Source organism: Amborella trichopoda, chromosome 8 (assembly GCF_054954075.1).
Source record: "Amborella trichopoda isolate Santa Cruz 75 chromosome 8, AtrichopodaSantaCruz75HAP2 v2.0, whole genome shotgun sequence".
In the NCBI taxonomy this organism is placed as follows: domain Eukaryota; kingdom Viridiplantae; phylum Streptophyta; class Magnoliopsida; order Amborellales; family Amborellaceae; genus Amborella; species Amborella trichopoda.
In genome coordinates this window covers 35,349,506-35,421,594 of record NC_142343.1, presented here as the reverse complement: position 1 = coordinate 35,421,594, position 72,089 = coordinate 35,349,506, and the positions used below count along the sequence as shown (strand labels likewise).

General features: G+C 36.7%; 3 protein-coding genes across 13 annotated transcripts in view; 1 reads left to right on the top strand and 2 right to left on the bottom strand.

Annotated features, from left to right (window-relative positions):
- LOC18423462 (dehydration-responsive element-binding protein 2C) overlaps positions 1–1,174 on the top strand; it is a 3,795-nt gene extending 2,621 nt beyond the window's left edge. For both annotated transcript variants that reach the window (XM_006828063.4, XM_020675145.2), the window contains exon 2: positions 1–1,174. This exon is cut by the window's left edge and continues 531 nt beyond it. In XM_006828063.4, the coding sequence (XP_006828126.2) occupies positions 1–607 (607 nt within the window). In that variant the 3' untranslated portion in view covers positions 608–1,174.
- An 11,524-nt stretch (positions 1,175–12,698) lies between these two features.
- Positions 12,699–23,320, bottom strand: LOC18423463 (uncharacterized). Of its 8 annotated transcripts, none has more exons than XM_088874428.1 (5): positions 23,125–23,288; positions 22,550–22,667; positions 21,240–21,323; positions 17,906–18,881; positions 12,699–13,000 (listed from the first exon to the last, which is right to left on the bottom strand). In XM_088874428.1, exon 4 carries the CDS (start codon positions 18,655–18,657, stop codon positions 17,911–17,913), a length of 747 nt encoding a protein of 248 aa, XP_088730554.1. In that variant the 5' UTR covers positions 18,658–18,881; positions 21,240–21,323; positions 22,550–22,667; positions 23,125–23,288; the 3' UTR covers positions 12,699–13,000; positions 17,906–17,910. The 8 variants fall into 8 exon arrangements, 6 of the variants coding, with proteins under 6 accessions (XP_088730554.1, XP_020530427.2, XP_011627022.2 ...); XM_020674768.2 differs by having other exon boundaries at positions 17,906–18,855; XR_016061206.1 differs by lacking the exons at positions 22,550–22,667; positions 23,125–23,288 and adding an exon at positions 17,655–17,748 and having other exon boundaries at positions 21,240–21,365.
- A 16,641-nt stretch (positions 23,321–39,961) lies between these two features.
- LOC18423466 (BRISC complex subunit Abro1-like protein) lies at positions 39,962–59,106 on the bottom strand. Of its 3 annotated transcripts, none has more exons than XM_006828067.4 (3): positions 58,163–59,106; positions 45,369–45,446; positions 39,962–40,189 (listed from the first exon to the last, which is right to left on the bottom strand). In XM_006828067.4, the coding sequence occupies exons 1-2, from the start codon at positions 58,970–58,972 to the stop codon at positions 45,399–45,401; spliced, it is 858 nt and encodes a 285-aa protein (XP_006828130.2). In that variant the 5' UTR covers positions 58,973–59,106; the 3' UTR covers positions 39,962–40,189; positions 45,369–45,398. The 3 variants fall into 3 exon arrangements, with proteins under 3 accessions (XP_006828130.2, XP_020530793.1, XP_020530786.1); XM_020675134.2 differs by having other exon boundaries at positions 39,962–40,110; XM_020675127.2 differs by lacking the exon at positions 45,369–45,446.
- Between the last annotated feature and the right edge of the window lie 12,983 nt (positions 59,107–72,089).

The following is a 72,089-nucleotide window of genomic DNA, read 5'->3' as shown; positions in this document are numbered from 1 at the left end:
CCATCATAATGCAACCCATTCCTCCAACCCGGCTGAAGTCTCAAGCCATCATGATGCTACCCATCCCTATCCTTCTTTGGACGGGGACAAAATTAAAATCAAGAGCGAATATGAGAACATTAGTTTTGCGTGTCGACCTATCTCAAGCCATCATACCTGCTTGGAGCCATCAGATGGGGGCAAAATTGGAATCGAGCGGGAATTCGAGAATATGGGTTTCAAAAGGGATGAGATCGTCAGTAATGGGCCGGGTGTAAAATTGGAAGCAGCTGAAGAGAATTTGCATCAACGGCCAGAAGTGTTCCAAGTGGACGACATGTTTGATGTGCAAGAGTTGTTGGGGATGATGGATGAGGAAGAGGCAGGATCACCTAGTGGAGCCCATGTGGAGCGCGACTGCTTGGCAAGCCCTTCTGCACTTTCCTTTCAGTTGAATAATCCAGATGCGAAGCTCCTCGGGAGCTTGTATCATATGGATCAACTTGGTACTCCATACCATATGGAGCAGGGACCAGCTCTTGATTATTTGGGTATGCAGGATTATGGGTTTTCTAAGGCTTTTGAGGAGCAGGCTGAGGACATGAATTTTCCAGATTTGTGCTTCTGATGTGGGGGGTTAGAGAGAGCTGAGAGGAATTTAGTAGGTCTCGGCTGCTTGGGGCTCTGGTTTGTGCATCATAGTGAAGAGTGAGGCTTCCCTCAATTCCATCTCTAATTTGCAGTTGAAGAATCAGGATTGAAGTGAAGAGATGGGGGTTTGGTTTGAGAAAGAGAATGGGGGTTCAATTAGTTAATTCTTTGGGATTAATGCGTTTGAATAGAAGTGGTTTTGTCAAATATGCATTAAGAGTTGCTGCAATCTTTCAACAATGTTCACTTTTGGCGGGTGCCTTCCTGCCTGCCCTGGCTGGGGGTTTTGTGCTTGGCCCCTTTTTCCAGTGGGGGCCATGCCTTGTCAAATGGCTCCCTTCTTTTTTAAACAAATTCTGTAACTACAATGGTTTTCTCTTTACTTGGGTTGAGCACCCCCCTATTCTTTGGTATGATGTGGATAATAATGGACATGAATCATTATAGTGAACATTTGTTATACTTGAGATCTCCGGGATCTTATGATGTTTGATATTGCACAATGTACATTTACATGCTGTGAATAGTAGAAATGCATTCTCTCTGTGCATCCCACTTTTTTGTTTTGGTTTTTGGGGTGGGGGGATCTTGTTACCATTGTGTTGATTGATGTTTCTCTTCAATGTTCTAAGAAAAATTTCGCTTGGAGTACCAATTTTCATTTTTTTTTTTTATGGGAGGAAATCAAAGGGGGGAAATCAAAGGGAAAACTGAGTCTCTTGGTTGATCTCTTTCCTGATGGGTTGACTTGTTTTACTAGTATTTTCTTTTCTGATGAGTTGTGATTTGTTTTATTTCTTTTTTAGTTGATCTAGTTTTCTAATGGGTTGTGATTTTGTTTTACTACTCTTCCACAATCGATCGCCTTAGTTATAAAATATCCATTGAGCTTCACTGGGGTTTTTGATTTGTATATTGAGCCACCCTTAGAAATTGACCAGGGATATTTGCATATTCTCATTTATGGTATGGAGAGCTTTTTTGCTTTAGCTGAACACAAACAAAAGAAAGTATCTTATCCCATTCCCTAAGAAATAGAGATTCTGTTGCGAAACCAATAATGTTCAAGAGGGCATAATAGGGTGCCATCAGATATTTTGTGACAAAGGATATGCGATTTTTCATGTTCCACTTGAGGAAGGGCCAGGATTCTATCCGTACTTCAACACAAAGTACACGCCAAATCTCATTTTGATTTTTTCTTTTTTTTCCTATACTTTATAAAACCTTCGAAAGAGATGGGGTCAAATGTGCGAATGATATTCTGATGCTATTTCATATTCATCCTAACCATTCTAAAGAATGAATTCATTGACAGCGATGTTCTATTTAAGCATTCTAAACTCCCGACTTATGAATTTCATTGAAAGCTATGATCTATTTAAGCATTCTAAAGAATGAATTTCATGGATCTAATCCACATTGAGCATGTGGTTTGGACTCTTGGCCTCGATGTTTTAGAGTAAAGCTCGCGATGGATTGGACTCTTTGTCTCTAAGGTTCAGGTTCTTTGGCATGGTAAAAACACAATATCTGCAAATCAGATTCCTGATCCTCGGAGTGGCGTGAAATGTGGCATTATAACTTTGCATGTGAGTACTGATTGCCACTTTTCGAAAAAAACCTCGCATGGCATATAATTTTTGCATGCCATTTTTGAATGCCACTTCTCTAAAAAGCCTTGCACAGCAGATGACTTCGCCTGATACGGAAATCCCGTTTGTTGCAACTACTGAGTGCCACTGCTCAAAAGAGCCATGCATGGCATATAATTTCGCATACCATTTGCTGATCGTCATTACCAAAGAAAGACGCTTTAATGGCAAATGAGCTGGCCTGATGCAGAAATCAGGTTCATTGCAATCGCTGATTGCCACTACTCGAAAAAGGCTTTGCATGAAAAACGACCTCGACCGATATAGAAATCCAAATTCATTGAACCTTCGTCACAGTCGAACGAATTGGCACGTGTGCTCCAATATTCAATGAAATTAAAATGCAAGCGACACACTTCAGTATGGATATTTGGTCTTTTGCGAATTTTGGCATTGAAAGGAGGGTGAACTTTGGTCATATCGCTTATCCAAGAAATGGCGCACCACAAACACAATGTGTCATCTTTCTTTTAATGCTCGATAACGCTTGGCCGACCCAGCGATAAAATCAAATTGGCCTGAAAAGCATATTATCTTACGATACCTGTCAATGTGGCCAAATGTGGGAACAAATGCACTTTCCATGGATACCAGCTCATAGCCTGGTTAAATTGGTTAGAATTTGAAAATACAAAACACCTTTGTAATAGTGATATGAAAATTTGAACTTGAAAAATGCTAATAGTGTGTTCCTAATTGCTGTCAATGGCTTTTTCTCCTTTGTGATTGAGTGCAAATTCAAGGCCTGATTCAGGATTATCCCGCAGGCCTTCGGGATTACCCTGCAATGAATCCCATCACATGATGTGGAATGTTCCACATCAATGTGAACTGAACCTAAGAGAGGAAACACACAAAGGACAACTCTATCACAACTAGTGAACTAAGCAAATGGAGTTGGCACTAGGGGATGTATGGAAAGAGTCTGTGTTGCTTGTCATGCATTGTGTGGTTCTATTTGTTCCTTTTTAATCTTCACCCTTTCTTATCGAAGTTTGGAATTGGACATATCTTTCAATATCGACCTAAACAAAAGTGAACAGATTCTACTTCATATTGATTTCAAACTGAAACAAGCATTTAACCAATTAATACTATGCCAGTTACTGTGAATTATGCTCTTTTAAGATCTGCATTATCATAGTTGGGGGACCCCTCACATAAGGAGCTTTCACCATCAATCTTTCATTAGGGTTCTCTTTGATGTAGCCTCTGCTGAGCCTTTTAATTTCAAATTTGAAATAATTCTTCAGTATTGGTAAAATTGCTGGACTTTTAGAAAGGTTTCTAGAGGAACTTGGTAAGGGGCCAAAGGTAAGATCCCTGTAAGGGGGGGCAAATGAGCAATCCACATTAATTAGGTGAACAAATATTGGGTTCCACTGTCTATAGGTGTCAAATATCTTTCACACTTTTTATAATGTGGGTTGGACAGTTGGGCTTTTGTTAGTGGTCCTTTCTTGTGTCTCTCTTAACCTCCATAAAGAAAGCCGCTAGGGGCCTAAGTTGTCTTTTGAGTAATATATATGTGTATTTACATGTGTGTATGTTTCACAATATTTTAAATTACATGTTGAATCCATACTGTTCAACTAAAATTAACCATGTATACCTAGTATCAAGAACAGGATATGATTATGATCTCAAATAAATCTTCATGTATATAGAAAGCATGTAAATCCCCCCCAAGTTATATGAAAAAATGAACTTATAAAAGAATAGGGATTGTACACAAAGTGACCATTTGTCTTTGGAAAAAGAAAGTCTCAATTACTAACTGTCTCACAGAGTTTGAAAAAAAAAATTTAAACTTTGTGCTTGATCAATGAAATAAATGCAGCCACCCAATTTCACATTCAATGGTCAAGATTTATTGCCACCATCTTATACCAAAGATAAATGGTCTCATCATATACTTTTCTTAAAAAATATTTATTTGGAGAAATTCTTATTTATTTATTTATTTATTGTCTATTAAGCTTTACTTTGTTACCTTATTGTTTTACATTTAATTTATATGTAATTTATCATATGCAATTGTATTTCTTCTACTAAAAAAAAAAAAAAAAATTGTATTTCTTATGTTACTATTTTCTTTGTTGAGATAGATATCTAACGATTGTAATGGCACTTCCTATTTTGCTAGGAGTTCTGATTTGACATTAAATGTAGTTAAATTCGTATCTTTTATAGGGTTTTTTTTCATAAGGATTCTTATAAAAGTGCAAGACCTAGGAGAATTGGAGGAGAAAAAATCGCTAGGAGATTTCAAAATTCACACCCACAAATTTTTCTTCTCATTATCCATTAATAGTATTCATTATGAAGTAAAGCAAAACAAGTTTCTTTATTGACTACTAGAATAATGGCCACATGAGATTTATTCGGACTAGGATCATGCACCTATGTTGCAGGTGTCATTAAAACGTTTGCCTTATGTGATGCAAAGAAAAAATTATTATTATTATTATTAGTTTTTTTAGTTTATCTTTTAACTCAAGAATAGGAAGTGTGCAAGGATAATTAGGTGGACATATTTTGTGTGTGAATTGATATTGATCAATTGATGGTCACTTTAGGAGTATAAATAGGATAAAGTTAAATAATGGAAGTTTATCTATTCAATAAGGCAACATTTTGCCTCTAGGGGGAGGGCTTTGGATAAAACGTGGCCAAGCCCATTTATTTTTAGTACGTGAGGTTAAGAGATAGGGATGAGAGAGGAATACAACATGGCCAAGCCCATTTTTTTTTGGTACGTGAGGTTAAGAGATAGGGATGAGAGAGGAATACAACATGGCCAAGCCCATTTATTTTTGGTACGTGAGGTTAAGAGATAGGGATGAGAGAGGAAATAAGTTTAGAGAGGAAATAGTTTAAAAAAGCAAAAATACGGAAGAGAGATAAAATTGGAAATGTTTTTTTTTTTTTTTTAGTCTATTTAAAGGGAGATTTCCCTTCACTGTAAATCAGTGAATGAGTTAATAAAATTTGGTGAGATTAGTTTGGGGTAGATTCCCTTGTATACTAGTGAATGAGTTAATAAAATTTGGTGAGATTATTTTGGGGTAGATCCCCTTGCATACCTTTGAGAGAGAGTATATTCTCTCAAACTTTTATACTTTTATTTTTTTATTGTTGTTTTTTTGGTTTTATTTTCTCTCTGCATCAATTGGTGTCAGAGCAAATTAGATCTGGGAGCAAATTAGATCCAGAGATATCCGGTTTGTTTTACAATGCCACCAAAAGCTAATCAAGTTAATCCTGGTTTGTTTTACAATGCTACCAAAAGCTAATCAAGGTAATTTTGCTGCTGTAATGGATGATCGATGATCGTTGGGGAAAAGCTATAAAAATTTTGACTAAAAAGCTATAAAAATTTTGACTAAAGCCCTAGATGATGTTCGAATTGAAATACGTTAGATGAATCAAGCCCTAGACGATGGTCACACTGAAGTACGTGAGATAAATCAGGAGATGAATCAGATGAATCATGAGATGCAACAGTTGGATAAGAGGTTGCAGCAGTCGGATAACAATGTTCCTCGTGACGAACAAGAGATGCAACCGTTGGATCAGAGGTTGCAACGGTTGGAGAACAATTTTTTTCATGAAGAATGTACTCACAACCACATTAATCTTGCATCAGTAACTCTACAACAAACCCAGGGTGTTGATTTCGAGGAACAAAGATTACAAGCCAAATCCACATCCTATAAAACTACCACAAGGTTTTGATATTAAATTCGATCTCCCAAAATTTTATGGTCAAGGATGTTCATTGATTGCATATAGTGCATCTTTCGAGCAGGACCCATTCCTAGTTAGAAATAATCATTTGGTGCGTCTTAAGTTCGTATTCAACAATTACTCTGCGAATACAATCGCAGGTAAAAAGTCTTACATTAATCTTGAAGAAATTAAAGAAATTATGTTGAGGAGCATCGTGGGTTACATCACCAATTAGCAGATGGTGATTGGCTTCAAGCTCGAGGTCGAGCTGCTCCCAACTCCGGGAGAATGATGCAAAAATAATAATAATAATATATATATATATTATTACTATTTTTTTTAGTTTATCTTTTTAACGAGGTGCGCAAGGATAATTAGGATAAGGTTGAATAAGGGACGTTTATCTATTCAAGAATAAGGGAACATTTCTCCTCTAGGGAGAGGTTTTGGATAAAACGTACCCTATCTAGTCAATTTGTTTTTGGTACGTGAGGTTAAGAGATAGGGATGAGAGAGGAAATAGGTTAAGAGAGAAAAAATAGGGATGAGAGATAAAATAGGAAATGTTTATCTTCTTTTTTTAGTCAAAGAGATCTCCCTTCATTGTAAATCAGTGGATGAATTAATAAAATTTGGTGAGATTAAAATTTAGTCTCGTGAAGATATTATTTTGGGGTGGATTCCCTTGCATACCTTTAAGAAATGGTATATTCTCTCAACTTTTTCTTTTTTTTATGATTGTTTTTCTGGTTTTATTATCTCCGTGCATCATAATGTATAAGAATATAGTCGATAGTTTCATTGTCCCACAAACACAATTCGCAAACATTGGTTAAAATAGACCCTCTTCTCCTTAGATTATCTAAGGTCGGAAGTTTACTCAGGCATGCCACACAGATGAACAATTGAATCGTCAACTACAGATAACTTTGGGTAAATGAATTTGCATCTCTCCTCATATGGAAGTACGGATTTAACCGTAAAGTCACCCATAGGATTCAGCTCCCAAATGATAGAGTCGCCTTTATTTGGGCATAGTAGAAGCTTTGCAAAGACGCAATGAGTCTTTGGAATTCTTGAATGAAGCTATCAGACACCCTTCTATACCCTTGCAAGTAATAGACCAAAAATTATTTGTAGAAATATCCCCTCTCAACTCTTTCATAGAGGCCATTGGATTGAGAGCTTTTGAAAAAACCTCAAAAAAAAAAAATCGAAAAAGAGAATTGTCCCACCATATATCAAACCAAAACAAAGTTTGGTCTCCTCTCCCCACAATTTTGCAGAAATGCCAAAGGTATATTGGCCTATAATAGTTCATTCCTTTCCAGATACTAGACGGTGTAGATTTAGCTCTTGGGCATTTAATCAAACTAGAAAGTACATCCAACCCATATTTTTCTCTAAGGACCTCACATCATAAGCCCTTCTGCTGTGAGTGAAAGCGCCACCACCATTTAGTCAGCAAACTAATATTTAATAACTTCAATCTGGTTATCCCCAAATCACCATCTTTCATTAATGGACAAACGTTTTCCCACTTGACCAACCTGAGCTTTTTTCTTTCACCAACATCCCCCCCATGAAAGATCTCATAATATCTTCTAGTTGTTTCACAAGTATTTTGGGCATGCGAAATAGGGATATGAAGTCAACTGATAAATTAAACAATGTGGATTTTATCCAAGTTCTCCCCACAAAAGATAGTAATTTCGATTTTCAAAGATAAGTTTTCTGTTGAACCTCTCCACAATTGGATCCCAAATGGATCTTGGGGTATTACCAACTATCAAGGGTATCCCCAAATATTTACTAGAAAAGTTACTTACTCCATGGACAATAATTTCAGCCAACGGTTGAACTCCCCCTTGCTCGCAGTCAATACCAATGAAATTAGTTTTACCCAAATTCACCTTAAGGTCGGTTGTCAGCTCCATATACGTGAGAAAGACCCACAGGTTCTTAACTTCCTTGTCATCAGTATTGCAAAAGATTATAATATCATTTACATATTGAAGGTGAGATACCTTTGTTACCAATACTATGCCAAAGATTAGCCTTTTCTTGACCACAGAACTAAGCATGGCACTGAAGCTCTCTGCCACCAAAGTGTAGAGATAAGGCGACAAGGGTCGCCCTTACGGATACCTCTAGAAGCCTGAAAATAACCACGGATTTTTCCATTAAATAAAATAGAGAAGTGTGTTGATGAAAAACAACCACGAATCCACAATCCCAATCTAGATCTGCAGCCCAATTTTCTATAATATCATAGAGAACTTGCCAATCACCTTTATCATACGCTTTCTCAAAATCAATATGAAAATAGGTCTAGATTTTTGGCCTCTTATCCTTTATTGAATACACTCATGGGCTATCAATATACTGTCCATAATTTACATATCTTTCAAGAAAGCAAATTGTGCTCCACAAACCACAAAAGAAAGAACTTCCCTTCATTTCTTAACCTAAGATTTTAGCAAGAATCTTGTACAGACTCCCCAAAATATTGATGGGCCTTATGTCTTCTTCTTAGGTATTAGAGCAATGAAAATGAAGTTCATCTATGAACAAATTTTACCTCTATTGAAGAATTCATCTATCATGAGCATCAGATCCTTTTTAAGAATGTCCCAAAATCCTTAAAGACGGCTATTGAGAATCCATTTGGGCCAGGTGACTTATATCTCTTGAATCTAAATATTGTCTCTTCCTTCTCAAATTTACATCGCAACCAAAGTACTTTGTCAGCTGGCAGTTTATTGAAACTTAATGAATTTATCTTAAAAATTTGTCCCTTTTCTGCCTTGAAAGCCTTTTGAAAGTGGTCATTAGGATTTTTTTAATGACGTCTGGTTCAAAGCATTCCACTCCATCCATTCTAACTTTTCCTCTTTCCTGAAATTTGCATAATGTGAAAGAATTTGATATTGTGATCATCTTATTTTAACCACATAACTCTTGACCTTTGTCTCCATTGTATCTCTTTCGAATTCAATAAAACATTCAAAGAAGCAATAAGATTGCATTTTCCGCGCACTTGCTCTTTAGGGATGGCAATACCTGAAAGTCGAGTTTTATCTATCTCTTATGTCTTATTTTTTTGTAGATTGGATTTTAGATTGGACACTTTCCCAATAGTATTTTTTCCATTTAACAATCTTCTCCTTTAGTAACCTACCCAACCTTCAACATTGGTGTTTTACCATAAATCTTCCATCAATTTAATAAAATCTCTATCAGACAGCCAAATTAATTCCAATCTAAATGGAGATGGATGGACCGTACCTCTCACCATCCGAATTGAGAAATAATGGAATATGATATGATGCCACTTTAACAACAACCTTGACCATAAGTTTGGGGAATTAATTAAGGAATGAAGAAGTTACCAAAAACCTGTCTACCCAAGTAAAGATGGTCCACAAAGAGAATGGTTAGACCAAGTATAAGTAGCACCACAAGAGGGAACATCTAACTGCATACAAGGTTTAATCCGAGGAAAAGTGGATGATTCACTAGGCCAACAAATTACGCTTAAATCACCCCCAATACACCAAGGCACATTAAAATAATTAGTCAAGGCATAAAGTTTCTGCAAAAAATAAAATTCTTTCCTTGGAATGATTAGACCATAAACATTTGTTAATTACCACCAAAAATTATCCTCAGGACCCAAGAACAAATAGAGATGTGTCTTCATTGATCACAAAATTTGAACCTTGTAACACAAAAGGATTCCAAATAACCCACAAACCACTAGACAACCCATTATTTGCATTAGAACTTACAAAATTCATGAGTCTTCTACCCCAAAACTTCTTTCGCTATCTGAAATTTTTGGGCCTCCATTTTAGTTTTCTGTAAAATCCAAATGTCAGGTTTTTCAATCCTACCAAAAACAGGACATCTCTTTACCACCTATTACTATTGAGGCTCCGAATATCTCATAACAACACTTTCATTCAGAAATGTAGCCCCTATTGTGTTTGGTGGTCTTTGAGAGGCCAACAAACACAGGAAATCACGGTTTATATAGAGCACGAGCTTTGCCTTCAACATCGTTTTTGTCATAGTTAACCAAACTTACCAGGTTGTCCATCTCTCTCAGTACCCAACCTTTATGGTTAGATTTCTCCAATTTTGGGCATCTTTTCTCTGCGTCCAGGTCCTCCTTGTGTGCATTAAGAAGGGTGTCTGTAATGGACTCCAGAGACACATTATACCCTAGATTCACCTCCATTGAATGTAATATAAGCGGTAAATCCGATTGTGCCTCATGCTTCAATTCCTCAGCAGCCTTGATGTAAAGACGGAGGTTTGATGGGTCATCTTTTGATGAGATCGGAGTTGTGAGCCAAAGAAACGTGTGTATATAACTTTATCGAAAACGTGAGTATATGAAAATTTTAAGAATAGTCAGTTCAGATAATATATTACAATATGTATTATTTTTAAGACTCGAAATCTCCATAAATCTCGATGTTCAAATAATCAATGAGATATTTTTTCAATAAAAGAAGATTTAAGGATAACATGATTTGAGTGAGAGAGGGCGGAGCCCCAAATTCAAATTTGCTCTTTTCCAGATAACATGACTTGAAATCTTCTTTATTTTTTTTATTTTTTTATTATTTTAATATATTTTATATACAAATATATGTTTTTTTCACATTAATTTCTTTTTTTAAAAAAAAAATCTAGAGTCTTCTATTGAATTAGCCAAAGCACCAAATTGCTTCATTTTTCTTACCAAATCAAAAAAAATTCCAAAGCCCATTCGACAACATTGGATAAAAACAATGATCAATGCACTCTTTTGATGGTACATCATCGACATGTGGTTGCAAGAGAATCCTTCCATACTTTGATGGTTCAGATTGCTGGCCCTATCCAAGGGCAATAAAATTATTTTGTTTTTTGTTTTTTTTTTTTTAGCTAATGGTTTTTTATTTTAAGCAAGTAGTTTATATAAGATTGTAACCTTAAAATGAATTAAGGTGCCCCTCAAAAATCATATCAAATTATCAAATTGTGTTGATGTTAGAAAACCCTTAAACCAATCATCTCATCGAGAGAAAATATGAATATGAATAAAAATAAATAAAAATTTAAAAAACTTAAAAATAGTGCATCTAACAACACATTATCCGGATTGTCTATTTCAAGATTTTCAAGCGTCTATATATCTACATGATTTGAACCATTTTTAGAGTTTAAAATTCTATAATTAAAGATGAAAATAGATTCTCAAACCATCCTAAAAAATTTTGATACCAAAATTATGTGTATAATAACATTTAAAGGTGTATTTAATTGATTATATAAAGTTGCAACCTTATACAAACCACATCCTTATTTAAAATAAGATTTATCTAGAATTTGTGGTAGAGATATTTTTACAAGGCGCATAAAACAAAATAATAATAAATATTTTGAACAAAATAAAAACCAAAATACCCTTAAAACCTTTAAGGGTATTTTGTTCACATTTTTTATTTAAAATAATTTTTATTATAAACTATCCACATGATTTATGCATGTGTGGTTTATATAAAGTGTCAACCTTACAAACCAATTAACACATACCTCCGATATATCTTATTATAAAATTTAAAACTTAAAAAATGATACAGATCGAACTGATCTACAATCACATGAAATCTTGAAATTAGATCGTCTACATAATGTGTTATAAGATGCACTACTTTTTCTGCTTTAAAATCTTTTTTTGTTTCTATATCCATACATCACAAAGTCGACATGATCAATTGCAAGGTGTAAACACCATCAAAATAATCTTCTTTAATAAATTTTTGATATGTGCTTTTTTTCTACCGTTTAAAGCAGCAACCTTATATGTAACTTTTCCTTAATGCATTAGAGAAATTTAAGCAGAAGACACCAACGGTGTCCGATAAGGTAAAAACACCTCCCGTTGTTAAGCCCTGCGAGCGGCTCCATACTTTCCCTTCTGTCTCTCTCTATCTCTCTCTCTCTCTCTCTCTCTCTCTCTCTCAAGAGCTCATACACAGAACATTTCTCGTTTTGGTTTCCATGCCCTCCTCTCATTTCACCTCGTAAACAAAACCCAAGTACAAAGCAATTGCAACATAATCCACGAAAGGTAAGATCGAATGCCTATACATTATCTAAACATTCACAAAAGAGAGACCTGACCAGAATCATTATCATAAAACCACGGCAGAACATACTAAAAGCAGCACAATTCATACAAATGACTAGGAAAAGCTGGCCTAGAAAGTGATAAAAGGGTTAGAGAATCGGTGAGAATTTTAAACAAAGAAAGAGGAAGAGGAGGAAGGGCAACGGTGGGGGCTCAATGTTGTGTGAGTTGGGCAGGGCTTCGAAAGGGTAGTGTTTTTCGACACTTCATACGTAAAATTTCGGCAGTTCCCCACTTTTTGACCCCTTTGGATGACTAAGCTGGAGGATGAACCTTGAATGTTGGTGTTTCAGCTGTCATGCCCCATTACCCCTGGAGTGAAGATGCTGAAAGCTACTGAATTCTAACAAGCTGGTTTACTAGAAATGCACAAAGAAAAGCATACAATTGTTAAAGAGAATCACAGGGATGTGCAGCATGTCACTGCACATAAATAAACAAATAAATAAAACTATAGATGCAAAGACATGAAAACAAAACAAAAGACCAGAATGGGACTTCTTGATGTATTGTACTCTTATTGAAGACAAACAATGACTTGTACACAAGTTGAATCAAGTGAAATCGAAGAGTCCATGAAAGTATAGTCAGAAGCCATTTAGAGAATCGACAGTTCATGAAACATAGTCGGAAACCATGCCGCTACTTCTGTATCAACCTTGTCCTTGCACAGAAGATTTTCCATGCCGATAAATATCAGAAATTGCAATGCTAATATATCCTCTACAATGACTTCTCATTGTATCAAGCTGCCTGGTCAAAATTGTTTAGCAAATGACGCTTCCCACATCCACGTCTGTAAAGATAGAACAATTTTTAACAAGTAAGATTTCTTAAGTATTATTAAGAGGCAACCCTCATAAACAACAACAACAACGATAGAATAATTTTCACAAGTAATATTTCTTAAGAGTATCATTAAGAGGAAACCCTCGGAAACAACAATAACAATAATAGAACTATAAAGAAGATGAAAACCCAAAATACAAGTTTTCCATTTTTTTTCTTGTTCGGCCATTAGTAAGGATATCTTGTAAAAAGTTGAACAGGGAGAAGCATGTGTTCAATGAAAATTTGAATAACCATCATCATCATTGTCGTCATCATCCAATCCTTAGCCCGACTAATTGGGGTCGGCTACACAATATTGTCCTTCTATTCTGCTCTTATCATAGGCCAGACCCTCAATCAGACCATGAGTCACCATATCACTTCTCACTCCTTCCAACTATGTCCTTTTAGACCTTCTCCTTGTCCTTTTAGAACTTTCCATTTAAACCAAATCAACCCTCCTAATAGGCGTTGTTCTTGGTCAACGAGTTGTTCTTGGTCAACATACACATGGCTAGAACACCTAAGTCTACTTTCCCTCAACTTATTGTCTATTGAAGTCACCCTTAAGTTTCCTCGGATGTATTTGTTCTGAATTCTATCATGTCTTGTCTTGCCACTCATCCATCTCAAATTTTCATCTCAAACACATACCCCCAACAATCCATCTCATATAGTATGATTGGCCCTACAGCCGTCCTATAGAACTTTCCCTTCAGCTTCATTGGTATGCGACGAACACATAAGACTCTAAAAGCACATCTCTAATTCTATGTGTGACATCTTTCTCAATCTCTCCATGCTCTTGGAATATCGACCGAAGATATCGACAAAAATCTCTATTAGGTACCTCTTGACCATCAATCTTAAACTAATTCCTCGTTTCTACTCCTATTATTACTAAATTTACATTCTATTTATTTTGTCTTAGTCTGGCTAATTTTAAAACCTTTAAATTCTAGAGCATCCCTCAAAAGTTCTAACTTTGCACTGATGCCATCCTCCAAAAAAAATAAAAAACTCAAAGGGAAAAAATGCACTGACTAAAGATTAATGGAAGCCTATAGGCCTAGCTTCAATGGCTTCACAAATTCAATAGTATTCTAAAGAAACAATGTGCTTAGAAGGAAAAATCAACTCCAAATGAAGTCCTTACTATATACCCTACCCAAACCAAAACACACGCACAAAAAAAAAAACCAAATTCTCATTCAAATGTAGTTAGAATTCCTAATCAAAATTGAACCCAAATTTGACATTTTTGCCCCCAAGGAAAGAAACTAAAAACTCGTTCTTAAAAATCATAAAGAAAAACATTAACTTCAAAAGTCGCTACTCTTTGCTCCGATCTCAAAATAACTAATATGATCCTATTTGAAAGCAATGCAAGTCCAAAAACATTCAAATGCCCACGCCAATTTCGCCAGCAAACTAGGCTAAAAATAACAATGAAGGTCCAAACTTGGTCGTGAAGTTTTTTGCGCATGGTCAGTCAGCATCATTCTCTACTGGTTAGAAAGAGATCTCCCTCGAGTTCTAACAATACATTAAATTCTTCAATGCGTCAGCAACAATCTTCTTCAGCTCCTCTGAAATCCACAAATTCTTTGATCAGGCTGGCCTTTCCATTTGACCAAATGCTGACTGTAGAAAACAAGAAGTAGTAATGATCAGAATGTCAAGAACTCTATGGACCTACTCACCAACCAACTTAAATATATGCACCATCCACTCAACATTCACTGCATTAATGGGCTTTCCACATCATCATCCAAGCCTATCCCAATTATTTAGGGTTGGTTTTAGGATTCATGATAAGATGTGGCAAAATTTTACACTAGCTGCCTACTTAACACAACCAACCTCCTTTACCCCGGCTTGGGACAGTTTAAGGGAAAGTTTAAAGTCCTCACCCTTATTAGACCAATCAATGGGCTCTCCATGATACTCATATAAATTGGAGATATTACAGATACGCGAGATCCTATACCACTCTGGAAGTTCAATCTTGCATGCATTTTTGTCAATCTTTTGAAGCACATAGCATTCGCCAAATCTTTTGCATTTTTAACTTTGGACATGTACCACCAGGAAAGTGCTCTCACCTAAAATATGCCATCACCAAATCACCTTCATTGAACTCCTTGCACTTCTGTCAGCATGATCTTATACTTGTCATAGCTCTCTTGAGGCCTTTCTAGCACTTGTTTATGAACCTACTAAAGATTTTTAGCTCTAGGCTTCAATGCATCACCATAGTTTTGTTCGTCCTTTGACAAAGGAACGAGTCCAATGTCTTGTTCTCTTGTTGGTCCATATAGTACCTCAAAAGGTGACCATCCTATGGACCAATTGACAATGCTATTACAGGCAAATTTAGCTTGAAGAATCTGATCCCACTATGAAGGACTCCTGGAAGGCTCCTCAATAAATTCCCCATACTTATTAACAACCTTTCTCTGACCACCATCTTAGGGTGATACGCAATGTACTGGAGCTGAGTTCCTAACTTTTTCCATAAGAGTCATCAAATATGACTCACGAACCTCCTATCTCGGTATGAAGTGATGGTCTTAGGAACTCCATGAAGCCAAATCACCTTGAAAAATAAATCAGCTGCAAATAAATCAGCTGCACATGTGGCATCAAGAACGTCCTTTCAAGGAATAAAATATGTAATCTTTGGAACACGATCTACCACGGAAAAAAAGAATCGCAGCATCTAGCAGTCTTAGGAAGTCCAACCAGAAAAACAACGAAGACGTCAGTCCAAGGGCTAGTAGGGAATAGGAAGAGGGGTGTACAATCCAATATTCAAAGATCGGCCATTAGATAGCTGACAAATCATGCACTTCTCTACAAATTGACTGACATTCCACTTAAGACAAGGCCAAAAATAATTTTCTCCACCAATGCGATGGTCATGTCTCATCCAAAATGTGCCCCAAGACCCCCGTTGTGCATCTCAACAATAATTTTGATCCACAGGGAACCTTCAAGAATGCATAATTGACTTCCTTTGAAAAGAAAATCATCCTGCAACACCAAGTTCGAACAAAGAACCTTATTTCCCTGTAGACATTGATCAATAGTTCTACATAAATGTGGGTCAATAGCATATAATTGTTGAAGATTTCATATTCAATCACCAAATATGAAATAACCCCAAGCAAACGACATTCTGCTTAATGCATCAGGAGCTTTGTTTTGGCTGCCCATCTTATGAAGAATTATAAAAGAGGATTCCTGCCAATAAAGAAATCCATTTGGCATGTGTTCGATTCAATTTCTTCAAGGCATTTAAGAATTCAAGGTTTCATGTTCTCAAAAGAAGATAAACTCCCTCTGTAGAAGATAAAGCTTCCAATGCCAAAAGGCTTGCACAATCTCATAAAATTCTACATTGTAAGCAGAATATCGAACCTTTGATTCATTCAACTTTTCATTGAAGAGGGCCATGGGCTTGCCTTCTTAGTAAGGACAGCCAATACCCACATGCAAAGCACCACACTCTAATTGGAAATTTTTTCTCAAAATCTAGGAGTGCCAGAATAGGAGCACTAGTCACCTTTTCTTTCACAAGTCTGAAACTTTCATCTGCTACCTTAGTCCTTTCAAAAGACCCTTTCATCATGCAATTGGAGATAGGTGAAATAATGGTCCTGAAATTTGAAAACCATGCACTATCCATTTAAGTCGTTCACAAGAGGCTGAGATGTTTCATCGTCTCAAGACTCAAGAGTAAGAACTGAACTCAAAATGGCAGCGAGCATGACAAATGAAGGAATCCAAATTCTCAGAAAGCTCGTGAGGAATACTGGATCTCTTTGTTTATTATCCAACATCCAAGAAGATTTTAGTGAGTTAGCAACTCCACATATTATGCTTCATAAGTAACCTCATTCATGTGGAACAGCAAAGAATGTCTTTACCAAATAAAGGAAGGATTGCATAACACCATCAAAAAAAAAGGAAGGAGTCCATTCAACTCCAGAACTTGCTTCCCCAGACTTTTCATATCATAGGAATCCTAAAAATTCTTTTATGTAAAAAAAGGTGTCAATCACATCAACTAGCATTACACATCCAAAGAAAAAATCCATTAGTATTGGCTTTAGCAGCCCATTGACCTGTTAACATATAAATTGCGATTGTGAAAGACAGTCATAGCATCAAAAACCATGCTTGGTTGAGAGATGATTTACCATTTAAGACAGAACATCATATCCTAGAGTATTTTATCACACAAAATATATCCATGCTACAAAGAAGAGGTTTGTGTTCATGAGTGTTATAAATATGAACTCTCACATGAAAATACTAGGAAAAACATGGTAGTTGAGGAGAAAGGATTCAGTTATTTCACTACTCATACCCAACTAGATGTAAACCATTTTAACTTAGAACAATAAAAGACTCAATCCAAATTCAAATCAACAAAATCAAAGTACAATCATAACATTGAAAAACTAAAACTAAGAAAATAAAGTCTTGAGATGGAGACAGGTAACATGAATTCAAAACTAAAACAGAATAAATTCAATAAACTATATTTGAGTTATATAAAAAACTCAACAATCTATATTATGTGAGAGAGAGAGAGAGAGAGAGAGACAAACATCAACATGTTTTTGGTTGGTTCAGTAGTAGGTATCAAACTTGTTGCATAGAGTTGCAATTGTCAACAACTAACATGAAGCTCAAGCCTGATTCCTATAGCATAAAAACAACAATTAAACATCACAAATATAAAAAAACACATCCATAAAGAAGGAGAAGACCATAGCATAAGCATCCATAAATGAAACGCTCGAAATTCAATGAACTGCATTTTGAGAGAGTGAGGGAGAGAGAGAGTGCCAAATCTTACCTTTATCACCTGAGCTTCTCCTTCCCCATAAGCTTCTTTGCCGCCTCCTTCACCTTCTCAATGTAACCCTCAATTGGTGGAGTGAGGGTAGCCATGAACCTATTCGCTGGAAAAGGGGTAAGATCAGGAACCAGAGCTGCCTCTCTCAAATGCTCAGGCAAAGCTTCAATTGCTTCCTTCTTCAACCTAAGCAATGTACTCTCAGCCGCTTGCCTCGCCCTATGCCTCCTCATCAAAAGCCTACTGTACTCTTTGGCCAATCTTCTCCCATCTTCAACAGTGAGCTCATACTTTGGTATATCCTTCTCATCAACAAGCCCTAGAGATATGAGGTCCAAACCAGGAGTCCCCAAAGCCATGGTCATCTCTGCTTTCATTTCCTTTCTCCTTTGTTTTGCCATTTCTATCTCTCTCTGTCTCTCCTTGCTTATAAGCCCCAGTTTTTCTCTCTCTGCCTCTCTTTGCCTCTCCTTAGGAGAGAGAAACCGAATTGGGGTTGGGGCATCAAGGCATGAATCCACCATTTTGTTGATTCTCTCAGCTGCTTCACCTCCTCTTCCTTTGGTTTGGGATTGGGGTTTGGAGGTCGTTTTCTTAGGGATTTTGGCGCGTTTGAGGGGTTGGCCTGGTTTGGCCTTAACTTTGCCCTTTGCTGTTCCGCTTACTGTTGCTCTTTGGAAGTAGAGAGAGGAGAGAGAGTGTGAGAATGGAGTTAGCGTTCTCGCTAGTTTCCATGGCATGCCGGTGGCCATGTTGGGATCTCTCTCTCTCTTTGCTGTTACGATCTGTGATCCTTGTACTCTCTAAACGCTCTATGAATGCTTAGGTGGTGTTTGATAACTTTCACTACAGTCTCCTTGGGAATCACCCCTGCCGCTGACTTTTCTGGATTGTGGGATGCAGGTGAAAATTGGCAAGATGAAAGCTGGAAGTGGTGCTGGTAATTTCACCTGTTTGGCAATGGGAAAGCTCAAAACTGCCAGTAATATTGTTAATTACGTATTTCATTGATATGATATGCGAAATGCAGTTTCTTAATAACATTTTGTAGTAAAATAGCATTCCTTCCGTTCATCCAATATAATACCAAACATGGAAATAGTTTCAAGGAATAATTGTGCGTGGAGATTTCATAAAAGTGTGAACCCCCTTTAATGCTACCAATATTTACATAAATAAGAAACAAAATTGATTTTCTTAATATCAAAATTTCATTCAATGCACAGGTAGCAAAGGCATCATGTGAAATACTAGGTCCTTGAAGAAAATGAATGCAACAAAAAAATTTCAGAATTGAGAATTCCCTGTTAATAAGAGGTTCTTACATGGAAGCAACCACTGTTTTAAAAGAGTTTGCATGATTTTACAAAACGAACTTAATTAATCAAATGTTTAGTAAACTATTAAAAGTACATTGTTAGTTTCATATGGTTACTTGTAATTAACTATCAAAAGATATATAAGTACATCCACTTGTGAAAATGGTATCTTCAACACAAATTTATTAGGATATTAAAAGAGGACATGAGATTACGAAATAAAAATAAAATGATATGAATATAGTATTGGGAGCCCACACCATTTTCATTCCTAACTACTATGTTGGCTCCCTTACCCATGAACAAAGAAAGAACGCTAACAAACTCATTCTTCATAAACTTAATGCAGAAGAAGCATGTCAACCCATAGTATTGATGTAACATAGCACTGATTTATAACATGACCAAATGACATAATTCAAATAAGTCTAGCAATACTATCACATACACTCGAAGCTTCTAAGCTCTCATGGATGAAATGAACATAAGTCGAGCAACAATTATATGCTAGGTGAACTCCAGGCAAACAATGGGCTTTCAGGTCAATTTGAAGTAAGATTTCTAGCAATTTCAGCCACTCAAACCCAACTTCAAGAAAAATAATGATCCAGATATCATAGAAGATACCAAAGGACAGTATGGATGCATCCAAATAGTGATGAACATATTGATTTGAAGTAAGCTTTCTAGCAATTTCAGCCATTCAAACCCAACTTCAAGCAAACTAATGATCCAGCTATCATAGAAGATACCAAAGGACAGTATGGATGCATCCAAGTAGTGACGAACATACACATTCAATAAAGAACATTCTCTAAACTTTTTTGGAGAGGAAGGTTGTTCACAGTGAGAGAGAGATACTCAATTACTGAGCAAGAAGAGAAGCCATCAGAATGCCTTCTTTGCCTCTTAATGTTTTCTCTCCTTTTTTGACAACCTTACAAAGAGAAAAACAATCTCTAAGCTCTCAACTTCAAATTAGCAAATCAACCATAGTCTTTCTAAACTGCAACACTCTTCTCTTCAATCATCTATATAAAAAGTCATGAATTTATGTCTAACCCCCCCTACAACAACGGTCCTCTTGATTTTTCAAAGTAAACAAGTCCAATTTCTCTCTCTACTGTGACAAAATCACACAGCAATCTACAATCAACTAAGTCCTAGAGAGGAAAAAACATATTATTGCCACACCAGGACCTATGGATGAGCACGGTCTTTCTCACTGTAACCAACTCTTCAATCAATCTAAAAACCGATAAAATCAAAATTGATCCCAATTCTTTCCCTCTGAAAAGTTCAAACAACATGCCTTTTCGCTCTATAATTGCTCCTCTTGCCGACTTTGCTTCTCTCTTTATCTCTTGCGGCAGATGAAGAAAAGGTTTGAGAGAGAAAGGGAAAGAAATTTTTCATCCAATCCATTTTGAAGAAATGAGGGAAAAATTCAGCTTTGCTATGTACCAAACATCACCAAAACCACCAAATAAACAGAGGAAATCCAACCCACAATAAAAGAAAAAAAAAAAAAACTTTATGGAGGGACAGTAGCAATAAAAAAAAAAACTTTATGGAGGGACAGTAGCAATAAATGAAAGTTCCATACTGTAAACTGAAATTTCATGGCTCCCATTTCAAGCCACGAAATAAAGAATGAATATAGCTCTCTAGAATCAGTAAACTAGAATTACCAATACATAAATATAGAAATCAAGGGTGCTTATTTTTTACATGCATTTGGGTCATCAAATATTATGAATCAATGAAATAAATCAGATTATCTTGTTCACTTGTGTATGAAAACAAATGGAGCAAGAAACCTGAAAACAGAATAAAATCCAGGAGATTTACAACAGAGAAACTTTAAGAAAGCCCTAAATTTTTTTAGGGCAGATTTACAAAAAAGAAAAATAACAAAAGCCGTAATATTTTTTCATGGTTTCCTAAAAAAATCGTGAGAGGATCGAAAACCTAAATTAGTATAACATAAAAAATAAAATATGCATATAACTCACTGATTGAGAGGTTAGTGCTCTGGCTCGCAGGGGGTGAGAGAGAGAGAACGGAGGGAAGGGAGGCTCGACGAAGAGGGAGATGTCCTGTTACACAGTTATCAAACGCCACCTTAGTGTCACTGTGTCACTCGTAAAGCTAGTCGGCATTCTCTTTTATTCTATGAAACCAGCACTTGAATTAGATTTTTTTTTATGAAAAATGGTTCCATAGGGCTTCACTCCTATCAAAATAACTAAAGCCTCACCTTATAATTCATAAAAAAAATTACAATTCAAGCATTGAAAAACCTTTAGATCGATAGTATCAAAATAAGTAAAGCCTCATCTCAAAATTCATAAAAAAATTATAATTCAAGCATAAAAAAACCTTTACATCGATCATCTAAGCATATCGGTTGTGAAAAAAAAAAATTATTTTAGGCCTAAAAATTGTGTATTAACAAATCATCTTGACCGTCTATTTCAACCTAAAATTAAGTATTCATAATTATGTAAGATTTGAACCATTTTTTGAGTTTTAAATTAATTGTCGGTGTTGGAAATTGATTTTGATCCATCATGGAGATTTTTGTCGCCAAAAGTAGTTTATAAATGAGCTTTATTTTAATTCTATAAAGCCTATAGGCCATATAGAAACTTCATCTTTTTTTATATATATATCAAAAAGACACGAACCATTCTAGAATGATAATATCAAATAACCCCTTAATCCTATAAATATCCCATAGAACCTCCAAGTTGAACAAAAAAAAGATATTTGATCCCTTCTTTCCTTTTCTATCGTCCAAATTATAGAATTTATTTCTTTTATTTCTTTTTTTTAAACACTCTATTATCTAAATTTTTGAAATGCTTTCTTTCTCTCTCTTTTTTCCTCACCTGTAAGCATCTTCCTGCCTCTCTCTAGCAGCTTCCCTGAATGCTTAACTCTCTCATCTCATTAACCTCATGGGCCAGTTTGATAACGGGAAGCAAGTTCATGAACTATAAATTGAAAGTTACTCTTTGCTGGGAAGAAAGAAGTTACGGTAAGAAGTTATGGGTTTCTGTGTTTGATAATATGCTAAAATGTTAAGAAGTTATGGGTTTTTGTGTTTGATAACTACTTCATGTCTTGAAAAATATTTATAAATTATCTATGTTTTTATTGTTTTATTTAGTTATTACTAAATTCCAAAGAATGGGCAACGTTCATATTTACTAAAATTTATCACCCATCGGATTTATGAGCTTCTAACAATTCAAGCGAAATGGAATTACATGGCTACTCAATCATAAAATTGTTAAAATTTATCTTCAAGTCTTATTACCATTGTAAATCCACTTTGTCGGTACCAATGAAGCACCGAATGATCACTTCGCCATATCCACAAGACGTGATAGGCATCAAAGCTCTCTATTGAAAATATTGCATAGAACGCGAATCAACTACAAAGTAATAATCACAAAAATCAGAACATAATTTCTCATATAATCCATTCCATACATTTTATTCAAAAAATCATAGCATAATTTCAAGTACTATGTTAAAAAAAAAATCATAGCTCCGAGATTAAATTGAAAGTAACAAAGAAAAATGAAAATGAATAAAGAGGAAGAAAAGTAATAAAGATGAAGATTAATTGTAAACAATGAAAAAAAAAAGAAGATTAAGAAAAATGACTCTATCATATCTGCACTGAAAACTCTCTCTCTCTCTATCACAACCCAAAAAAGAAAAAAAAAATCGAAACCCTCCCTTCCCGCCCCTTCCAAACTCCAAATCCCCCTTGTTCACTTCCATATTTTGTTTGTATTTTTTTTGTTGTACATGTAGACGAGTAAGAATCGCAAAAAGTAAATGAGGGTAATAAACAAAGATGAAAAGTAGAATTACTGGACGTACTTGAGATGTCTTCAACGGGCTTAAACTAGAGAGAGAGTAAAAGCATTGGCGATGCAGAGGGGCTCGGCTTGCAGAGAGAGATAAAAGGCGCTTTGATAGGGGAGAGAGAACGGGCTTGACGAAGCCAGTAGAGGAGAGAGAAGTTATGAGTCCTGGCACCCTAGTAAGTAAGGGGAAAGCTTTCTATATTCCCCCTGCTGCATAAACGTTCCATCCTTCTTTTTATCCAACCGTCTATTTTTTAATGGAAGGTTAAGATTGCCCTATTCAACGTTTCTATACTGTTTTATTGTTTTTTTTTTTCTATAAACTGTTTTGATACTAAATTTTGAACTTCTGTTCCTCTATTAAACTCGCAAAATATAAAAAAAAAATTAATAAAATAAAATGACTAAAATACTTTTGAAAATTTGAAGAGGTATTTTGATTATTATTTTTTATCAAAAAAAATTATTATTAATATTTTTTTGTAGATGCATCTCAATGAAAAGATGGCACGTACTAAATTTCATATTCAGAATAATTGTATTAAAAAATTAAAAATAAAATACTTTGAGACGTCGAATCTAAGATCAAACGGTGAATGGCTCTCTTGATAAAAAATAGACGGCTGGATGATAGGGGCAAGATAGAACTCCTATGTTGCAAGGGAACATAGAAAGCTTTCTCACAGGTAAGTTCAAAAAGGCACCATAAACACGATTTTTATGATGAAGTTATTAGGGTAAAAAAAAAAATAACAAACTCTATTATTTAGACCATGAAAAGGCTAAAGAATGGATTAATGGTTTTTTTCTAAAAAAAAGTTCATACAAGGATGCTACCTTATAATGTAGAACTATGGATGCCTCTCAAAAACCCATCGAAAAATATAGTTTTAATGTTGAAAAACCGTTTGATTGATCATCTCGACATCGAGATGTATGACTATAAAAAATAAAATGATTGTAAGTCGAAAAAATAATGCATTGTACAACATATTATATACACCGTCCATTTTCAAGATTTTCATGTGTTTATAGATCTACTTGATTTTAACCATTTTTTAAATTTAGAGTTCTATAATTAGATATAAAAATAAATTTTAAAATAATCTTAAAAACATTTTATATCAAAATTATATACGACGATAACATTTGAAGGTGCATCTTACCGCTAGACGTACGGATGCATCCGTATACAAACCCCACCCTTTTGTCTAATTTAGAGGGTTTCATGGCATTTTATGGGACCAGGGATTATTTCGATAATAAATTTAGAAAGGGGGTGTACATCTTTTGTCCTTTTAGTTTTATCCTTGGAAATGTATCAATCATCCTAAGGGACCAATTATTTAACATTCTTTCAATTTTATTAGGAGCACGCACTCATAGGAAAGTCTCATTCATATACTATGCTCCCTCGGGAGAACACTATACAATTATTCCCTCGTGTAAAAGATCGTCTCGAGTGATTTTTTTCCTATTTGAAGTTTTGGGATTCATTTCCTATTTGAAGTTTTGGGATTCATGTAATATTACTAGGTGATTAATGTCGAAGGAAAATAATTTATATTTTAAGTTCAGATCATTCCCTCCAAAAATTAGACGGTTTTAGTACGCTCTTGGGATACATTTTTTTCTTTTTAGGCCGATCGAAGTGAAGGTTAATATTTTTTTCTTTTTTTTTTTTTCCTTTGCAATAGTTTGCCAGATTCTAAAGAGACAATTTATCATTTATGAATGGAAGTTACACTTATTCTTGTCCTTTAAATTTCCAAATAGGTGGTTATAAGAGTATCATTGAATAGACACGAAGTTCCAAAAAGAAAAATCAACAAGATATCATGAGTCACCCTAAGCCATACAATTTGACATCTAATGAATTTGACTGATTGTGACTTCCATGCACAAAAGATAAATGGTCTATTTGTGAACAATCTCTTATATATATATATATATATATATATATATATATATATATATATATATATATATATATATATATATATATATATATATATATATATATATATATATATATATATATATATATGTAAAAGTGTTGCTTTTATAAGGTTGCAGCCTTAAATAATCCAATTAAGGCGCAACTCTAAATTTTATCATAACATATAATTTTATTGTAAAAAAATATTAGGATTATCTTAAAAACTATTTTCATATCTAATTAGAAAATTTTAAACTCCAAAAATGGTTAAAATCAAGTAAATCTATAAACATATGAAAATCTTGAAAATTGATGGTCTAGATAATTTGTTATAATATGCACTATTTTTGGGACTCAAAAACTTTGTTTTTTTAATATTCATACATCTCAATGTCGAGATGATCAATTAGAGGGTTATCCAATATTAAAACAACATTTTTGATGGATTTTTGAGGTGCATCTGTGATTCCACATTTTAAAGTTGCAACCCTATATATATATATATATATATATATATATATATATATATATATATATATATATATATATATATATATATATATATATATATATATATATATATATATATATATATATATATAGGCCCACAAGCTCTTATGAATATATGAGCCCAACGGTCCAGATTGAATATGGGCTGATCTGACGATCACAGATGTCTCGTAGTGTTTGAATTTTATTTTTGTTTCTACAAATCCAAATCAGTTGAAATTTTAGAAGTGTGTTAAAAAAAAAAAAGGTGAATCTTCTAAAAATATCAAAAAATTATTTTACATGAAATAAATTGACCAAAATACCCCGAAAAAGTTTTCGGGGGGTATTTTGGTCTTTTTTACGAATAATTTTTTTTTATATTTTTATTAGGTATGCCTTGATGAGAAGAACACACACGTAAAATTTCAAGTGATTTAGATTTGTAGAAAACATAAATAAAATTCAAACACTACCGAACATCTGTGATCATCAGACCAGCCCAGATTCAATCTGGGCCGTTGGGCTCATATGTTCATATGAGCTAGTGGGCTAACCCGGGCTTTTTCATATATATATATATATATATATACATTAGCTCCTGAAATAGTACAAGCCCAATGGCCCAGATTGAATATGGGTCGATCTGACGGTCCGAACTGTATATCGGTAATATAATTTAATATTTTTTTATAAAAATCTAAATAGCATGAAATTTGGAGCATAAACTCTTCTCATCAAGGTGCACCTAATAAAAATATTTTAAAAATAAGTCGTATAAATTAAATTGACCAAAATACCCCTGAAAAATTCAAGGGTATTTTTATCAATTTAATTTATACAAATTGTTTTTTAAATATTTTTATTAGATTCTATTATTCTTAAAGAATAGAAACTCCAAATTTCAAGTAATTTGGATTTGTAGAAAAAAATATTAAAACTCAATTATGAAATACAATTGTGATCATTGGATCGGTCCATATTCAATCTGGGTTGTTGGGCTTACATTGTTCTATGAGCCCATGTGCTTACAGGAGTTATATATATATATGAAGATACTACAAAACGCCTATAGGCAAAAATAAACAGTGAATTCGCCTACCCTCATCACCGTCCAAAGTTCATTTCACATGTCTGGTAGTGTTTCATTTTTCATTGTTTTTGTACAAATCAAAATGACTTGTAATTTGGAGCGTGTGTTCATAAAAAATAGTTGAATCTACTAAAAATATCAAAAAAAATATTTTATATGAAAAAAAGATCAAAATACCCCGGAAAGGTATTTTGTCAATTTTGTTTTGGTGAATTATTATTTTTTATTTTTATTAGGTGTACTTCACTAAGATGTACAAACGCTCCAAATCTCAGATCATTTTGATTTGTACAAAAAAAATGAAAAAATAAAATACTACCGGACAATCGTGACCGTACGATGAATTTTGGATGATGATGAGGGTAGGCCAAATCACTGTTCATTTTTTCGTCTATATATATAAACTTTTCTCATATCTATATATGGGCAACGATCTAATGCAACCGGTTGTATCATAGTATAATTGTAGACACACCATTTTAAATATGGCAAATTCTATAGTTTTCTGAACCTTTAGGACCACATTATCCTAGTATATTCAATTTCGTTACCTCAAAACTGCCCAAATCCTATCATAATTTTAAGTAGAGCCCAAAAGCTTTCCAACGGTCCAAGAATCGCCTAAATCGGACCTACGGATAAAAAGACATAACAACCGACAATTTAGTCCCTATGAGACCCAAATGTCAGGCCTTGAGCCAGGCTGTAATGGGCCCGACAGGCCCAGACGCAGGCTGATGATGCAGTCAACGCATTTGATGATGCAGTAAAAGTGTTTTCTTTAATTAGATAAAGCTAAAACTTCACGATAAATCTAAAAAATTCCGAAAAAACTCCAAAAAATTTAGAAAAAATCACAAATTGAATCATATAAATACCCCCTCCCCCTAACCCAAAAAGAGAGAAAAAAAGACCAAAAAAACCTTAGAAATTTTCAAAATGAAGAAAATTACGTAAAAATATAAAAAATAGAAAAAATTCTTAAAAAATTCCTAAAACTTTAGAAAAAATCCCAAAAAATTAGAGAAAAATCTCAGAATTCATATTCAATATCTAGAGATCACAAAACCTTTAGAAAGCTAAAGACCGACAGCTTTAAAAAAATCTCTAGTTTGAAAACCCTAAAGAAGATAGAACACCTAGTCTCCTGAAGTCTTAACCCCGACGACTGAGAAAACCTAGACCTAAGACACAAAAACCATAGATCAAAACTAGAATTAGGGCACAACAACTCTAGATCTAACCCTTTACACAAGAGATCTGCTAGTCAACATCCGAATCAGAGAGGCAAAGAGGATCGGTTTTGATATGGACAAGCCCTCAAACACTCGGGAGTCCCGAGCTATCCGGCCCTGTTTGGTATTATTTCTTCCTCTCTCTTTCTGCTTCTTTTTGTTGTTTTGATTATTTATTTATTTTTGAACTGTTAACTTGTCTTAAAAATCGTGTTATAATACTTTGGATCATGCTGACTCTCCCACAGATCTGAGAGTAGATCTACCCATTTTCGGGCAAATATGACCTCAGATCTGAATTTGATAGGTCTCACTTTCTCCACCACTTTATTTATATCTTTTTAATTAGTTTAAGGTGTTAAAATTTGATATATCTTCTTCGAAAGATCTGTCAGATTTTCATCGTAAACAATAATGCAAGCACACTTTTAGAAAACCATGTTGGTGGTATTTGTATGACCCAAAATTTTGCACACACATTCTCTTCATCTCAATAATCAATCAAAGAAAAAAAAATAAGTTCAATTTGAACCCTATATATGGTCAAAATGAGTCCCCTCCAACAACGAATCTAGACCATTCATTTGGTGAATTTCAAGATATTCGCCTTTACGAACTCAAAATCATTTTTTTCTTTTTTAACAGTGTTATCTAATAATAATAAAGCCATCTACAAAAACTGGAAAGAAAAAATCCTTCTAAGACCTAGATCTAAGTATCTCACCAAAATGAACGACCTATGTTAATTGGGCTAAAAAAATAATTTCTATATTATATTTTCAAATATATAAATATGAAATTGTTCCTTAGAATGAAAAGAGTATACATTTCAAATTTTGGATCAAACAAATAGCCTTAACATGGTTTTTAAAGGTTGTTGCATCATACTATAATCCAACTGTTGCGTGAAATCATTGCCCTATGTTACCTTGCCATTATAATATAATGAAACCATACTTCTAAAAAATTATGTTTGTGGTATTTGTATCACCCAAAATTTTGTATATAAACTCTCTTCATCTCAATAATCAATTTAAAAATCAATACAATTTATATATGGTAAAAAAAAGTCCCCTTCAACAATGAATATAAACTGTCCATTTGGGGAGTTTCAAGATCTAGGCCTTTATAAATTCAAAATCAATTTTTCTTTTTTTAACATTGTTAATCTAATGAACAATAAAGTTATCTTAAAAACTTGGAAACAAAAATGGATAATCTTAAAGCCTAGATCTAAGCATCTCACCAAAATGGACAGCCTATGTTAACTAGACGAAAAAAACAGTTTCTAGGTTATGTTGTCAATTTTTATTTATTTATTTATTTATTTATTTATTTTTATTGTTAATTAGAATGAAAAAGGTTTGGGTCAAACAAATGGCCTTAACATAATTTTTAAAAATTGTTTCATTATACAACCGTTGCATGCAATATATAGGGAAATTATCACAAATAGACATTAATTTTCGTCTAATTGGAAAAAAAACCCTAAACTTTTCATAAACCTCGTCCACTTTTTTTTTTCTTCAATTTTGGGGTTTTTTTTTTTTTTACCAAAATAGCCTTTACGGCAGCCGTATTACCGTGAAACACGATTACGATAATTTAACTAACGTAATTTTTAGCGCATTTTATATGACACTTAGAATACTGTAAGGTTTCCAACCTTTATTACGATACTCAAATTACCATAATCTGAGTTTTGACTTTCACCAATAAGAGAGAGACACCAATAAGAGGAGAAAGAAATGAATTAAGAAACAGGGAGAGCGAGTGTTTTGGTTTTTTGCTCTGATTTCACCCTCCGATCTCCCCACTTCTTCTCTCTACGATTTTGGCATGGAGGTGGGGGTTGGAGGTGAGACCACTGTTGAGACCCTGGCTCAAATGCTTGACCCAGTGGATTAAAAACCGGATTGGTGACCCGGATCGGGCACATCAAAAACCCATTCGAATCGGTGAATCAACGATCTAGATTGGGAATGGGCCGAATAGGTCGGATTAAGCCTTAAAAAAAATCCGAAAAAATTATTAAATTTCATTATAAATGTTGGTTTTTAAGAATCCAATAAGAAATAGGGGTACTCCATTAAGAATTTTCATTTTTCTGCATAAATATGTGAATATTGATATGTTCTGTCATTACATGAACTATTATTTACCATTTAATTTGCATCACATAAAAGGATAAGTATATAATTATCACGGATTAAGTATATCATTATACATGGACTACAATAAAGCATACAATTCGTAACATACGACCTAAAAATAAAATGACAGACGTCGTCGTTCTTCAGCTTGATCACCCTGGTACCGTTGATTGAATTCGCGTGACAATTCATTAACTCGTTCTAAAAACGAATCATCCAAATTAGTGGGTACTTGACTATACCCAAATCTCTTAGTGTTAGTATTTTGTTGTGCTCTTAATTCAAAATCCCCGAAGCTTGTCCATCCTTCATGCTCACCTACACTGTCGTACTCGTCCCTACCCTCTTGCTGTTAGGACTCGATATGTGAATAATTTGGCTGAGATTGGGTGGCCTCAGAATCACCATCTTTCTCATTTTCCCTTAGACCCCCTTCCCACTCTCCCTCATTATGTGCAATATCATCGACATCTCCGATGAATTATGGATATGTTGGCGGGCTGCTTTTTCTTTCATATTGCTTATCACCTTCTTCAAGATCTTCCACACTGATATCCTCAAGGAACACTATCTTGTGCAACACTAGCTTATCTTCCTTTACTACACGTTATTATGTTGTGTCTGTGACAAATATTGTGTCCAAGTTTATCGACCTGTAGTCTTCAAGCTTCATTCTTATTTGTCGCTCTCGGAGGTTTAAGTGTAATGAATATAAACTAGTTTATGAAGCCTCTCCAAAGCGAGTCGATTTCTTCTATCAGTGTGCAACTATTGGAACGTACTCCAGTTTCACTCACACACTAGTAGCAGAACATGTTTGGGAGAGCACCTTGATTGCTATCATCTTTAGGTGAGGTGAATCATTATCATATATCTCCCACCATTCAGCTTGATTAAAATGCGAAAAGCATTGTCAGGGCAAGAACAATTCATAAGATTAAATATTTTGTTTATATTAGTTAAGGGTTTAACCTTGATCCATCTTAGTTCGAGAAATCCTGGTACGTCTAGTTTCGAAGGATCCTATAGCATACCTCTACATAGAAAACGAAGACAAAATATTTCGTTTTAATGTATTATTCCTCACAAAAATAACAACTCAATGAAGTTCTTACAAAATATTAAATATTACCTCTTGTATTGCTGCTATATGGTTTCGATGGCTTCTCTCCAGCCTGACAATATAGTATCTGACCCCTTCTATAATCTTGTGGGGATATTCAGGTGTCAAATAGAAAAATGTTGGGTTAAAGTAATATACTAGAAAATATATAGATAGAGAAATGTCATTTAAAATTTCATAAAAAAATAATTTAAAATTAAACATTCTAATGATATAAGTATATATATACCTGCATAATGAATTGGACGGCCAAATTTGGTGTTCCACCTTCTTTCTATAATCTCGATCACTTTACTAGCAAAACTACACTTCTCCCCAATAGTTGATTTGGCCATCTCGATACTTTCGTAAAGGATGCCCATGGTAGCTTTCTTGTCAGCATCCACCATTCTTAACACCGTGACCAAAGGGGCAGTGACATCTACGACACTGGAATATCGAGACCCAAAACCTCTTATTTGAGACTATGTAGACCACTTTTAACCCAGTATTGGACTTCGAGAGGCGGTCATTTAACCACTCTTCACTGGTAAATAATCTCTTTAATGCACCTTTAGATTCCTGAATAGAGTCCACATCTAAGTAATCAGTCTTAAAGTGGGTTATGACAGGCCTGATTATCTCTTTTTTCTTAGATTGTTCTTTGAACAAAAATAAGATTTTAGAGTGGTTCTATATAAATCTTGACACCAACCTCGTTTTTTGTAGTCTTCTTCACAATTTTGATCTCACCGATCTCCTCTAACATAAGATCGATGTTGTGTGCAGCACACCTACTAGATGCTTCATCTTATCCGTCAACTTGCTACATGCAGAAACACATGCACGTCATTGTCCGTAATAAACTGGACTACATGCTTATCTCCCACCTCCTCTACTATCTGATCATATAGTCATACCAAGAAGTTTGTATTCTTCTTTATCCTTGATATGCCTTTGCCAGACAAAAAGGCTGTACCTTTTGGGAAATAGGTCAAGAAGTTAAGAAACTCCTTTTTGCTAACTTTATTGAACCAACCATCACTCATGAGAGTAATGCATGTTCTTAGCTAACTTTGTTTATATTCTTCAATCAACTTTCTAACGTTCTCCACCTCTTCATCCAAGATTGGCCCACTGAGCTCATACGCAGTCGGGGGCTTTACCTAAGGCCTAGATCTTTAGATTGTGTCGATCATAAATGGGAAATATGGGCTATTGGCTGTATCAAAGGGGATCCCTTTATTATAAAACCATTTACCAATATATCTGCCCAACATGTTCCTCGTACCTTTTACCATGGCTTTGAGGGTCATCTGTTGTGACTTGAGCTTTGAGAGAAATGGGTATACACGACCATGACCTGCAATACCGACAATCCTAGATAAGCTAGGAACAATTTCTTCTACATCTGGTTCCTCTTGATACATATTGTTACCAACTCCTCCATACATATTCAAGGTGGGCCCACCATAACTGCTCGAGCTGGGCCTGCCATGCATGTCTGAGCTAGGCCCACCATGTATGCACATGTCATAACCACTAGGCATTCTAAACCCGCTTTCCCTCTGGTATATTTCCTGTAAACTCACTCTTGTGGCTATTTCAAGTCATTATTATATTGCTATTCTGGATCATTCCCGCTCAATGACATATATAAACCAGCTATCTCCTCATCCATCTTCTGCTGTGTAATTTTTTTATCTTTGGTAGCCTTGAGAAATGTTGTCATCTGCTTTCTTACATTACTAGGGACACTATTGCTCTTAAAAACATCTTCCTTAACTCCTGCCAAGTGTTGTTTGAACCTATGTACCCCACTACTTATCAATTTTTTACAGTAATTACAAATAGTTGTCTTTTTTGTTCGGATCAAGTCTGACCCAATGTTGCCATGCAGGGTCTTCCTTAGATCTTGCCATGGTTCAACTTTTTATATGTAAATGGTTAAAAATTGGCCTGACAATTCAACATGAAAAATAATCACCATGTGTAGTGATAATATGTAGGGGCAGTTCATGCAATTATCTTTGTTGTTAATGCAAAATACTTCTATTGGCAAAAATATTTTAGTTCCTATTGGCAAAAATAATTTATTTATGCAACATTATAGATAAAAATAATCTATATCAGCCATTATAATAAAATATTTATTCATAATGCCACTACACATACATTTGGCACAAAAAATATTTACAATGATATAGCAATTACAATAATATAGTCACAAATTTGCATAAAATCATGATTTTTCAAAAAAATGATAACCAAAAAAAAAATTCAAAAAATGCAGCCACAACTTCTCTTCATCTGAAATCAAGCAATAAAAATTGCTTAATCCGACAAATTACACCCAAAATTAATTGAATTACAGTATTACCTTAAAAAACCCTCTAAAATAATTCATAATCGTCTCATATTTGTAGTTTGGCATAAAAAAAAATCATAAATGTTCTTCACAAAATCATGACTCAAAATAAAAAATCTTTATCAATCATATGCATACATTTTATGCATTAAAATTAAAAAATATAGTTTTGCATTAACATTTTAACAGCGTGTATTTTTTTGCATCAATAATTTATCAACATGCACTTTTTTGCATTAAAAATTTAACAATAAAAATTAAAAATACAGTTTACTTCGTCATGATAATCAAAACCTGGTCACGATTTTCACAATTTTTCAGAAAATCACGATTTCTCAAGTAAATCGATCATCAATTTTTTTTTTTAAAAAACGCAGTTCTACACAAACCCACCTGACATCAGTCATTCCAACTCGAAAATCCGCCTCAAATAGAATAAATTACATCAAATTGAATATATGTTATGATAAACAACACTATAAGGAATCAAAGCCCTCACATTATTATCAAAAAATTGAATACAATCGATTGAATGGCGGAAAAAAAAAGAAAACGTAGTTCTTCATCAACCTACCTGGCATCAGTCATTCCATCTAAAAAATCCGCCTCAAATCGAATAAATTACATCAAATTGAATATATGTTATGATAAACAACACTATAAGGAATCAAAGCCCTATAATATTAATACATTATTTGTAAAAAATTGAATAAAATTGATTGAATGGCAAAAAAAAAAATGCAGTTCTTTACAGACCCACCTGACATTAGTCATTCCAACTCAAAAATCCGCCTCAAATCGAATAAATTACGTCAAATTGAATATATTTTATGATAAATAACACTACAAGGAATCAAAACCCTATAATATTAATACATTATTTGTAAAAAATTGACTAAAATCTATTGAATGGCAAAAAAAAAAAAAAAAACCGTAATTTTTCACAAACCCGCTTGACATCAGTCATTCCAACTCGAAAATCCGCCTCAAATAGAATAAATTTCATCAAATTGAATATACGTTATGATAAAAAACACTATAAGGAATCAACACCCTATAATATTAACACATTATTTGCAAACAATTGACTAAAATGGATTGAATGACAGAAAAAAAAAAACGCAGTTCTTACCTGTTTTTCTGCATTTGTGGCTTTAAATCCAAATCTGAGATGTAAGGGACCAAAATACTTACAAATTATGAATAAGAACTTCTAAATAATACTCTTAAGATCAATAACCCTCTTATTTTACAAAACATAATTCCCAATTTTGTGAGAAATAAGAGAAATGACGGAACCCTAACACTGACGCCTTGTTCTTCACAGATTTGCCGATTTGTGATCAAAATTGTTGATTTAAACTATAATTTATCGATTGAAAAGGCTGAAAATCTTAAAGAAAAAGCTGAAAGATTCAATTACAGAGCTGAAAAAACAAAAGAAAAATAAAAAAATGACAAAAATCGATGATTTGCATGATGAATACCGATCACTCGTGTTTCAATGTTGTGAATCGACGATTTACTGTTGAGAATCGCCCGGTTCTCTGTAGACACAGGCGCTTCCCCGTGTATTACTAGAACCGACACGTCCTTGCCAGTTCCCAAGTCGCCAAGTTTTGAAACAGTGGATTGACCTATGTGACACTGTCTAGGTTGATGCACAGGCCTTAACCCGAACCTTTAATGCCAAACTCTCTCTCTCTCTATCTGTCCATTAATGGGTTTTAGAATCCAAGACAGAAAAGGAAAATACATGAATTTCCCATATAGAGAAGAAATAACAGTCCACCGATCCAGCAATCCACTTTCAGAAGCACATAAATTGATTCGTTTTTTGCTTTTCATGGCAGTTGTGCAAATATTATCACCAGGCAGACGGTCCGCGTGAATTCAACAATGAAAGCTGAAGTCACAAGAACGAGGGTTTGAAAGATTCAGGATGAGCGAACATAAAAAAAAAGAAAAAAAACAAAAAGGTCCAATGAATGCGCCACACCAAAACAAGAGAGAGATAGAGAGGCTTGCAACTCACCACTTAAATTATGGAAAAAAAATGTGATGAGAGCGAGTGAGTGAAAACCCAAAACACCTGCTCTCCCTGTTCTCTAATTCATTTTCTTTCTCTCTGGTTGGTGAAAGCCAAAACTCCATGAATTGCGAGATTATTGTAAATTGAGTATAAAATTACTTGAAATTTGAAACGTATGTACATCTTAGTGAGAGGCACCTAATAAAAATATGAAAAAAATAATTTATAAAATATAAATTAACCAAAATACCTTTGATCTTTAATAGGAGTTATTTGACCAATTTATATTTTACAAATTATTTTTTTCATATTTTTATTAAGTGTGTCTCACTAAGATGTACACACGCTCCAAATTTCAGATCATTTTGATTAGTAAAACAAAAATGAAAATTAAAACACTACCAGAAAACTGTTACCATTCGATGAACTTTAGACGGTGATGAGGGTTGGTGAAATCACTGTTTATTTTGTCTATAGGTGTTTTTTAGCCTATAGGCGAAAATGAGCAATGATTTCGCTTACCCTCATCATCGTTCAAAGTACATCGCACGGTCGCAGTTTTTCGGTAGTGTTTTATTTTTTATTTTTTTTTCTACAAATCGAAATAACTTGAAATTTGGAGCATGTGTATATCTTACTGAGGTGCACCTAATAAAAATATAAAAAAAATAATTCACAAAAATATTTGACCAAAATACCTTCAAAACATTTTAGAGGTATTTTTGTCAATATTTTTCATGTAAAATATTTTTTTGATATTTTTGTAGATTTTCCTATTCTTTATGAATACACGCTCCAAATTTTAGGTTATTCCGCTTTGTAGAAAAAAAATTAAAAATAAAACACTACTTGACAATCGTGACCATTTGATGAACTTTGGACGGTAAAAAAGGTAGGTAAAATCGTTGTTCATTTTCACCATTAGGCATTTTGTAGTATCTTATATATATATATATATATATATATATATATATATATATATATATATATATATATATATATATATATATATATATATATATATATTCATATCACTATTTTAATTTTAATATATTTTCTATAAATCATATTAAGATGAAATTTTAGGTGTATATACCTAACACTATTGCGCACCATATAAAAATATAAAACAATTACTTACAAGAATTTAAAATGACCAAATTACGCCCATCATTTTTTAGGGGTATTTCGATCATTTCATATTTTAAAAAAAATTCTTTATATTTTTTTATTGTGCACCCTATCTTTTAGTATACACATCCAAAATTTTATTACGATCTGATTTCTATAAAAAGATTAAAATTCAAATAATAATATAAATTTTGAACCACCCAATAAAGATACTAAGAGCTAATAGCATATACTATTCAGTATAGCTAGTACGTTAGGAAATCATATATATATATATATGAAATGTTTTTTACTTTTCATTATTTCAGGTGATATATTTTTTAATTTGACTCAAGACAAGTGCTTGTCTCGGTGCATAGGCGCGACAGCCAAGCAAGTTCACCAATAGAATTTTGGGCCTATTGTTCAAGACATGCACTTCTTATTAATAAGGAGAACATTGGATGAAATTCTGAGAAAAAGTTTTGAATATTGCCAAAAAAAAAAAACACATTGAATAAAATTTAGATGGGAACTCAAACGAGTTGCTTAAAATTGTCATCTAACTACATCTCCATACTTATGTAGATAACTCTTGACTTCTGTAGATAAAGTTTAAATGAATGAATTGCTTAAAGAAAAGGAAAAAGTTTATATAGAGCCGAGACTCTAAACAATCAAATTAGAACCTACCTCAAAAATTTCACTAAAAGAGGTTGTTTTGATGCCCAAATATCCTCAAATTGATCATCTCAACATCATGATTCATGGACATGAAAAAAAAATAGATTTCAAGTTTTGAAAATAGTGTATTTTGAAACGCATTTTTGTACCGTCAATTTTCAAGTTTTCATAGATGTTACACTATTTTTGAAGTTTTAAATTTTATACATAAAGATGAAAATATATTTTAAAGCTATCACAAATATTTCCAATATTGAAACCACATTTCTCGACACTATTTGAAGGTAAGCTCTAATTTGATTGTTTAGAGCCTAAAAACCATACCCTAAACTCGCTGCTCGCATTTGCACCATTTAATTACATTCAAGTTGCCACCTTCAATCACACAGTAAAAGCCCGAATTTTTAGCCACAAAAAGCTAAAGACCTAACTCCCAAAGTGTCTTCAGCGCTAAAGTCCCAAGGTGTCTTCTGTTCGCATCTGCACCATTTAATTACAACCATTTAATTACATTTATGGAGCCACCTTCAATCACATAGTAAGAGCCCAAAAAGGTCTTCTGCTTGCATTAGCACCATTTAATTACATTCAAGGAGCTACCTTCAATCACACAGTAAGAGCCCAAATATTTAGCCACAAAATGCTTTAAACCATGAATAAAATCACACAGTAAGAGCCCAAATATTTAGCCACAAAATGCTTTAAACCATGAAGAAGAGCCAGAAATTCTGCTTAGTTGTTTCCTCGACCAGCATGTTTCTTTCTGTATATATAAACACTATATTTCCTTTCCAATTCCTCACTACTCCTCTGTAACCAAGTAACCCCAAACACTATACTTCTTTCTCGATTCCTCACTACTTCTCTATACCAGGTAACCACAAACACTGTACTTCTTTCCCAATTCCTCAATACTCCCCGAATTCCCCAAAAAACTACCGTCAAAGTTGAGTTTGAAAACTCCCACCAATGGTGGAGCCTTTGTTTGTTTTTAATCTTGATATGAAAGTAAAATGCTCTGGTAATCAACACAAGAGTGCGGGTTCGAGTCCTAAGTCATAAGCGAAAAGTTAATACCATTTCCAGCCCACCCCTAAGAGGGACCAGCACCGGGTTACGGTCCTGTTAGATTGAAAAGGAACACCTTCAGTAGGCAACATTGGAGACCAAAAAAACAGAAAAAGGTTCTTCAAGTGTTTAAGGTAAGGCTAATCTAAACAACCCCACAGGTTTCCGCGATCCTGCCAGAACTGCTGCAAATTGAGTTTGACAATTCGATTGTACATGAACAAGCCGACACAATGTCCAAGGAGAGAAATAAGGAGAATTTATGAAAAAAGTTTCTTGGAATTCGTTGTTTGATATTTTACGTTAAAGTCCTACTTTTGATGGAACATATTATATTTCACTTTTCTTATATACAAATTAAACTCGAAATTTAGGTGTCCATGTTTCTCAAGTTTCATGCACCATCAGAAAAAAAAAAAAAAAAACATAAATAACCAAAATAATCTTATAAATACCATGGGGGTTTTAATTAATTTTTATTCCTTTCATATGATTGTTGTTTTTGTAATTTTTACAAGTACATGATAGTGAGAAGTCTAAATGTCTCAAATATGACCTAAATCTGAGTAAGAGAAAATGTCCCAAATTTGACCTAAATCTGATTCATATACAAAAATAAAACTAAACACAATATCCGCTCTTAAAAAAAAAGACTCAATCATTAAGTATAAAATATGAGAGATTGTTTTTTAGATTCAAATAACAAAATCTCTATACATTTCCCAAACAGAGGTAAATAATAAAATGAAATGGCATTATGTTTATTCATGCACTTTTTCCTCATGCAGCAGCAATGTTATTGCTGGGTAACTACGACACATCATGCTTTGGACCCGGTTTCTATGCGACCAAGCCCGCATATGTCGAAATGCAGGCTTCTTAATAAATCTATTTTTGAGATAGATTTTAAGACTTAACTTTTAAAGACATGTAATCAGATCATGAATATGAAAAAATTAATAAATTTTAAAAACTAGAAATAATAATTCGAGTGAAAAAACATTTAAACAGTTAGTTTCTATTGCTTTTAGATGGAACACGTACTTGCATCTACCTTTAAGATCAATGCTTTGCACTTTCTGGACCACATATGTAGAAATGCGGTCCAGCCCGCATGAAACAATTTTCCTTATGCTTTATATTGTAGCAGCTACTAATTAAATTTTTGATTTCCAACCCTGAAAAACTCACTAAATCAGCTTTCGAGCTTGTCTCGTTTTATAATTAAAAAATTGGATTAACCTTTTTTTTACTATACAGAATTTTTGTGTTACTATATTAATTTTATCACAAATTGACATTCCCTGGAGTGTAAAAAATATTCGGAAGAGCGGGGTAGGAGCTCTGTTTTGCTTCAGTTCAAATCCCTGCAAGACAATGCCGGTCCCATTTTCCAGCTTCTTTCAAATTTAAAAACTTCCACTGGTTTTTTTTTGAGTTTATTGTTCAACTCACAACGTGGCAAGTTGGTCATGCAGTTCGAGTTCGTAAACACTGCAGGTATGTAGACCCTGCTTGGAACCATATAGATGTGATGTGGTTAGTCTGGTGGAGATACAAATTGCCAATACGCTCCATGAAAGAAAATCCCCGCTCAAAAAAAAATATATAACAAACTTCAGTAAACGAGCAAAAATATATCAATTGATATTCACACCAATCCTTTTCGGATAAGCGGGCACAGAAAGTGTACCAGGAACTAGGGTTTACTAATGTAGCTTGATTCCTGCAAAATAGGATGGAAGAAATCAATTTTGGATTAAGCACTTCACCAGAACCATAGAAACATCCTTCTCGGTCCATACCTGTGACACGAAAACCAGACCATTATATATCCATTACACCAACATAAGCATAAGAATAGAACCAAAGGGAGAAGAAGCTTCCAGTAAAGATAAAGGCAGGGCAGAACGAAGAACTTCAAAGGGTATATATATATATTTTTAATTTGGGAATGGATGTTTATCTGAAGTCAACCTAAACCCAAGAACAATTTTTTCCAAATTCAATCTGAACCTTCGATAAGAGCATATGCTATTTGCAGTCTGGAGTACACCAAAAGAAACCATCATTTATGAAATGTGGTCTGTGAATGTGGAATGCCATAACAGCATTTTTTTATGGAAAGTATCATATCCATAGGAGTAGCATTGGTTCCAGACATTGAGAGAGAGAGAGAGAGAGAGAGAGAGAGAGAGAGAGAGAGAGAAAGAGGTATTGTGCATGTTTGTGTGTGTATAAACAGTCTTAGCACTCAAAAACATTTGCACTCCATGTCTCAGATCACATGTAAATAAGTCAAGACTAGCCATTTGTGGAGCTTCATCTCAGAACACATGCCAGACCTCCATGCCACCTATGCCTAATGCTAAATGTCACCATCAAGCAAACTGAAAAGAAACTAGGCCTCCAGATTCTAACAGCCTGAGCAATATCACAAGCCCCACAATTAACATTCAAAAAGTGATCAGAACAACAAATTCTTTCATGTGATAGTGAACAAAAGGAGATCAAAGTTCATCCAAGGAATCACGATCTCAGGTGAACTCCTTCAATGGTTCCCATGAGAATGTCAATCCTATAGTGAGAACTTCCAAATTCCTTCAAGGTGGAGATTAGGCCCCTAATTTTGATTGCTGAAATTCCCTTATACTTGCTAGGACAGTACTGCATTACTGGAAAGGCCATTTCTAAAGAAGAAAACAAGAGCACAGTTTTCACCATGAGGAAAGATGTAGTGCCAGGTCCTCATGGCATCCTTATAGCTTTCTTTCAAGACTTCTGGGGAAGAAAACATTTATGTATGGTGTCAACCTTATCCAGTAGAAGTAAGGTGCACCTCAAAATCAAACTGCAGAGGTTGTTCTGACAATGAAAAATCCTAGGATTGATCATCCGGATCTCAAGATGTATAAAATAAAAAAAGATTCAAGTCCTAAAAAAAGGGCATCTTTTAACACATTATTTGGACCATCCATTTTCAGATTTTTTAAGCGTTTATAGATCTGGCTTGATCTAAGCTTTAAATTACATAATTAGGGGTGAAAAATAAATTTTTAGGCCATTGTAACGGTTTTTGGCACCAGAATTGCATCTTTTAGCAAGATTTAGAGGTGCGCGTTACTTTGATTCTTTAAGTTCAATACCTTATACAAACTGCATCCTTTGGGAAATGCGCTAGAGCAAATTTCATAACATCTTCAATGAGTTCCATGAAAGAGGAAGGAAAAGAATGCTACAAATTCCACCTTCATCTAATTGGTCAGACGAGGTGGAAGACATTAAAAACCTTCACAGTTCAGGGTCGGGCCTTAGTGGGTCATGAATGCATTCACTCAAAGTCACCAAGAAAGGAAGTGGGGTGATTTGGAAACTGGACCTTGAGAAGGCAACACGCCTACACTTTGCACATTAATGGTGCGCATAGATTGATTGTGTTGTGAACATAGCACAATACACAAGACTTAGTACTAAGTGCACGTGCACAACACAAACCACTGAATGTGCACTATTCATGTGCAAAGTGTAGCAATGTTGCCTGCACTTATGACGAGCGTTGTGCACCCACATGGTCAATGCAGCAGATCGTCTTCTGTTCTCCTTGGTTTGAGTGTTTTATGCATGATGCTTCCGAGAGGAAGAGAATGAGGGCAGAGTTGGCCCAGGTGGAGGAGACTTGTCATGATTTGCGGGAGTCCCATGATGGCTTGCAGTTGAGGCTGGATCCAAGCTACACCCTTCTTGACTTCCAAGGGGATCTATTGCTACACAGTGATGCCATTTGGGCTCAAAAATTCAGGAGCCACCTACCAGCGAGAGCTCCGAGTTTTCTATTTACCCACAGACGCTAAACAGGTGGTTCCTCGAGCGGCGCTTCTGCGGGCAACTTATGGCTTCTAGACCACGGGGAGGCAGGGAGCTCTCTTCTTTTTCTTTTTTTTTTGGGTAAGTAAGTGGGGGAGAAGGCCCCCTACCCGTTTTATATTAATAAAAACTGAGAAAAACAATTAAGATACAACCCTATGGTAGGGCAATTGCGCCAGATTATTAATAAAAACAGGGAGCTCTCTTCTTGCACGATGCGCAGAACACAAGACTAAGTACTAAGTGCACTTATGTAGTACTTCGTGCACATGTGTTTTGGGCCTATGACAGGATTTACTGGGATTACCTTGAGGAGACGATGTAGCTTTGGGATTTGAGGATAGATGGAGGAATAAGATGGCAAGGTGCTTGTCTACTTCACACTTTTCAGTACTAATTAATGGATCCCCTATAGACTACTCCAGTTCTAGAGAGTGAGGTAAGGGGCACTGCTATCCACATTCTTGTTTGCTATTAGTTGCTGAGACATTTAGTGGAGTATTGGATAGGGTAAACGCATCTGGTAGATTGTGGAATTTAAGGTCCTCCCCAAATGGACTGCTGGTCACATTTGCAATATGCAGATGCCACTCGCCATTTTGTGATGGGAAGAATTTATGGCTCTTCTCACGATGTTTTGAAGTTGCATCAAGGATATGAGTGAACATGACAAAAGCAAAGCTTCTGGGAGTAGCTTTACAAGGAGACCAACTAATAGATTTAGCCAGGTCTGTCTTGCGTGGGACCGATGTATTAGAGAACAAATACTTAGGCCTTCTACATGCCATGGGAAGCCTATCAAAGGGATGTGCAGTGTTGTACAGAGTCTCAAAAAGAAATTAGCAATTTGGAAGATAAAGTTAATCCCCATAGGAGGGAGATTAGTTCTCACTAAATCTACAGCAGTCAACTCTCCCATTTATTGCACATCCAATGTCGCTGGTGAATAGGATTGGAAAGTTGATGTGAGACTTCCTTTGGGTGGATCACCAAGACAAAGCAATGTTTATCTAGTGAAATGGAACAAAGTACATTTACCAAGAATAAAGGGAGATTTGGGGGTTTATAAGGATCAAGGAAATAAATCTGGCTTTGCTATCTAAGTGGTGGTGGAGGCTAGAAACACAAGGAGATCATTTGTAGAACCAAGAAGTGGAACACAAATATGGAATGGATGAAACAGGAGGAGGTTAGTTAAGGCTGCAATAAAGAGGAACAAAACTTGGGCCTGAAGTGGAATTGACAGATGCCCAGAAAGCTTCATTGAGAACATACAGATAGATGGAAGAAGAAAATTTTGGCTAGTCCATGTATAGGGTAGGAAAAGATTGCGAATCACTTTTCCAGTCCATTTGCAATTGTGATGGACCCTGACCCCAAAGTCCTAGATGTGATGCAACCATGCCAGACATTCAATCACTGACCATAGGGACTCCCTGTCTTGGTGCACTCTGAAAGAAGAGGAAGTGGAAATGTCAACAAGGTTGTTACGACTGTTGCAAACACACTTTTACACACCAGGGAAGGAGAACAAACTAATCTGAATTATCTGATGCCAAAGGAGATTTCTGAGTAAAGTCCATGTACCAGGTCCTAACAAGATGTCCAATTCTCCAAAGCAAGACAGTTACCAGAAACCACAGTTGAGGACTAACAGTTTATGAATACCATGATGCCCATAAAATTATAGAATATGGCTTCAATTTATGAATATATTAATTCCCATAATTTTCTAGACCAGACCAAAAGTTATGCAAATCAATGTTATCAAGACTGGACCGGTGACCAAGTAAGTGAAGGAATCCGGTCAGATTGGTTGGTCCATACTGCTTCACTAGCCAGCGTGATCACATAATTACCAAAAAAAAAAAAAAAAAAAAGAAATAAAAAAAATGAAAACATTGAAGAAAATATGAAAAATAGAAAAAATAGGAAACAAAGAAAAACAGACAATATCCATTAAAATAAAGAAACTGAAATATATTTAAACACCAAATTTTTGTCTTTAGTTATTCACACTAGTTCGGTAGTTCCATAGATGTCAATTTTTGACAATACCTATAGCTTAGTTCCATTTGTGTCTTACATAATATATAACAAATAAAATACAAAAAACAATGAAAGGCCTAAATCACAAGAAACCTAATTTCACGCACAAAATCATGCATAGCAGACAACTAAGCCAAACTTAACAAGAAGACACTCAATAAAATCAATAAAAAACAACCATTAACATGAATGGAAGATACAACCTGAATTATTTTAGGAAAACAGGGATTAAACGATCATTTCTTGCATAAATCTTGAAAACCATAATATTTTTATTTCCAAATATAAAACAAACAATAATAGAAAGGGGATAAAAGACTTATTCAGGATGTAATTTAGTACAGATCAATGGCAGGAATGACGCCAGAAAATGGCCAGTAGGGATTTTGGGGAGAGAGAGAGAGAGAGAGCAAAAAACACCAAGATTGCTCGCTCTGTCTTATGATTATTATTATTATTTTAACCCTCAAAGTCCAAATCCCCCAAACTTTTTAATGACCACAGCAGCCACATACTTATTTAGAAGGAACAAAAAAAACGAAAACAAAGTCGCAGAAGTCCGTGTTTTTTTCTTAAAAAAACAATGTATTTTTGGGAATTTCGCTCCTCATCAAGAGCAGCCGGTTCAGCAGTGCTGGTTTGCTGGACGGGCCAGTCCAGAGGCTCAAACGGACCTGTTCAGGCACAGGTTCTCCAGTCCACCAGTCAAACCAGCCGGTCTAGTCTGGTTCTAATAACCATGATGCAAATTACATAAGTGAAGTGACCATTCAGTGGAGAACAACACTGTTCAAGTGGCATGATCACTGGACCATCATCTTCAATCTTATGCATGTCAAATTACCCACGGGTACTACCATCATGTAAGTTTTTTAAAATAATTGAACATCATCAAGGATGTCGCTATAATATGTCACAAAAAAGGAGTGCAATTATCAATGACCAAAATGATCCTCCAGCTTAGAATAGTGCAAACAGAATGGTCAAAATGATCTTAGAAAACCGATTCAGCGGTTTAAAAACACTTAGCAACCCCACCAAAAACATACATATGAGAGTGCGAAGTGGCACCTTAAAGCAAAATTCTGAACTTTCAATGGCCTATTCCATTCCTGCTAGTTTGCACCTGAACTTCATATTTCGGTTTTCCTATAAAAATCCAAAAAACAGAATCAAATAAGTCCAAAAAAGCTTGTATAATATAATCTGATTGCATCATGTTGAAAAACAAATGAGTTTTACTTGAGCCTCCAAGTTATCTTAAACTGGATCCACACATCTATCTACGAGTTTGCATATGTGCGAGTGGGTAGATGACCTACACACAAGTATGTATGTCTGAATGTGGAAAGGGTACAAACTGAACTAAACTAAAAACTAAAGAACAAAAAAACTTGAAGTACAAGTTTTCCACATCAAAAGACCCATTGGCAAATAATTTATAAAGCATAAATTACACAGCCCTTTCAAAAGCTACACACATGCACACAAAAAACCTTTTGCAGATAGCTAGATGTATTGCCTTCAAATAATGTGGTTGATGTACTGCATTTCCCAAGAGATGAACACTCTATTGTGGTAATACAGATACATGTGGGTACATGTGGGGGGTTAGCTTTGAGAGATTAAATGCAGCCATTAATATTTCTCCCCAACAAGTTGCATTTGTTTTAAACATTACAATGAAATTATGTGTATAAAACAAATATTTTCCAAAAATCGATGCAGTTCTTTGCCTGTTGATTGTTATTTATCTCAAAAAAGAGTGGGAGTAAGATGATTACACCTAATTTACATGTCATATTGGATTCGCTAACAATAAAGAATTAACTCTAATTTTAGTATGTTTTATTGAAGGTTGACCGTATTTCATTGAAATGTATAAACTTTACAAAAATGTGACAATGTGGCTCAAATACAAGAACCTTTCTGGTCTCATCAAGAGATGGTGGATCTCTATCCAAGTCCAAGGATGGCACCATTATAGACTGTAAAAAAAAACTCCAGGTTCTAAAGGAGAACTTAAAACCTGGAATGGGACCAGATTGGATGCCTGCGAACTAAGATTTCCAAAATCTCTAAAGACCTGCAGCAGGCCAGCAGCTAGACGCAAAAGCAGAGGTTGGGCACATTCTCTTGGGGCAGAAGGGAAGAATTGAAAATATCTCTAAATGACTTACGTAAAAATTGAGAAAATTTTCTAGTGCAAAAGATCAAGAAGTGGCTAATTCCTCATTACAAAGTTTTTCTAAGACGCAAACCCAATATACAGGGTTTGAAGGTCCCAGGTAGTCAGCTGCATGATATGACAACCACAGAGCAGGTGGTTGTCCAGTACTTCCATGATATGATAACCACAGAGCAGGTGGTTGTCCAGTACTTTCAGGAGGCTTTCAAGGTGAAAGGGAGAATGGTGACATCGATAGATGCAGTTCCTTGTAACAAGCTATTAGGGGAACACACCGATTGGTTTGAACATAGGCCTTCTTTCAGAATTTGGGAGGTGGTAATTTGAAATTTAATGATGATGCTCCAAGACTTTTACCTATGGCGAAAAGTGAACATAGCAACAATGGGTGCAACTTTCATCGCCCAGATGCCAAGAAAGGAAAGCCTGGAATCGATTCATGACATTAGGCCCATAAGCCTCCTAGAAAGTACATACAAAATAGTTCTCTTATATTTTAAGTTAACAGGACCTATGTCCTATTTCATGTTGTATGGGCAGTTTCGCCCTTTTCACTAATTTTTATTAATATAAAATTGATGTGAGAGGCCCGTGAGACCCTATTGCCACTATCACATTTCTCTCCCTTCCTCTCCCTCTTTTCTTTCATCACTCTCTCCCTTCTCTGACATGATATCAAGGCAATGATCCTTCTTTTTTTTGAAAAGAGCAATGATCTTTTTATTTTTGAGAAGAGCATTGATCCTTTTTTCCCATCTTGTATTTCCTTTTTATCCTAAATATTGGCTCCCCTTTTGATTTTCTTACTTTTTGATTTTTTTTCTCTCCTAACCCAAAAAAAAAAACACTCTTCCCCAGCCAAGGGTTGCCTCAAGGCAAGCGCCTAGGCGGCGCCTTGGAGCAACTTGGTCGACGGCAGAAAAATGCAAACAGCCAGGGGCGGAATTTTTTAAAAAATTTTCCCCTAATAAGGGGGAAAAGGATTTTGGAGACATTTTAGTCCCCCAAAACCCCTCTTGCATCCTAGAGAGAGAATGAGGGTGATGCCCCACTATGTGTGCGTTTGAGAGAGAGAGGACGATGCCCCACTATGATTGATTGTGTTTTTGAGAGAGAGAGAGGACGATGCCCCCACTGTGTTTGTGAGAGATATAGAGATGCACAACTACATATGTGTGTTTTAGAGTGAGAGAAAGATGAGGCTCTATTTACTTGCAATGAATATGTACAAAGAAAGAATCCATTTTTTTCTTTTTCCTTTAAAATTAAAGAACCTATTTATCTGCCTCACCTCAATCCCTTAAAAAAACACTCACAAACACACAAGACACAGAGAGAGAGAGAGAGGACGCTTTGTGCCAATCCTACACAGTCCATATGAGAGAGAGAGAGAGAGAGGTGGGAGGGGGGGGGGGGTCCTCCTTTGTTGAACTTTTATGAAAATTTTGGCCCAGTGTAATTTTGCATTGTCGTGGGCATCTTTGAATGTGAATTAGCTCAAAAGCCTTTTTCGTTTAGCTTTTGAGAGAGAGAGAGAGAAGGAGCAGGGCAGAGCGTCCACGTTCCTGAGCCCTTGCCTAGGCGGCTGCCTGGCCAGCGCCACTGCTTTCTTGAACATTAGCAGGGGTCATGGAACTCAAAGGTGTACGCATTGTGGGCAATACAAATCATATAGCTGATAAGTGTTAGGATAAGATTGGTCAGCCTACTTGGGCAAATCAAGTTCCTTACACATTTGAGGGCAATGATGTTTATTTGAATGGGCCTAGCTATCATTACCTACAGTCAAATTCTGATGGTTAGTCTATTTTTCTCACAGGAAAACGAAATATACTAAACTTATTAAACAAGTACGACAGCCTAGTGTCCATCCTCCTACTTCCACTTCCTCCTTGCTAGCTCAAGTACGTTTGTGCTTCTTGCATCTCAGAAACCTACTCCTTGGGCAATGGACTTAGGAGCTTCTGAACACATCACTGGTGAGTCATCTATTTTGGTATCTGTAGATAAGCATCTTTGTAATTCCTCTATTACATTGGCCAATAGATCAATGTCTTGTGTGTTTGGACAGGGCACAGTTATGCCTACTTCTACCCTTTTTCTATCATTTGTGCTATATGTTCCAAGTTTCCTTTCAATTGTGCTATATCTCTTCACTACTCCGTAAATATTTACTCCTCGTTTAAGTCAGGTAGCCCCCACTATTTGGATGATAATCAGATTGATCATGCTCTTCACTCTGCTACTTCTCCCTTTCTATGGCATTGTCTACTGGGCCATTCTTCTCTCAAGAACTTTAAGTTGCTAGTCCCTTCTTTAGCATCTGTCTCTACTTGAGGCTTGCCAGTTAGGAAAGCATCATACGATGTCATTCGTCCTAGATCTGATAAACAGAGACTTGTTCCATTTACAGTTGTTTATTTTGATATCTTGAGTCTTGTTAGAGTACAAAGTTTATCTGGCCATAAATATTTTATAACTTTTGTGAATGATTATTCATGAATGATGGTCATATTTAATAAAAGAAAGATCCGATATTTTCTACATTTTAAATTGTTCCACAAGGAGATACAAATTTCATTCAATAAGAATGTGTGTTTTTACATTTTGATAATGCTAAAGAGTATCTTTTCAAAGAATTTCAAAATTATTTTGCTCAAAATAGAATTTGGCATCAAACAACTTGTGGGCATACTCCTCAACATAATGGTGTTGCTGAAAGAAAAAATCAACATTTACTTGAAGGAACCTGCGCTTTGTTGACTAATATGCATGATCCAAAAGTTTATTGGCGAGATGCCTTGTTGACCTCATGCTATTTAATTTATCGTATGCCCTCTTCAGTTTTGAATGGAAAAACACCACACTATGTTCTCTTCTCTCATACTCCATTGTTCGTTGTTCCTCCATGAGTGGTTAGGTGTGTTTGCTTTGTTCATATGTTAGGTGCTGCTAATGACAAGGTAGATCCTCGAGAAGTCAAGTATTTGTTTCTAGGGTATTTACACTTTCAGAAAGGTTATTGATGCTATTATCTTGGTTCACAAAAAAATATTTATTTGTGTTGTGTTACCTGTTTTGAAGGTACTCCTTATTTTTATAGGAGGGTAGCATACTTGATACAAAATTCTTTTATCCTGCTCCAAAAGAAGTCTCACAATCTTCATCTTCTATAGTTCCTCTTCCTATTCTTGTTGATGCTTCTTCTTCACCTCAGATGCCTGGACCAGCTAAACCTATTGTTTCTACACATCATAATGTCCCTTAATAGCAGCCCATAAAGGTTTTACATAATAAGGAAAGTGCAGGATGGACACCCTCCACCGACGGAGCCAACCACTCAATCATCATCTTCGCCTACTTCCTGCTTCTAACTCACATTCTGGGCATGTTTGATAACAGGAAGTGTCTTCCTGAAAGTTTAGAACTTCTTAATACTGTTCAAGTTTCGTGTTTGATAAAAGAATTGAACTTCAAACAAAACTTCAAGGAAGCTTTAAAAAAAAAGTTCCAACCCAAGGGTTGGAACTTAAACTTGGAACTTTTTTTTTATGAACCCCCATCCCCCCCCCCCCCCCCCCCCTTATATTGTATAATATACAATATAATATATTGTATAATATACAATATAATATATTGTATAATATACAATATAATTTATTGTATAATATACAATATAATTTATTGCATAATAAAATATATTTTATTGGGCAATGATTTCATGCAACCGTTGTATAGTAATAAGATGCAACAACCTTAAAAAACCATCTTATAGCCATTTGTTTGATCCAAATCTTGAAATATACACTCTTTTCATTCTAATGAACAATCACAAAAAAACAAAGAGTTGAAAACACAACCTAGAAAGTATTTTTTTAGCCCAATCAATATAGGCCATTCATTTTGGTGAGATCCTTAAATCTAAGCCTTAGAAGGATTTTTTCATTTCCAATTTTTTTGGATGGCTGTATTATCATTAGATGAACAATGTTAAAAAAGAAAAAAATGATTTTTGAGTTTATAAAGGCTAAGATCTTGAAATTCACAAAATGAATGGTCTAGATTCGTTTTTGGAGGGGACTTATTTTGACCATATCTAGGGTTCAAATTGAACTTTTTTTTTAGGTGGAATTGATTATTGAGATGAAGAGAGTGCGTGAGCAACATTTGGGGTCATATAAATACCACAAACATAGTTTTCTAAAAGTGTCGTTGCATTATACTATGACAGAACCGTTGCATTGGATCATTGCTCTATTTTATTACATTTTATATTTTATTTATATAATAGATATTTATAATATTATATAATAAAATATATACAATGTATAATATATTATTTTACATAAATAAATAAATAAATATATATATTATATAATAAAATAAATAAAAAGTACAATATTATGTTATATATATATATATATATAATAAAAATAAAGATTAATAAAATAACTCACTATATAATATATCTTATATAATAAAAATATCTATCAATAAAATAAATATAAAATAAACTATATTATATTTTACATTACGTTATATATGATATATGTATATATTTTATTGTATAATATATAATATATTTTAGTATAGATCATATTTTATTTATATAATAGATATTTATATTAATAGAATAAATATAAAATAGAATGTATAATATACTATATTATTTTATATAAATATATATTATATAATAAAATAAATAAAAAATACATTATTATGTTATATATATTATACATTTATGTAATATAATATATTTCATTATATAATATATATTATATATTATATAATAAAATAAATATAAAATACAGTATATTATATATTATAGTATGTTATAAATGTTATAAAATATAATAGATATGTATAATATTATATAATAAAAATATATATTAATAGAATAAATATAAAATACAATGTACAATATGCTATATCATTTTATGTAAATATATATTATAAATTTATGTATTATAATATATTTTATTATATAATATATATTATATATTATATAATAAAATAAATATAAAATACACTATATTACATATTATACTACGTGATATATATTATATAAAATATATATTTATATATCATATATTTATGTAATATAAGATATTTTCATATATATATATATATATTAAAAATAAATATAAAATATAGTATATCATATATTATAGTATGCTATTAATATTATATATTTATATTTAAATTATTATCAATGTAAATATAAATATAAGATATTTACCATATATCCCAGGAGTTATCAAACACAGAAACCATGAATTTCTTAACTTCCCAAGGAGGTTATCAAACACAGAAACCATGAACTTCTTAAGTAACTTCTAATTTATAATTCTTCAGGAACTTCCAACTTACAGTTCATGAACTTGGTTCCAGTTATCAAACAGGCCCTCTGTGTCTGGTGATGATAATGCGCCTATTGCCATCCATAAAGGTATAAGGTCCTGTACTCAACACCTCATTACTCATTTTGCTACCTTTATAAACTTGCCCCCCTCCTATCAGAGTTTTGCTTTAGCTCCTTGATCTATTTCTATCCCTAGGTCTTATCAGGAAGCACTTTCTCATACTAGGAGGAAGAAAGCAATGGAAGAGTAAATGAATGCACACTCAAATTGAATGATATGTGGGAGCTCACAGAGTTACCAGCTGGAAAAAGAACTGTTTTATGCAGTAAAATATCAGCCTGATGGTACCATCAAGCGATTAAAAGCCAAGTTGGTCGCCAAAAGATACATTCAAACCTTTGGCATTGATTACTCTGAAAATTTTGCACCTGTTGCTAAACTTAATTCAGTTCGAATAGTTATATCCGTATTTCCATCTATTGAAATATGACAATTTAGGCAGAGAGAACATGAGCTAGAGGCCTTCATTCAGTTGCACAAGGAACTCTTCAAGTTCCATTATTGTCTAGCTGATGGAGACCCTCTTGCTAAGGAGCTGGATAACAATGCAAGTTCTTCGTGAAGTCTTGTTATACTTTGCTTGCATGGATTATTAAAAACATTTGAGTGTTCAGTGTGGTCCATTCCAAGACCACACAGGATTCAAAGTTTTTCATGTCTAGCGGGCATGGAGAAGGTGCTCACCACCAACCACCTCAAGCACAGCCACATAAAGGACTTTGATACCCAATATATGCCTCTTATGCAAACAAGATGAGTCAGTAAGTCATTTCTTTAGAACCTTATGCTACAGATTGGTCGAGCTGTACCCATGGTATGTTTGAATTATAGTGGGTGATTCCTGCAACTATCAACTCCCTATTCAATCTATAAGGCCCAAGCCACACTCCTAAAAGGGGCTTCTGCTCTGGACAATTACGATTGTAGTCACCATATGGAATATTTGGTTAGGGTCTCTCCCAAAAATCCACAGTCTCCAAATGGTACGATTAGAGCAATACTCTTATCATGGGCTAAAATCTAGGGAGGAGTTTGGTGCGTGTCTTGCGCAAGTTTCGAAGTCCATTTTATAGAAATTTGCCCACAACCGCCTACAAAAGAAAGGGAGGATGAAAAAATGAGTCCTGCTCTGGAAGGTGCTATTAAGCTTAAATTCATTGACAGCTTTAGAGGTGGTGGTTGGAGGGGGGCATTGGAGATTGCACGGAGGGGGAAGAGGTGGTGGAGGTGGTGGTGGTTGGGGGGGGCATTGGAGAGTGCATGGAGCTCGTAGCTAGAAGGGACCTGTCCGCGTGCTATTAGAGAAGGAGATTCTTGGAACAGCTCCTAAAGTGTTGCTGGTCAAGAGACTTGCCCCCCTAAACCTCTAGATGGTATTGGACGAGATATGGGATACAAGTTCCCAAATCAAATAAATGTTCTTTTTGTGCTTTCTTTCAAGGAGAACAATATAGATACAAATGCGCTAACCAAAGGAGGGGTTACGAAATCTTCACTATGTTACAATTTTTAATGTGTTATGGGCTTTAATGTAAATAGATTCAATTTTGTAAATGATTGAAATAAACAGTTGTACATAACTTTGACAAAAATGAAAGCAATGTTGAAGACTAGAGAAAAAATTAGAACATTTGAATAAACAATTGATGCAGGAAAAGAGTGATAATAATAATAATAAAACAAAACATAAAGAAATATGAAAAGATATACCCTCACTCAAAGGTCTGAAAGAGAGTCCACCTCTAGAGATCTTTTATAAGACCTATAAACTCAACTTCTCAAAGGATTTACCAAGCACAATACATATATTTATATGAAAATCCCATAAGATCCAAATGCCACCTGATGCCCCCTCAGCCGGGAGGGAAACCCATTGAGATCAAATGTGATTAAGGTCAGGGGAAGGCAGTTTGGTCTCTGAAAGCGCTAAAATAGATGAGCGTAGATGCTTGCAGAAATCACAAACGGCGTCCTTCTTAGTCTGGTGGCCTAGACCCCATATGTTCCAAGCTAGAATTAACATGTTTGCGATCTGCCTTCGCCCTCTTCCCGAGACCTTTGAGCCAGACCGAGAATCTTGTTTCAAAAAGTCATGAAAGCATTTCTGCAAGCCTTTGTAACGGACCCAAACGTTGAGAACCTGAGTTACATTACCTTGTGCTAAGTCAAGATCTTCCACCCACTGGGAGTCTACTGAAAGAGGGGAAGAGAGAAGGGGATCCTGCGTGAAGCTTGAGAAGTCGCTGAGGCTAGAAAGGGGACAAGGGTTAGAGGGGTGAGGAAGAGGAGGGGGGTGGTTGAGAACGGGGATGAGTTGACTCCAGGATGAAAGGCAAAGGGAGGGAGGAAGAGAGTGAATAGTTGAGGATAGAAGCAAGAGGTTGGAAAGAAGGAGGAGAGATGGTGAAGGTTGGAGAAAAGGAGGGGGGTTAGGGGGGAAGGGAGAAGAGAGGGAGAGGGGAGGAGGGGAAAGGGAAGATAACCCCACTGTAAGGTAGGGGTCGAGAGAAGAGGGAAGGGGTGTAGAAAGGGAGAAGGGAAGGAACAACCAGGGAGTGAAGGGTTGGTTGAGGTTGGCACGAGAGATGGGGGTGGAGATAGTAACACTGGAAGAGCAGGCAGTGAGTGCTAGATGTGACTAGGAAGGTCAGAGGCTTTCCTTCAGGGAATAAAGAGTTGGGATGAGGGAGCTAGCAAGGGATTGGGGAACAATTTGGGGACCCGCGAAGGGGTTTGAGAACATCAGGGACGGAGTGAGACTGCAGTGATCCAATTAGGAGAGCATCGATGGTGGGGAACCGCCAGATTGCGAGGCTCGAGCTATGACTGGGGGAGGGGCCATGAGGGCGAGATTGGTGTCTTCTGGGGTAAGCTTTGAAGAGGGGGTGGTGCCAAAGAGAGAGGCTTGAGCGACGTTCTGGAGGGGGGCCATATTTGCAGGGATAGAGGCCTCAGCAGAGGTCAAGAAGACAAGAACTCTATATAGACCAGGGGAGAAGAGTGAGGGGCCGAAGGCGAGGTCTGGGAGGGAGGAGGGGAAAGAAAGAGGATCACAGAGAGGTCTAGGGGGAAGGGAGGAGGCGAGGCAGAGGAGAGAGGAGCCGTACAAGGGCAGGAGGAGGGTTTGCAGGGGACAGAATAATCGGGCGAGCAATGGGCGAGGAGGAAGGAGGCAAGGGTGACTTGCCGAGACGGTATAGGGGTAATGATGAAGGCTGAAAAGGGGGGGAAAGGATTAAGGGCTGGGAGGGTACATGGCCTGAGAGCAGAGAGTCGGTCACGTGAACAAGTGGTAAAAGGGGGGGGGGGGGGACAACGTGGGGAGGATAAGGTGGCTGCATGTCAAGGCTCAAGGGACACACGTCGCGAGAGAGGGAAAAAATAGGGGTTTGAGAGCGACGTGGCATGCCCAGGGATGAGAGGAGAGGGAGACTTGATAGCTGGAGGGAAGGAGACAAGGGCAGGAATTGGATGGGCTGAGGCTAGGTGAGAGGCCTGTGGGAAGTTCCCCGCCTTGCAATGAGAGGATGACGGTTCCGGGGTAAAACTCTGTGTATCCCACTTATGGTGATCCACTCGCCTTGAACCTAAGCACAATTGATTTCATGGTCCAGGGTCTGGACATGGGGGAGGAGGGAGGGGAAGCAGGGAGCGAAGCAAGGAGGATTCGGTAGAACAAGCCATCGATCTGTAACTAGAGAGAAGGGAGAATGGAGTTCGGGTCTAGGGTTTCAACCAAAAGTTGAATGGAACAGATGCGAAGTTCAATCTATTCAACCAAAAGTTCAATAGATTTTTAGTGGATGGAGACAAGAGAGCCACAGGCATTTGCAATGCTTCTGAAAGTTTTCGGCATCCAAGCATGGAGAGGGATTTTGAAAGCCCTTAACCATGTCCTGCGACCAGTGTGAGAGCTCGAGAGAGGCTCCATTAAAACTCTCAGTCTTGGATTGTAAAGTCATTGCAGCAATCTAAGAAGAAGAGAATATGAAAAGGAAACGACCGATAAGAAAAAGAAAAAACGTGAACAGCGATTGGATGATGGGAAAATAGAATCCTGGGTCGCGAACAGTCATTTGATCGATGATGAAGAAAGAGAATTCTTGGTTCAATTCTCCGCCTTAACGACAGAAAGAAGGATTGATCAAATTCTATTTGAGAGTTTTCTACAGCATAAATCGAGGCACCCCTAGAATTTTTGAGCTCACTTCTCTATTCAATGGAACTCGTCACGTCGTGGCTTGAAAGAACCGATAAAGGCGGAGGAGAGCTTAAGTTTCAGGGCAGGATCCTGGAAACCATGGAGAAGGTGAGAGGAGGTTGGACCAGGCAGGAGGGTGGAGGAATGGGGAGGGGAGCTGATGTGGCTCACGAGGAAAGAGCCTCCAACCTCAAGACTCCAAAGGGGGGGGGCAAGCAGAAGAGGGCTTGAGGAGGTAGACTTATTTGGAGCAGAGCTTAAGACAGGAGGGAGATGGGGAGGCTCCACTGGAAGGAGCCATTCATTGCGCATACATTAGGGTAGGGTTATGATTTGAGCAGAGTGTCGAAATCCCTAATTCCGAATTTCAAGAAACCTAAAACAAAATCTAACTGCATCATTCATCCAATGTTTTGAAAAGCTCAACCTTCGTTGCATCCACCAGCAGCCTCTAAAGCGTTTCATGATCAATACCCATCGTTTGTGTAGGCATTTTGTTCAACTCAAATCAAACAACTAGTAAAACAATTAAATAACGAATTTGCATTGGAATACCATAATATCGAGCATAACATTGATTTCTCTTTCTTCTCAAAGGGTTGCAATTCACATGATGTAGCCAACATGTCTTCTTCTTCATAATTGATGTATTGAAATTTGCGGTGGTTTGGGTTCTCGTTGCAACCAAAATTTTATGCTAAATCCAATGGATCGCCACTGACATCTTTCCAACAAAGTGTATTCTTTGATCTTCACAAAGTTCACTAATATATCTTCAGAAGTCTTCCCTCAAACTCTCCCTAGCTTGATCAGATTTTGTACTAGATTCTTTATGAATCATTGCTTCATATCCTTGATTGTGTGAGTGATCTTTGGTGGCATCATGAAGTGAGGGTCTTCTAAAGCTCTAATGCCAAATAAGGCAGGCAAAAAAAGAGAGAAAATAAAATAGAAAATAAAGAAAGGTGAAAGAATATACCCTTCTCTCAAAAGTCTACAAAGTAGTCCACCCCAATAAATCTTTTCACAAGATCTAAACTCAATTTAACTACTATATGTAAATACAAACACAATACATATATTTATCACAAAAAACCCTAATAGTTGACTCTAAAAAACCTAATCACGATTAATTCCTAATCCCTCATTTGCCTAGCATAAGCTATAAAAAAATACCTTGGAAAATCTACAACAACATAAGACACAAATACCCCTAGAATATCTACAAACAAATAGACCAAATTCACCCGAATTTCAAATTTATACAAACCCAAAAGTAAACCCTAAAAAGGATAGCAATCATAGAACACATTTAATAGTAATCTTATAGCTTGCTAGTCTCATCAATTCAAAGAGAAACAAATCATCATCATCATCAGAGCTTTTTCCCAACTAAAGTTTATACCCATTTATTTATTTAGCTTCCTCCTCTTTCCATTTAATTTCATGTAAACAAGTTATGTTTACTCTCCTTTGTCTCATTGTATCCACTAACTCCATACTCTTACCTATAAGTGTTCCTACATTTCATGTGGTTATACAAATCCTATTATCTTGGACTAACTTCTTTATCAGTGCTCACCAATGTCACGGGAATCCTTGCCTATTTTTTGGCGCAATTGGGCAGTGGTGCAACACATCGCTTTTAAGGAACAACCTAGCTAACCCTTGCTTAGTTCTCATTGTACCCGGGTTCTGGTACAACGCGTCGCTTCCAGAGAAGGCCCTAGCATAAGCAAATAACGTAGATTGAAAATTTTGACAAAGTTTTATGTTGGCTGCCTACCTAACACAACCCATCTCCTTTACCCCGGCAGGCATGGGACGGGTTAAAGGAAATTCAAGGTCCTCACCCTTCTGAGACCTAATTCAAATAGAAACAAATATAGAACCCAAATTGCATCAAATTTGCAGAATTCTCATCAACAAAGATTGAAAGAAATCACCCAAAAGAAAAAACCAATGAACAACCCAAATTGCCGGAATCTCATGGCCTTCCTAGTAATTTCATCTAATTCACAGAAAATAAATAAATGAATCAAAAGCGTGGTACCTGCTCAAGAAGCTTAGCAGAGCTCTCCACCACCTGTTGAGCCAAGCTCTCAAGCCTCTTTAACATCTTTCCATAGAGCTCCTCAAGCTCAGCTGTGTAACGGGCAGGCTCTGAACCCATAAGCCTTCCCAATCTAGTGATTGAGAACCCCTCCGCACAAGCATCCATTGCCTTCTGCTCAATTGCCCCTTTCTCTCCCTTCATCTCACTCAAGCTCTTTGGCCTCTTATCCTCTTCGCATTCATTCAAAGCAAGAGAGGGAATGGGAGAGATAGGAGAAAAAACATTGTAATGGGGTCGAAAATCAGGCCCAATATTCACAATTTGCAACGGCTTTGGCTCGAAAGTACCATCACTCTTAAATTGAAAGGCACGATATTCGTGGGTGTGAATGGGTTGGTGAGAGAAAGAACCAGAGAGGATGAGAAAGATGCATGGAGAGGGGGCATTTGGGGTTTGGGTAAAAAGTGTTTTAGAGATAGAAAATTCCCTCATTGAAGGCCGAAGAGGGGTCTGACGACGAGCAGAGAACCAACCAAGAAGTGGGGCAGTCGAAGATGCGAGAGGAGAGAGAAAGTTGGGGTTATTGGGGGAAGAGAAGAGAGAGGTTATGGTTGCAAAGAGAGGAGGAGAAGAAGGGGGAAATGGAGGTGGGTCCGAATCGTCATGAAGAGGAGGAGAGGGAGAAAGAGGGAGTAAATGGCCAAAGATGTAGCCGGAGGTGTCCGCTGGTGAGGAGGCGAAGAGTTGAAGAAGGGAGGAGAGAAGGGGACCAGGGATGGAGATCTTCTCAATGGGTGGGTCATCCATCTCTCTCTCTAGGATGGGACAAGTAGGGAAGAAGAGCCGCCCTCTCTCTCTCTACCAGATTACAGAAAATAGGTCCCTTTCGATATCAATTGCTGTTCAATTGGGGATTGAGGCAGCTTCTATCTTGAGTGCATGGTAATACGAATCCTCACAAAGAGGCACGTTAATGGAGGCCTCTCCCGTCTGTTCGTTTTTTTTTTTTTTTTAAGTATTTTTAAAAGAAAATATTATTTTAGATTTTTAAAAAATTCTGCATTTGTTGCACACTTTTCAAAAAAAAAAAAAGTCACAAACTAATTCTTCAACAAAAATTTCAATATTAAATTTGAAGGGGTCGGGAACTTAATCTTTCGTAATTTTTTTTTATTGATAATCATTCAATAATATAAATACATAATATTAGTATTATTAATATGATATAATATAATATTATAATTTATAATATTGTATTATATTATATATTTATTTTATTAATATATATTATAATATTATAACATTATATATTATATATTATATATAAATATAATTAAATGAGTGCAATCGGTCTATTGTTGACCCAACGAGTGACGTAAGGCTTGCCTCCGTGCTTATATACTCTACTCGATGCCTACGGAACGAGTCTAGAACGAGTTTAGTCGTGTTGCGTAACGAGACCACTAAGTGTTCAGTCAGTCTAATGTTGACCTTTCATAACGAGACTACTAAGAGTTCAGTCGTCTAACGCAACGAGTCTAGAACTTGTTCAATCATTAAGCTAGACGAGGCCTTCTTAAATTCAAGCCTCCTAAGAGGTCAGTCATCTAGCGCAACAAGACTTAGAACTCGTTCAGTCTATGGAACGAGTCCTGTGAGACCACTTAGAGTTCAGTCATGTTGTGTAACGAACGAGTTCAGTCCTTAAGCTAGACATGGCCTTCCTAAAGCCTCGTTCAGCCGTTAAGCTTTAGAGTCAATCTATAGGCTAAAGAGTTCAGTAGTTAAGCTAGACGAGGCCTTCTTAAAATAAATATTATATATTATATAATATTTATATTATAATATTATATATAAATATAATATATATTATACTAAATATTATATTATAGACGCCCCATTCTCGAAATTCCTGGAAGCTAAGACCTCGAAAAACTTGGAGTATACGCCTAAACCATTCCTAAACCAACCCCTAACCAAAACCCTGAAATTCGCCCCATCAAAAATCCATCTTTTGGCCTAAAACTAGATTAGGGACCATACTATTGCCATACACCCTAGGACCACCATTCTCCATACACCATAGCCCATCCCAAGCACCATAGAAGTTAATGAACATTTAGAACCTAATTAAATTCATTCAACCATCTTAATCCACTAAACCTCCTTAAACCTTCCCAAATAAGCACTTAACCACCATTGAATGTTCCAATTTAGACCTAAGCTCCATTAAAACCTTCTAAAACAAGCTTAAACCTACTCAAATGGCCTTAACCAACCTAAAACTTGCCTAAACTTGGGCCACACCTTTAATCCTAAGTCAAACCCAATTAAAACCTTGACCCCCACTAAACCTTAGTTTGACCCACCACCTGTGAAACTCCTAATTTAAATCCATTACCACCACCCAAACGTACCTAAAACGACTCATTTACAAATTGAGAACGTCTCAACAAACATAACAAGGCAGATGGCATGAAACTGCCAAAATTGTGGGGTCCACCATGCCTGCGTAACACCTATTTACGCATGAGTAATAATGTGTTTCGTAAGAGATCTATGGCCCAGATTTAACCGCCACTTGACTTGAAAGAGCTGTTATCTAGGTCCTAGCCTATAAATATAGACCCTCACCTACAATATACGGACCCTGGATTTTAGAGAGATAGGCAAAGCCCTGCTCACTCTATACACTGAACCCCAGATCCTTAGAAACCCTAAGGCCAAGAATCCTAATTTCCCCTCTCACAGACCCCTGCGCCTACTTTGAACCTCGGAAACCATATCCTAAGCCAAGAATACCCCCAAGCCGATCAAATCAAAGACTCTCGGTTACCATCCATGGACCCTAGGCTTAGTATTCCATTTAAACCTAGGTTAACACCGATTCTATCTTAACATTGTTCAATTCCAATTGGCAAACTCTAAGAGGCGAAAGAGGTCGGCGCACAATCTTAGATCTGAGTCAGACCACCAACTCCGGGTGCCTGGCATGTGAGCACGGTTTCAAGAAGTTCATCAATTTTTCTTTTATTTAAATTTGCATTTGCATATTTAGTATAGTTTAGCCCTAGTTCCCTAGTTCAAAACCATTTTCTAAATCTCACCCTTTTTTTGCTTTAGAATTTCCGAAACTTCTTTTTGTTTGCGAATTTTCGGCCTCATTGTCCCATAAAGTCGATAACTATTGGTGGTTCGTGAGAGAGAGCGGTCCTTACGATTATCTCCCTCTCGGACCATAATTTAGCGGAGCTCCAATCTCTACCTCTTATCTACTCTATTCTCGTTCGAAGGTGCTTGGCATCACGACCGAAGAGTCGTGCCATGTGTCGCTGCTCTCAGGTATTGTTGTGAACAGTCTGGCGCCCACCGTGGGGCCCGTCAAGCTTGTGGGGCACTGAAGCTATTGAAAATACCCTCTGGATTCCAATCCAAGGGGTGCTTTTAGGTGGAAATTCGTTGTTTTTATTCTAGGGAATTTTTATAGCAAAAAGAAGTTAGGGAGAAAATTGTGTAACTATCAATAACGTCAACGTAACACATATTTACGCAGCTCTATGAAATTTGGTAGACTGGGCACAACAAGCATAAAGGCCTTTAGGTCATCATGGTTGTTTTAATACACACCAATACCGCCAAATCGTAGGATCTGGTCTGCGGTTTAGGTCTTCCTTTGGTGTTTCTTGACAATTCTCCTTTTGTTAGTGGGTCACAAAGCTTTTTGGAGATTGTGTTAGAAGGACTCATTATTGCGTAAGAGTCATTTACGCATACCTATTGAGCCCTCAATTTTGGGCATTTCTGATTATTACGCTTGTGACAATAGGAACTCCACTGAGTCATAAGTCCCTGGAGTTTTCCAGTAAGCTATTGACAGGCGCAACACCCTATTACACTTGCGTTATAACTAGTTTCGCTTTTAGCTTGCTGCTCAAAAAAATTCCCAAATTTTGGTGGTAGTTGTCTTTGTGCTCTTTGATCTACTGCACTATGATTTTTGAGTTTTTCTTTTTCTTAAAAAAATAAATAAATAAAAAGGTTTTTTTTTCTTTCTTTCTTTGCTTGAAGTAGGACTTTCACCCTACCATTTTTGTTTAAAAAAGAAGAAAAAGTGAGTTTATGTTTGTTGCATTCTATTTTATTTTCTTGTTGCATATTTTCTTTGCTCTTACTCTTTTGGGCCACCCGGCCCTTCCCCTGAATTGTGCCTTGCTAGAGCCCACATCGGCCTAGGCGCACCACACTTGCACGGATCGTGCTTGTGCTTCACATTTACTTTCTTTGCGCTTATTCTTTGTGCACTTGTTTGTTTGATACATATTGTCATGAGCACAGATTTGTATTACACACAAATCACACACTAGAGGGCACGAAAGAAAATCCCAAATAGTTTTCGAAAACCCCGGATCCAGCCTTAATTTTTCAGGAATGGGCACCTAGTTCCTAGAGGGCAACTGGGAGACCGAGCCCCCAACGGGAGCTCACCCTCTGTATAAACCCGGCCTTTAAGAGCACCCCACAAGACTTTGGTCCCATAGCTACATGCACGGGGACTCAGACCAAAGGTGGGTGTACCCATACCTTACCCTCTTTTGAAATTTACCCTTAGTCAGGACACCCCAAACCTTGGCCTTATCCCATAAAGACATAGAATTACCCCGCAATTTCGATTGTTCTACTTATTGAATAGTCTAAAAAGATGTATTTCGACCAAGACGGGGTGGTGTGGGACTCGGACACCGAGTTTACCGCTTCATCCCGGCCCTCAGATGGATGCATCACCTTGCTGCCTAGGGGAGCAGTACTCTGCAGTCCACAAGAACTATGAACCTTAGGTTAGTCCAATAGGCTTGGGCCAACCTGATATCATAGTTAAGCTTCCTGATATTCGAGTACATGACCAACTAGGTCATCAACAAGGTGCCGAGGGTCATCAAATTTGCACTGCTAGGAGCACCCTTAATAGCCAAGACATCAGGCCGAGAGTTATACTCTAGGAGTTGGGGTTATTACAATCATCCAGACACTGAGGCCAGGTTAGGCCTGAAGTTCAGGCTCTTAATAGGGAGCAACTTGGTGATCGTAGTGGGGGCAACCCTGAAAACTCGGCGACTATTGATCGAGATAATAGGGAGTTGCCCACTAGGAGTACTGCATTTAGAACATCCACTAGAGGGAGCAGTCGTAGAACTAACCAACTGGCCTTTAGGACCAACCCACTTATGATGGACAACCCACTCGACCCTACGTTAGTCCAAGATGTGCTCCAAGCCATAAACAACTAGGGAAACTTAGAGCTAGGGGCAAACCTAGCAACCCAGGGCTCCCTCATGTTAGTCAGGCTAGTCCCCAACCTCAAGTAGGACCTAGCCAACCCATCTATAATGCTCCCTACCCGAACCATCCCTACCATCCAACACAACCACTTATCTACCCAACACAACCTGTAGGAGCGCCACCCATCAAACAACCTCATGTAGAACCTATCTATCTACCACCACATCAATCTATACCCATCTATCAAGCTGCTCATCCACCTACCTTGGGGAGCAATCCACCACTTCAACCCACACAAGCGGATTCCAAATATGTGACCTTAGAAAGGACAATCAATGCCCTACAAGACTCACTTAGATGGCTTCGATGACTTACCACCAGGCTATGCCATCCCAGATTTTCGCAATCACTTTAATGGGAAGGGTGACCCACAACTGCTTCACCTACTTGCAGTCTCAATGCTTCGTGATAGGCCGCACCCACTTAAGGCCTTATTTGCACATAGCCTCATAGGAGATGCCCTCACCTGGTACAACAATTTTGTGAGAGACTACCCCGATGCATCATGTCGTGAGATGTTCCAAGAGTTCATATCACACTATCGTGGAAATAAGTCGTGTTCAATCTCACTCGACGAACTTACAGGTGTCAAACAAGGAATTGATGAGCCCTTCATCGAATTCGCAGAGAGGTTCAAGAGTATGACTTCGAGAGTTACCGAATGCCCTCTCTCTGACCATTCAAATATTGGGATGATAATGGAAAATGAGAATTTGGAGTACATGACATTCTTTAGCCATGGCGGCATCCCTCTAACTTTCAAAATGATGTCTGAAAGGGTTGAGCTATATGAGAGGACTAAGAGCCTTATGGCTGGTACCATACTGAGCGAAAACAAGAAGTTTGCTAAGCAATCAAGCAGACATAATAACCATAGGAGCAAACCACAAAAAAATGGGGAGGTAAATCAGATTATCATCAATCAACTGAACCGTCAAAATCAAAACCGAAACTAATGGAAATCAGCCTAGGGGTACAAATGGAAATCAGCCTAGGGGTACAAATGAAAACATGTCGTTTAATCGGTGAGAGACACTAAAGAATTTCACTCCACTCAAACAACCCATGACGGAAATCCTTCAACTTCTTTTGCATGAGAAGTTATTGATACTCCCTTCACCAAAAGAACTCCCATATAAAGTCAAGGACAAATCCAAATGGTGTGATTGGCACCAAAATCATAGCCATAGACACAATACTAAAGAATGTGTTTCATTACGACACCAAGTCCAAAATCTGATTGATAGAGGTGCAATTGATATATTGAAACAAGAAAATGAGGAGCTCGTTAATGAGGTTAACCAAAAGATCGAGATTTATGCCAATCCACTGCTACACAATGACCCGCAACCTAGCAGCAAGCCTACCATGGCAACCCCTACAGCAATTGGTGACAGCATGGGGAAAGCCATTGTCATGACGGTCTATAGAGGACCAGGGGCAGGGGATCCGAGTCCGTTCATCTTCCCAAGTGAAACATTAGTCGAGCCAACTTTTGAGGCACCACCAAAAGAAACACATTACGAACCAATTCCCCAAGAAGAAATAATTAATATTCCCTCTAATAGGGACGTTGGTGAAGAAAAAATCGAATGGGAGGCCATTGAAGTGGATATGATCTACATAAAATGCGATAGGCCTGCCCGACCAACCATTTAACTAGAAGAAGCTCCCAAAAAGGTAGTCATTTTGACCAAAGTCACTCCCTCTTTGATCCTGACCGATAGAACCATAAGTTGTTTGACTAGAAAGAGACATCATTTCAAGCATGTTAAGCTTAGAGCCGACACCTTAGAAGAGAGACTAGGAAACCCAGTTCACGCACCCAATCCTACCATAGATATTCCTTGCCCTCTGACCCAAACAACCTCAAAGGTAGAGACTATTCATAGGATTCCACCATGTAACATGACTGGGTATGATCTCTCGACACACTTAGATAAGATACTAGCATCCAAATCCATCTTAGATCTTTTTTGGAACTCTCCAACCAACTGGCGGAAAATTGAAATTGTGCTCAGAAAAACATATGTTTCTCCCGACACAAGATCGGAAGAGCTCAGCGAGATGATCGGTCAATTAATGGCTCCAACACCGATCATCTTTGGGGATGATGATATCTTGTAAGGTTAACCGATTCCATACCTAGCCCCTTTATATTACTATTTACATAACGGGCTTCGGGATTACCCATGTGCTTGTCGACAATGGGGCTGCCCTCAATATTTGTGCATTAACGATGAGCAAGAAATTGAATATAAGCCCAACTTCGTTTGAGACCTCTCAACTTACCATCACTGCCTATAATGGGACTAAGAGGCAAGCTGAGGGGATGATGTCACTCACCATAAAAATAGGGCCAGTAGTTCAAGTTGTTAGTTTCTTTGTCTTAGACATAAGCGCATCCTTCAAACTTTTTTTAGGCTGGCCATGGCTTCACGAGAACCTGACCATATCATCAACGCTTCACCAATGTCTTAACTTTCCAACAGCCCAAGGGGTAGTTAAAATAACCTCAGATAATCCATCAATGGTGAACATTATAGAAGTAAGATGTCATCAGGCAGTCGGTGAGAACGAGACCCATGAGGTACCCCTCGTCTCATTGAGGCCCAATGAGCCATATTACACTCAGAAGCTAATGACCCAATACTAAAAGTTTCAAAATTCTATATTGCTCAGTGATTGGACCTGGATCTCAGGGGTTGGGAGGCGAACCGTCTCTCGATCAACTGCTGGGTCGCTCGCGCGAGAACGTGGGGGAGTGCAGACTCCTAGCATGCAAATAAGTACCAACAATGAGGGAGATTTTTTACAGTGGGAGCGTTTTGGGATGCTAGTCTCACCGCTTGGGGTTCGGGGGATACGTCCGGCGGTCAGCCCTCTTAGAACAGTCACGAAGCCTTCCGGCTGTGTGCCAGTGCGGTTTGGACAAAGACTCTCTTTAGGCTCGCAACCTCTCTACTCTCTCTCTGTCACTTAGGACTGGTATGGGATCCAGCTGTCCCTCCTTATGGCTATTGCCTCGAGGGGTGGGCTGGCCGATGGAGGGGTGCGAGAGAACCCGAGGGTTGGGGCCCTTGGGTTCACTCGGGTTTGCGCATCTGTTGGTGACGCGGATTGCTACGTGAGGTAGGTGACGTGTTGCATAGGGTAGGAGAGAGAGAAGGGTTGGGGCGTGACCCGGTTTAGGAGCGAGGAAGGAGAAGTCCGTGCACTCAAAGGCATTATGGACCAGCGCGCTCAGGGGTATCTTCTCTCTCTCAAATGTTTCTCTCTCCTCTTGGTGGAACTAGGGACTTAGAAGCAAACGACAAGAGGAACAAACATAATGTCTATGTTTTATAATAGGTAAATACCCTGCCTAATGGTTTTTTCTAGCCTCCGTTTACAAGTGACTTAAGCTTGCTTATATAGAGGATTCACCAAACAGGGGTGAACTCTTGAAAACAAAACTTAATTACAATTTAAGAAATTAGGAATAAATCCCAAAATTAAGCGCAATAACCAAAATGTCTCTGAGATATTTTCCGCTAATGATGAAGCCATCCCTGCATGTAGGTTGTTCTGCCAAGGCCTAATCTTGGAAGCTTTTTCTGTAACTTGCGACGATGGTTCAGATGATCTGTCAACATATCTTCAATGTCCTTGCGATTTTGAGCATTTTGATGCCCTTTAATCGTGCTGGGGTGACATTTTTTCCACAGGGTGGAAGTCTGGTCAGATTTGTGAACTTTGCTCACCAATGCAGTTCGACTCGCGATGTTCTGGCTCCTGGCTTTGCTTACAAACGAGAGAGGAGACAGTCGCAGTTATTTTGCACCAAGTTTGGGCTGATTTGGTTCTGGTTTACCTTTTTGCCTAATTTGGGAGGTCACAAGAAAGAGGGGTTCCGGCAACCGGGCGGATTTACTTCTTCTGTGACATGGGGACTTGCATCCATCGGACCTTGGATTAAATGCAAGAGTTATACCAGTTTGCAGCTCTTCGCGAAGTGGTTGCATTGAACTCATCCCCGCGGTGATCCGACGCTTGGATGTCGAGCTATGCTTTACTGGATTCGAGGCTTCTTCTTCTTAAACCCTTTTTTTTTTTCTGGTTTTGCATGCACCTTCTTTCCAAGATAAGTTTGACTCTAGATTGTGCCACAGTGCTTGCCTTAGGTCAAAATGACGAGGCTGGCGTGATCTAGAACATATCTGGATCTGGGTTTTTTTTGGTTTTAGTGGAAGGTGCCATGGGTCTTTCAAGCTGCTCTCGAAACACAATGTTGCAGTCTCCATGTTTGGGGACTGGTTCGGTGAAGCCGCACCACGCTAGTGTGAAACCCGCTTACTGCAAGGCCGCATGGGAATAGACCCCTTTCGGGTGGTCCAATTGAACCCAAATTCTGTCCTTGGGGGTTTTTCAACATTGTGAATGCAATGGCAGTGGTTTGGTATAGTTTTAAAGCCGTTAGCATAGGAATACAGTTGTAAGGTCCGTCCTTCGTGCGATGGCATCGTACCCAGGTCATATGGCTCGAGGCTTTATTTTACGACACAACTTTGGCCTGCTGGTATCTTGTGTACCCGTAGGGCCAAGCTATTGCTGGCTCTCTCATTGTTTTCTTGGGAGATGTAAGTACATCAAAAATGACGTACAACACTTAGCCATATACGTTTCTATTGCCAACAATATGGTTATAGGTCACTCGAAGCTTGACACATGCTCCTTGTCCAGGGGTTCCACTTAGGTCATGGCTTGGGAATCATGGAGCAGGGTGTAACAGCTGCCATTTTTAATCTCTGAATGCCAAATTAGATTAGAGTAGCCGAAGGGGGCTAGGGTGTTCATACGCCCGCTTAGAAGGTGATCTTGGGCCTTCACGCCCACCAAAGTTCGTCTCAGGAGGAATTCAATGCATCGGCCCTCTTGGCCTCTCGTTTCTATCAACACAGACAAAGATCACCATTTTTTAGCCCTGTGACACTCTTCTGCTCTCGTGTCAGTACGTATCAACTGCCACACTTATGCCAAAATTTCAGGACTCCACACTATTTCTAGAAATCACATATTCAAATGATCATACACACTATCACAGCCAAATTGGGTCAATGGCGATCTTGCTCGCCTAGATCTAAGCGTGATTGTGGCCGACACTAACCCAGTTGGCCGTGACCAATCCTCGATGGCCATCCAAAGGTGTAAAGGGAAAAATTGGTCTCTTACCCGCCTAAGTATCAAATCGTTGGAAGCTTTCCAATGGCACTAATTGACCCTGGTGTCAAAAAACGGATAGGTGTAGGGTGTCCTCAAAGGCACCCTATGCTTCTGCATTCTGTCACTCCTCTAAGTAACCTCGTATGAGGCACCTTAACTAAAATGGATAAAAATATCAACGAATCTCATAAAAGCATAGTTTTTGCTAAGATCAAGATAAATAAAGATTTAAAAGACTCAATCGACCAGGAAAATCTATTGAGGGAAATCATAATTAATAACAATGAGTCAAGCCATACCGACCGAGATCAACAAGAAAGGGAAATCGAGAGTGATTATGAGTCGAATGAGTTCAAATCCCAAATCGAGCTTTTCGAGCAGAAATTCGAAGAGAATTCAATGGCCACAATCGAAGAAATGCTGGATATGAACCTAGGCATGGAAGAAGACCCGAAGATAACCAAAATTGGGACAACTATCACCGAAAGAATAAGAAGATGTGGTCACTTTCCTCAAAGAATACCGAGATGTCTTTGCATGGTCATACAATGACATGCCTGGGCTAAACCCCAATCTAGTGGAACACCATTTAAACCTTCAGGAAGTGGCAATACCAATCAAGCAAAAGGCAAGACAACTAAAGACACATTTGCTACTCAAAACCAAGGAGGACATCGACAAACTGCTCAAAGTGAACTTCATTGTACCTGTCGATTATTTCGACTGGTTGGCAAATATAGTGGTGGTGCTCAAGAAAGACGAACACATAAAGATGTGTGTTGACTATAGCAATCTTAATAAGGCATGCCCTAAAGACGATTTTCTGCTGCCTAATATAGATACCCTTGTCGACAAAACGGCCGGACATGAAATGTTGTCATTCATGGATGGCTTCTCATGATACAATTTGAGCTGTATGGCTAAAGAAGATCAAGTCAAAACCTCATTCATTATGCCATAGGGAATATATTGTTATCGGGTCATGCCTTTCGGCCTAAAAAATGCCAAAGTAACATACCAAGGAGCAATGACATCTATTTTTCATGACATGATGCATACCATCATGGAAGATTATGTGGACGACATCCTAGTCAAATCTAAAACTAGGGACGACCAACTTACCAACCTAAAGTTGGTGTTCGATCAGCTCCAAAGATATCAATTCAAGCTTAACCCACAAAAATGTACTTTCAGAGTCGCTTCGAAAAAATTGTTAGGCTTCATCATCGGTCAAAGGGACCAAAGATAGACCCTTCAAAAATCAGGGCAATCACCGAGATGCCGCTGCCGCGGAACATAAGCGTAATACAGGGGCCTACAAGGAAGGATCCAAGCCATAAGACTCTTCATTTCCCAAATGGATGATAGATGTGAACCCTTCAACTAGCTATTGAATAAAGATACGCCATTTGTATGGGATGAAAAGTGCCAAGAGGCATTCGACCATATCAAACAATACTTGTTGAATCCTCCTCTACTAAATCCACATGTTCCTAACAAATCCCTATTTTTATACCTCTCAGACAAAGGCAGGACCATGGGGGCCATGCTAGGGTGGTATGATGACCAAGGAGAGAAGGAACCATATATTATATAATCAAAACCATGATCGACTATGAAACACGCTACACAGATGTTGAAAAACATTGCCTCGCGCTTGTATGGGCCACTCAAAAGTTGAGGCATTATGTTTTATCACATTCCATCAATGTGATCTCTAAGATGGATCCACTAAAGTATATCATTGAAAAACCAGTCCTCAATGGACGACTAGCCAAATGGAGAATGCTTCTAAGTGAGTTTGAAATCCAATATGTCACTCAAAAGTCAATCAAAGGGCAAGTGATTGCGAACCCTTAGCAGAGCAGACGATATCCCACGACATACTGGTGAACACCGATTTACCCGACGAAGGCCTCTTTTCAATTGAGGATCCAACTTGGGAACTTTATTTTGACAGTGTGAAAAATGAATACGGTGCCGGTATAGGTGTCATCACCAGAGAGGGTCATGATGCCCACAGCCATAAGGCTCAATTTTTATTGCACTAATAACATTGCTGAATATGAGACCCTCATAATTGGGCTCGAGAATGCTATTGAACTACGAATTGAAAAACTACGAGTCATTGATGATTTTCTTCAAGTGATAAGCCAAGTTCAAGGGATATGGAAAGTGAAAGATGAAAAATTAATATCGTACCAAGGAAAGGTGGAGAAATTTAGTAAGTACTTCAAAGAAATCACTTTCCAACGTGTGGCTAGGTCAAAGAATATATTCATTGGCACCCAAGCCACCTTGGCTTCAATGGTTAGCATCCTATCAGGAGTAAATATAAAACCATTTTTCATCAGGCATAAATAGGAGAAGCTTTTACGTTAAATAGGAGAAGCTTTTGCATAGGAGAAGAAGAAATAGGAGAAGAAACTCGACGAACAAAAAAAAGAAGAAGAAATAGAAGAAGCTTTTGCATTAAATACCGAAAGCCTAATGGAAACTAGACCGTAGTACCACGATGTATTCGTTCTAGCGTTTTAAAAAACGCCGAGTCGAACCGGACTCGCCCGATTCGACTCGGAAATCGTGAAAAGGGGACCGGATCGCCCAAAAAATCGGAAATCGTCCGGTTCTAGAGAGAACCGGACGATTCTGTACAGTGAATCGCCGATTCACTGTACGGAATAGGCGAGTCCGAACAGTGAATCGGCGATTTCCGTACGGAATTTTTTTTTTTTTTTTTGTAATCCATGATAGATTTTTTTGTAATACTTGATCGATTTTTTTGTAATCCATGATCGAATTGCTTTTGTTTTTTTGTAATCCATGATCGAATTTTTTGGTTTTTTGTAACCCATAATAGAATTTTTTGTAATCCATGATCGAAATGTTTGTTTTCTTTTCTTGTAATCCATGATCGATTTTTTTGTTTTTTTTTTTTTTTTTGTAACCCATGATAGAATTTTTTGTAATCCATGATCGAATGTTTTGTAATACATGATCGAAATGTTTGTTTTTTTTTTTGTAATCCATGATCGAAATGTTTGTTTTTTTTTTTGTAATCCATGATTGAATTTTTTGTTTTTTGCTTTTTTTGTAACCCATGATAGAGTTTTTTGTAATCCATGATTGAATTTTTTGTAATCCATGATCGAACTATTTTTTTCTTTTTTTGTAATCCACGATTGAATTTTTTGTTTTTTTTTGTTTGTTTTTTTTGTTTGTTTTTTTTTTGTAATCCATGATCGAATTTTATGTAATCCATGATCGAATTTTATGTAATCCATGATTGAATTTTTTGAAAATTTGTGATTTTTTTTGTTTAATCCATGATCGATTTTTTTTTTGTAATCCATGATAGAATTTTTTGAAAATTTGTGATTTTTTT

What these genes read in the sequence shown, in the direction of transcription:
- LOC18423463 (XM_011628720.3), bottom strand. Translation starts at nt 18,657, where the DNA reads ATGGCCACCGGCATGCCATGGAAACTAGCGAGAACGCTAACTCCATTC.
- LOC18423466 (XM_020675127.2), bottom strand. Translation starts at nt 58,972, where the DNA reads ATGGATGACCCACCCATTGAGAAGATCTCCATCCCTGGTCCCCTTCTC. An exon ending in CTGCTAAGCTTCTTGAGCAG is followed by an intron (nt 40,190 to 58,162) that starts GTACCACGCTTT and finishes TTCGTGTCACAG; the next exon opens with GTATGGACCGAGAAGGATGT.